General features: G+C 42.9%; 2 protein-coding genes across 5 annotated transcripts; one reads left to right on the top strand and one right to left on the bottom strand.

The window, feature by feature from the left end:
* Window positions 1-26,642: 26,642 nt before the first annotated feature.
* On the top strand, window positions 26,643-30,500 carry CRH (corticotropin releasing hormone). The gene is made up of 2 exons (XM_030444299.1): window positions 26,643-26,942; window positions 27,479-30,500. Exon 2 carries the CDS (start codon window positions 27,494-27,496, stop codon window positions 28,007-28,009), a length of 516 nt encoding a protein of 171 aa, XP_030300159.1. The 5' UTR covers window positions 26,643-26,942; window positions 27,479-27,493; the 3' UTR covers window positions 28,010-30,500.
* TRIM55 (tripartite motif containing 55) lies at window positions 28,414-66,758 on the bottom strand. Of its 4 annotated transcripts, XM_030444297.1 has the most exons (11): window positions 66,446-66,758; window positions 65,858-66,030; window positions 59,530-59,695; window positions 57,733-57,828; window positions 53,607-53,840; window positions 52,567-52,589; window positions 52,343-52,467; window positions 49,938-50,155; window positions 47,855-48,142; window positions 45,440-45,530; window positions 30,653-30,745 (listed from the first exon to the last, which is right to left on the bottom strand). In XM_030444297.1, exons 1-11 carry the CDS (start codon window positions 66,632-66,634, stop codon window positions 30,735-30,737), a joined length of 1,614 nt encoding a protein of 537 aa, XP_030300157.1. In that variant the 5' UTR covers window positions 66,635-66,758; the 3' UTR covers window positions 30,653-30,734. The 4 variants fall into 4 exon arrangements, with proteins under 4 accessions (XP_008490420.1, XP_030300155.1, XP_030300158.1 ...); XM_008492198.2 differs by lacking the exon at window positions 45,440-45,530 and having other exon boundaries at window positions 28,414-30,745; XM_030444295.1 differs by lacking the exon at window positions 45,440-45,530 and having other exon boundaries at window positions 28,414-30,745; window positions 49,938-50,152.
* Between the last annotated feature and the right edge of the window lie 5,088 nt (window positions 66,759-71,846).

The following is a 71,846-nucleotide window of genomic DNA, read 5'->3' as shown; positions in this document are numbered from 1 at the left end:
AAAAGGATTTCTGTTGCCAAGGTGTCTTCACAGGGTGCAATGTAACATAGAGAGACTGGAGGATATTTGCAATAAGCTTGTTCTATGGAGCTAGTTTGAAATGAGCAGTCTCTCCTGGATGTAGCTACTAGCTCTGCCAGTAGCAGATGTATTGCCCCAGTTTTTCCTTGGGGGCTATTGCCACTCTGGTCTGCTCACTCACCTACATGTGAGAGTGCTCCTGAGCCCACCTCAGCGAATATGAGCGACAGAAATCTGATCCTGCTGTTAGAACTGGTGTGCTTAAATCAACCTGGTTGAAGCCAGCAGCTCAGTGGGCAGCAATGGAAAAGTCAGCTGTGTCAGCTGGAAAGTGAGGAAAAGCAGGGAGCTGTGAACATGGGAATGGGCTGAAAGGATGGGGGTGTCTGTGGCTTCCTGCCGGAAGGATGCAGCTCCATAAAGATACCTCATGGTAGGCTGGAAGGGTCCAGGATCTTGTTTTTAAGAGTGTGACATATTTTCTTATGTGTCTGACTTCAAGGAACATTAACTGGGACCAAAATCCAGCTCCTGATGATTCAAAGATGCCGAGATGCCCCACAGCACCCAACTGGAAGGTGAACGTCTGCGTGCTCAAGCTGTGAGCTCAGGGCACCCAACAGAGTTCAGGCTGAACGTAAAATCCTGCTGTGAAGGGAACAGCTCAGTAAGTGACTTCAGTATGAAATTCATTGTCATCATGACAGTGATAGCAATACAGCTCAAAAGACCCAGCACAGAGCTGGGTTGTTGTCTTTTCAGTTTCAGGGTAAGGAGAAGAATTCATTGTGTCATTGCATATTGCACAGTTTGCTCATTTTGCTTTCATGTTATGTAGAGAATACAAACATACTAAGGATGTCTTTTGGCAAGAAGAAAAATTGGAAAAGAAATTCCTATCTACCTACCAATTATTTTAAGTATTTTTAAAAAGAATCATATATTACAACCACCAATTCAAACCTAAACAATATATAAAGAAGTCCCTGTCCATGGCAAGGGGTTTGGCACTAGGTGATATTTAAGGTCCCTTCCAACCCAAACCAGTCAATAATTCTATAATCCTTAGGAGTACTTTTTAATTTTTTCACATTTTTATTTCCTGTGATGAAAACTTAACCCTTTTAATGGTGGGCTTTGCAAGAACATCTTTTAAATTTAAATGCTAAATATATCATGCTGTGATATATCATGCAATATATCATGCATGGAGTTGTGCAGGTCACATAAGACTTCTTTCTTTAAGGAAAACTTGATGTCACATATGAGGCCCAGTGTGATGTGTCAGAGCACATGAGATGTCATGCCTAAATGTAATAGAAACAGTTCTCAGATTCACTTACAATCTACGGGCAAACAGAACAGTGCAAGATAAAGGTGTGTCATGATGTTAATAATATTGTCTTGCACTTTTCTGTAGTACCTTTAATCCTAAAATATAAGCACCTTTGTAACAACAAAAAAATAATTCTATTTTAAGAATGGTTTAACAGGATTTTTTAAAAAAATATTTTCCTTAAGAAATAATGACTGAAATTGAATCTCTTTATTTTAGTGACTTAACCTAAATTTAGGCTAAAAAAAAAAAAATCTTGTTACATACCGAGACCCTTGGGTATGCAGTTTTGATTTCAGTTGATGTGGTACTGCTGTGTCTAGAGTTTTGCTTCAGTGATAAAATGAAAAGAAAGTTACCACCAATGAATCTCCCTCCTTGATGATGTTCAAAAGCTGTCTGGACATGGTCCCAGCCAACTGGGTCTGGGTGTCACTGCCTGAGCCTTCCAGCCTCAGCCATTCTGCCACTTTGTGACTCTGTGAAATCAGCAACAGAACACTGACACACAGCTACAAACATATCCTGATTTCAAGATTAAATACACATTTATTTTTAAGATTTAGACTTTCTTTGATGACCACTAGCCCTATGCAATACTTGGGTCAGTTAAATACCTATTACTGTGGCTTCCCAAGTGTTTTGAGTAATGTGTTTTTCTGTTTTCAGATTGATTTTGGACACAGTAGCAGTGGTGACAAGAAGGAGGTTTTGGTTAAAACAGACTGAGAATTACAACATTTAAATTACTCTCCATCTGAAACCATGAACACATCTATATACACGCATTTCATGAATTAATAAAAATTTGGATTTTATTCTGCTGAACAGAGACACAGAGTTCTTCACAGTACACTTTATGAAAGAGGTCACAGTCATTGTCTCAATGAGAGTTTATGCTTAATATTTAATCTTAAAGTCTCTTACAAAGAAAAAATGAAAAAAAAAAAAAAGAATACATTTTACAATATCATATTCTGACCAGACCTGCTCAAAAGCCTGGCCAACATCTGTCTTTGCTTGAGCCCAGGCCTGCCTTGATGCGTGATACAGATTAGCTTCTGTATGTGGTAATTAACTGTTTCTAATTACTCATCTGTAAACCACTGTAATTCATTTTCTCTCAGTCATGTTGCATTGGTGCAGTATTTTTTTTCCTTTCTACCTGCACTAGGACAAAGAAAATTATGTAATGTGTCATGTCATGAGTCTATCAGACAATAGATCTATATTGCATTATTGTATTTATATTTAAAAATTTGAGTCAGGACTTCTAAGTATTCCTTAGCACAGCAACTGTTAATGGGAATAGTAGTAAGATTAAAATTATTATGTCTAATTTCTGGGCTTATTAACATTTAGCAACTTCTTTGGATAAATTAATTGCCCTTTCCTTTTGAAAATCTTTATTATTTGCTAAAAGTGCCAGTTTTTTTAAGCGTGGAACCAAAATTCATTTGATCTCCTTGGCTAAAAAGAAAGTCTTTAATTTCCTGACTCTTCTGTGAGAACAAGGGTGATTGAAAAGGGCTGATTGCTCTTTCTAGTACTGTGATTTGAGTTGCGTTCAGGGAGATGCAAGTCATCATTTCTTCTTCTCCTAAGCTCTTCTAAAATGTCACTCTTGACATATACTGTATATACACTGCAATGTGTGCCCAGATCCCAGATCCAGGCTCAGATCCAAACCTCTGATCTGGCCAAATTTGTTATTTTTACTGCATGCGATCCACGCACGTGTCTTTGCTTCTATTCTGATGCATCAGTTTGGAGAAGGCTTAGTTAGTGTGAAGGAGTTATAGGAACATCTCCCAGAGATGCCTTACTACTTCCTTAAATAGAGATACTTGAAGGACTGGCTCATGGGAGAACCAATCTGCCCATCAGCTACCTCAGCCTTTGCCTTATATGCCCCCAGTGTGTGTGTGGGGGGGCACATCTTGGCCAGACACATGATTCCCATGGGAGGTGATGGGTTGACTTAGGTCCCAGTTGCCTCCTGCTTGCTGAGATGAGGAGGAGGTGTCTGAGGAGATCTCACTGTGGTGACACCCAGGCTTGGTCCAGCTAAACCAGAAAAGGCAGGGAAAAGGAAAGGCAGGGCCTCCAGAGGGACAGGCTGGCTGAGCACAGCATGGCTGGAAAGCAAGGATGAGAATGAGAGTGGGGTGACAGTGGGGACCCTCTTCTCTGCCTACCAGGCACTATAAAGCAAGCGTGGCATGCTAAATTAAACCTAAATAGGTGCTAATGAATAGACATGTTCATACACCACAGTCCTAGTGAGAAAGCACCTGGGCCCATGCCCAGGGAGCAGCAGCCAGAGCTGTACCCCAATTTGTAGGTGAGGAAGGACCAGTGCAGGCACATCTGGGCGGGAGGCAGCGAGTTGCTTGGGCTACAGACTGAGTCACCAGCATGTTCTTGTCTGACCAGTCTGGCTAACATGGGCTTTGCCATTTCATACTGGCATGGTATGGAGTCAAGAAAAGTCAAATCCCAAGAAAAATAGATTCACTCATCTTCAGATGCACATCAGCCCTTGTGAATTACACTCCATCCCAAACCTGTGTTGCAGTTTGTTCCCTGCTCCCATCTATATTCAGGAGAAAATGGAAGCTAGCTCCTTAAAATATTTATAAAGCATTTTGTGCAACTAGCCTCAGTTCTAAATTTAACTTTCTCCCTAAAGCCGCAAAACATTCTTGGTAACAAATTCTCTCATTTTTCCTATTTGAGAAGGAAAATAAATTGTTTATTTTTGACAATTCAGTTCTGAGGAAAAATTATAGCATAGTGAATAGCCAGCAAATTAGCAATTCTCTCTATTATTCAAACCAGCAGGTCTTCTATTAACAAGGGCAGTTTGTGGCCCCTGGATCACAAGATCAATCAGGCAGTTAATTTTTCTTTAATATCAGGGAATTAAGTAATTGTGAATCATTTAAAAGCTGCATGTAGGACTTGTATTTACCTGTGCTGAGTTGATTTAGCTGATTTCATACCACTTTCTTACTCATTATGATTTATTTTCTGAAGGTGGGGTTGCTGATTGTATGTAATTTATCCAGATTAAGGTCAGTTATTAAAGACTCTCCAGCAAATCTGATGCAGACAACACCTTCACTCCTGTTTTAAGAAATGTGCTTAGACAGCCTGATACTCATCCAAAGGGACTTAAACAATACATAGGCTGGGAAAAGGGACTTATTCCATCTACTCTGTTTTGTTTGCAAATTTAATGGCAGGCTTTATTTTTTTTTTCATCATGCATGTATGTTGGCACATGGAGCAGCGGGCGGGTTATCTGGCCAAGGAAGTTCAAGTGAAACTTAAACGTGGGAATCAAGTTTCCTATCCTCCTTCTGATGTTGGATTTTATTCAAGTATAGTAGAAAGCCCTAAGCAGTCCATAGCAGAGGCTACCATTGTGCACAAGGTGGGATTGTGGAGGAAACATCCATCTCCATATTTTCTCCTTCTTAAAAAGACAAATGAGACCTGAGTTCTCCTTTACCTTTAGGTCTGTACTGTCTCCTAGCCATGCCTAGGAAGCAGAAAGCCTTGCATTTAGTTTCTTTTAGATCACTCACCCTCCCATAAACCCTTGCCCCATGCCAGCCTCCATCTTTATGGTTAAAGGCAGCAGCACCTATATGTGTACATGCGTCCCGAGCTCTTGTTCTGTGTTGGTGTCATTAAGGGGAATCAGATTCAAACCAGTCAAGGCCAGGAAGCCTGGAGTCTGAGCCAGGGAAAAGAGGAGCATGGATAGATGATAACACAGTCATCAGCTCCACCAGCTCCTGGAGCTCCAGGGGGACATGAAGACTGGCAGAATCTCAGGCTGGCATGAAATACACCATGGGCTAAATAAGTTTCTTGGAGACAGAGTTGAACTTAAGTAGGGTGAAGCCATGTTGGTGAGCTCCAGGGCAATCCAAGGTCTGTTTTACAACATACATTAAGTATCAGAGCTCTTCCTCAAAAATTCAAAGGACAGTCAGCTGGATTGCCTTGGTGGACAGTTCTGCTGGATTGCATCGTTCTGCTTCTGAAGATGAAAATAGTTGGATAGCTGAGATTAAAGTATACTTTTATTGTGCAAAGGCATACAGTTCACCTACTTGGAGAATTAGATGAGTCATAAAAAAGTTCAGTGCCTCAATACAGTATTTTTTAAACAGCAAATCTGAATTAATAATGGCAGCAAGTTTGAAAATTATGTGAATGGGCACATGCTTGCTTATGAACCCTTGGTAGGAAACATTGACAGTTAAGAGGATGTCAGTTTGAAAAAAATAAAACATTTTCTAGAAAGCCTAACAGCAGAAGGGAGATAGCACATGTATTTCTCAATTTTGGTGGCTGTTGCTGGTTCATCAAGGACAAAATAGGTATGGCTATTGATGAATGGCTCTTGAGGACAGAAAACATCTTTTGATCATCTAGCCCAAAAACCTTTGTGCATCACATACGTGCAGGTCATTGTCACCTCTAAATTTAATTCAGTAACATGATGAAAGACCTCCCAGAAGGACAGCAAGTCCTGTTTTGAAAACACATGAGAATTAAAGATCTTGCCTGTAGACTAGGCAGTCTGTGACAATGATTACCCTATTTCACAATAAAAAGTGTGTGCCTGCTCTGACTTGGAGTTGTGGGGCCCATGTTTACCTCCCGTGCCTGCATCTTCTTATGCATTTCCCCACTGGATTGGAGAATTCAACATACCAGAACAGATCCAATTTTCAGTGGATTATAGAATCACAGAATTGTATCATAGAAGAATTTGGGTTGGAAGGGACCTCTAGAGGTCATCTCGTCCAACATCCCTGCAGTAAGCAGGGACACCCTCAACTAGATCAGGTTGCTCGGAGCCCTGTCAAGCCTCACCTTCAATATCTCCAGGGATGAGGCCTCAACCACCTCCCAGGGCAACCTCTTCCATTTTCCCATTATTCTCCTGGTAAAGAACTTTTTCTTAACATCCAGTCTAAATTTACTCTAATTTAAAACCATTGCCTCTCGTCCTATCACTACAAGCCCTTGCAAACAGTCCATCTCCAGCCTTCCTGTAGGCCCCATTCAGCTTCTGGAAGGTGGTTATTAGGTCTCCCTGGAGCCTTCTTTTCCCCAGGATGAGCAACCCCAGCTCCCTCATCCTGTTTTCAAAGGAGAGGTGCTCCAGATGTTTAATTACAATGCCAGCTGTATGGGTGATCCAGGAGAAGAGCTTTACTGGATCACCAAGGCTGTGACAGAGGCAAAGACTGCTCTGCTGCTCCCAGGAACCTTCATTACCCTCTGCAGCTGTAAAACTGAAACCATGCAAAGGTGATTCAGCTTTTTAGCATCTGGTATCTCAGGGAGGTCAATGTACTCTGTATCCTGCCCCTCTTCTTCCATGGTCTGCAGACTGCTCCTTCACCCTCACTGCCCTGTCTTTAAGGGCATGGTTCAGCCTCAACTTAATGATGGCTGTAAAATGTGGCCAAGATTAGACTGCACGGTCAAATTGCCTCTTTTTAGTAACACAGAGGTTCTTCTGTGCTTCTGTGGCAATGTAGAGTGAATAGAACCTTCATTTGAAGGCATCTTTTAATTGTCAGAGTAACAAAAGGAGGCCATAACTGAGATGCAAGCTGGCATTTTTGGAGGATACATCTAAGCTATGCAAAGGAAATAAATGCAGAAATTAATGGGTCAAATTCCTTGACCAGACTAGAAACTCCACAAAGTACAGGACAGTACTAAGCAAGACAGTACTAAGCTGTGTCCTCCCTAGGACCTAAGATATCCCCCCCCCTTCTCTGACATGTCAGCAGATGTGGGTGTAGCGCAGAGCTGATGCAGCCACAGTGCTGCAGGTTCCTGAACAAACTCACTTTGGGCATCTAAGTACCATCAAAAAAGCACTTGAATAGCAATGTCCAAAACTCTCTGCTCAATGTTTTAGACTTGTGAATGTTAGTAGTCTGTAGTTTCTCTGGTGAGATATGGGTGTGTTGATTTGGAGGTCTTTACTAGCCTCTTCTCTTTATGACAGTGTTGACATGGACTATACTGCCTGGGCCTCATCTGGAAATGAAGAAATCCAGGTGTATATATTCTAGTGTTCCTTCAGCTCCCCTGCCTCATCCTTGGGATGACACATGTTGCAGGTGATAAAATGTTTTGTCCAGAGCTCAGGAGCAGACTTGTTAGTCTTTGGAGAACTCAGCACAACTCAATTAAATTTCTTCCACTACCTAATTGACATTTAGTCAGCTAGAAAGAAAACACCACCAGCAGAAAACAGTCCTTGCTTTCAGTTAAGATATTATGAAACTTCATAACATCCCAACTGGCCAAATGTGAGGAAGAAATTAAGAAAATCTAAGTAGGCATTTCATGGCCTCTCCTCCAAGATTAAATGTAATATATTTGTGGTTACAGGTTCCCTTGAGGATCCTCCTACTCATGTCAGGCACACAGAAGTGTTAAAACATCTGTGACAGTGTGGTGCATAAAAGAATATGTAATCTGTGGTTACAAGACCAGGATTAACTCTTACAGACACGGTAGGCAAATGCCTGCTGAAGGCTTGAGGCTCTGTGATAAATTTAATCTCTGAAATTAAGATAGGCATGCACAGCCATTCGCATAATAATGTGAAGCATGCCTTGGCTTTAAATGTTGCATGAGATTACCCCTGAAAGTAATGCAGTAGTGTCTCCATCTTTGGGAACAACAGCTTCCTACAGTGTCCAGCACTTAGCAATCCCAAATTGCACTCTTTGAGTTATTGAGGTTTTTCCTAACAGTTTCTGAAACCACATAAACTTAAGAAAGCATACAGTTGTCAGAATCATATAAACTTAAGAAAACATACAGTTGTCACATTCCTCTTAGCCAAAGTACTGTGATGCTGGGACACAAAACATACAAACTCTCCCTTTTCTTCAGAACCTGGGGTGGTCATTAACCAAGAAGAAACAGGTGAAACTCAACTTTTGACACTGTCTCATGGGTAGTTGTCTTAAGCCAGATAGGAGAACCTGGTCTAGATCAAGTGTCTTGCTGGAAATCTGTGCACTGACCTCTAGTAAGGTAGCAGAGATGAGTTGCAAAATGGTTACTTACAACAGCCAGGAATAAATGTGTGCACCTTCCTGTGCATGCTGGGAATGCAAAACAAGGAGGGAGGAGAAATAAGCTTTCATCTAGTTTTCACCACACCTAATTCTCATGTGGTGACATTTCACAAGATGGTCCATGTTTTTTTGTTTTATTTTATTTTTCAAATGAGTTGAGTGGTTCTTGAAGGATAGGGTTAAATAAAAGTTCTCTAAGTGAAAATACAACACAGACAGTGTAAATCTGGTTTAATAAACCTTGTTCAGAGAGTAGTTATGATTACCTTTCCAACTGAGGAGTTATAACCTGGGTTTGATATTCAGTTTTTCATTAATGGCTTGGATGATGGAATAGAGAATATACCTGTTAAACCTGCATATGACACCCATCTGGGAGGGGCAGCATGAATGGCAAAGGATTTAAGTATTGTTGACAAGATGAAAAAAAACCCCACTGAGCTAAAAAGCTGCAGCCAAATAAAGGGAATTTTATTATTAGGAAGAAAAATGTACAAACCTAAGATTAGGGTTTTCAGTAGACACAGATATAGGGAGAAGAATCTGTTAATTACAGCAGCTCACAGATTGCATCAATCAAGTTACATTGCTTGGACATTGCACTGGATGTGTGCTGAGGAGTGCTGTACTCACTACTGATAAGGCTTCACTTCAGTCTTGTGTCCAGCACCATACAGGGTAGGTTTGGGGTCTAGAGGACTTGGAGGCCAGGAGATCCTAGGAAACAAAGTGTGTGTGGGCAGACAAAAGCCTCTGGAAAAGGTTAAAACAAATAAAGCAGAGACACAGTTGCAGTCTCCAAATAATGTTTTGACAGGATGAAAACTCTTGGGCTATGTTGATACTGCAGTTGGGTGTTATGAAACCTTGACAATGGTAAGGAAAGATTGATACGAGAGGATGTGGAGTCTCTGTGATCCTACCTTGAGGCTAAACAATGGTCTGGTGTATCTCAGCCAGGACCATCAGACAGGTGAGGCCGTCTGGTTGCACAGCTGTCAGCAGCATGGGTGTCCCACCTACCTTCTGCTTTGCCACAGTCAACAAGGAAGAATTTGTGGTGAATTTCATATATTCTACCTCCCATTTTAACTTGGTTTGAGCTTCCTGTATCCAGGGTGTTGGGTTTTCCATCTCACGTTTTCACTGGATACCTCTGTTTTAACTGCTGAACATCTACTTGAGAGCACTTTTCTGTACGAGGTCTGTATGGTTTCACACCAAATAGAAGCTTTTAACTCAGCTTTTGAGACTGAATTAGAGGCAAAAAAAATTAAATAAATCTATATTTCACCACGTGGTTCAGAATCCACAGAAGCAGAAGGCCTCTACCATGGAGATATTAGAGAGCACAGTAAGAATTACTGACAAAATTGAGGTTCACAGTGTCTATAAAGCATATCAGACTCCTGAGTATGTAGGAAACCATGATGGAGCCAAGTTGCACTAAGCAAGAAGTGGCAGCTAATAGTGCTCCCTTGAAGTAAGTATTCTTATGGTGGTGTAAACCATATCTGTCTGATGGGAAAAACATGCTCAAAGAAACTTGACTCACGTTACATTATCCTAAGATCAGCGTCAGCCCCAATAGACTGAAGGTTCTCACACTGATTTTGATTAAACTCTCATCACATGTCATTGATTTCAATGGAATTATTTCTGTTCACACCACGTGAAGGAGGTGATCTGCCCTTATGAGTGCAGAAGGTCTGTATGTCCTTCAGAAAATATATAGTAAGTAGTCTGCCCTTTCAGCATTGATTATTGTTTCAATACATGCAGGAACAGGAAAGCATTATGCATGTGCATTTCCCAATGGCTAGTTTCAGCACTAAAGGGAGAAGTAGCATTTGCATTCCTTAAAGAACTGATTGAGATTCTAAAAACAGATTGGAAACTTAATGGTAAGAAAGGCACAGCTTGAAAGTCTTTACTTTTTGGCATGAAAGTGTGGACCAGATTGACACAATCTGTGACGTAGTTTCTAATGAAGCATTTGTAATGAGACATTTAAAGCAACTCAAGAGGCCTCTCTATCCTGTTGGGAAAGGAACACAAGGAGCACATATTTTGAAATTCATTCAGCAATGAATACATAAGCTGATCTTGATATGAATTTAGAGTAGGATTCAATTGTAGATAGGTGCTTGGGGAAGAAAGGGCTTATATTAAAAAAAAAAAAAAAGACAAGACAAGAAAAGAGAGAGATAAATTAAGGGCTCAAATAGTTGGGGGAAACTCTTGGGAAAATTACCAAGAAAAGAGAGAGAGGTTTCTGCTTGTTGAACTGTTGAATCATGGATCTGATTTCAGCTGGAAAACTTTGTGCTGAAATTTCATGCAGAGAGAAATTTGATTTTCTCAGTAGGTAGGTGGGAAGGGTGGGACCTCCTGATTTCTGTTTCTCATTCACAGCTTGCTTACCCCAGGCAGGGAGTCATCTTTGGTGCTCACTAACACACTGTAACAAGCCCATCTTAAACCTCTGCTGTAGCTGGGGTGAGTGGGATCTAAACATTTTTTTCTTAGTTTTTAGATGTTTATTAATTAGGCAACTCAAAACATCCCACTAGGCCTGACCTTAACTCACTAACATCTGTTAAAATCATAGGTTACCTTATTTCCCTGTTGAAAAACACCTGTTTCCCTACAGAAAGCCACAACAGACAAGTGACTCTGCTCTAACAACCTGACCTCGCTTCTTCAGCTCTGTTTTCTCATCCTAAAATAGGTTTTGCTTGCTTCCTTTGCTAATTAGTTAGGGAATAATTTTCTACCTAATCTACTTGTGTAGCTCTTTGAATATAATGTGATTTTAAGTGCCAAATATTGCTGTTACTGCTGATTATGTTATTAGGTAATAATCAGGAGCTGAAACAGGACTTCCCAGAATGAGGAACACGTATAGCACTCTTCCATCCCCTTTCCCATCTCTGGAATGGCTGACTTGTTCTGAAGCACACCTACGGCATACTTGGATACGTATGGAGTATATGGCTAAATAGCACAGCCATATATATACACAGGTTCATTTTAACACCTGACAATGAAATTACCTTTGGGATGCAATGGCAGCTATGGCTTTCAGTGACATGAGTAGCATGTCCCACTCTGCAGCTGTCCCTTAGGGCTGTAATCCAGAGAGGTGAAAACCCAAAAAAGACTACTGAACTGACTTTTGCCCCAGTTTCTGTGCCTAGTATTTCCTCTTGGCTCTCTGTAGGCCTTCGGAGGTGCTAATTGAAAACACTAAGCATGGGGAATTAGGTGGGAGAAGCTGGGTTGTGTCAACCTGGGCACATAAATGTCAGAGAAACAGCTGCTTACAAAAGCTGTCATCTTCCTCAGTAGTCATGGGCTCAAGTCGAGCATGGGCACAAGGGACACTCTGGTCCTGCAGACATTTTTTGATTGATTTCACTGTCAGGCTGTAAGTCAGGGAGGCATTTCCAACACTGGCCTCCAATATGAGTTCTGCAGCCTCTTTCAGGCTTAGGCTGATGTAGTCTACTCACGGAAGGAGCTGGCTTTATTTCGCCAAGTGTAATAAACCCAAATGTTAGTATGAATTTGCTAACAAATGAAGGTAATTGGGTGCTTTAGGAGGGAATGAGATGACAGCTTTTACTGTACTTCAAATATCAGTCCCAATTACTGTAAATACGATCATGATGCAAAACATTAATTAGGAAAATCTGAACTGTTTGAAATGTAGAGTCTCATATAAATGATTAACTACATGCAAAATATTGTGCCTGATTAGAGGCATTCTACAGAGACATCCATCTGTGAGCTCCAAAATAAACCTGGTAGGAAGGGAGGAGAGATCATAGCACTGAGGGACTGGCTGAGATGACCTAGGTAGGCACTGGGCTGTATGTATCTCATGTAGGGTTATAGGGCTTCCAGGACAGTAAGGTTTATGTACTCTGTATTCTTTACTGTAAGCAACTTCAGAAACACTATCTCAAGGTAAGGAAGTCAGGCACTGAAATAGTTCATGTCTTGTTCAAAGTCACCTAGGATGACAGGAGCAGAGAAAGGAACTGAGCTTTGGTCTTCCAAGTTTTAGCCTAACTCAAGTGCCTGTTTCTTGCCCCAGGGTGGATGTGGCTTTCCACAAAAAGGTGGGAAATAAAACTTCTCCAAAAACACAGCAGTGGGCACACAACTGTGGAAAGGCCTGGAACTACAAAATTGCCCATAGGTCACCCCAAGTGCTTTTTTTGTTGGTATAAATTCTTGTGGTAATATGTTAATGAGTGTTCAGCAATTGCTAATGGGAGAACTCACATGGAAATTTTTGCTCCTCTGAAGTCATGGTCAAACTCTAAATGGTGGAGGACATGTTCTTCTGAAGTAAGACCTTTAGTACATAGCTCAGTAAGAGAATAGATTTAGGGAAAAAAGATGCAAGCAATAATCTTCAATGTAGTGCCCTTGTTTTGTTCATGTGTTCTTTGGCAGAGAAAAGGACCATGAAAGCCCAAAATACTTTATCTGCTGGTTTGTATCTTATTTGAAATTCATTTACTTTAATCAAAAAATGCTAAATAACAACGCTGTTTCTGTTTTATTAGGAAACTTGGATATATGTCGTCAAATGGGCTATTTTAAGCAAAATATTCTGTTGAAATCTAAATGTACTATTGTTCCCCATTTGGACACGAGTCTGTAGCTACTGAAACGTAAAAGCTGACAAAGTGGTGTTTCTTTGTCAAAACCTTGGTGAAAGATTCAAGAGACAAAGGATAATTGCTAGTAGTTTGGACACTGAGTCAGTTCTTAGCCTGAAAATCCTCTCTCTTCTTTTTTTTTTTTTTTTTTGGTGGTGGTGCCACATTCATTGCTGGTAGAGCTGCTCACCACCAGATCACCCACCAATCCAGCTGGAACATGAATACACGCTCCCATTTCTGTCAAATTACTCTCATCACGTGCTGTGGTATTTATGCTGCCTCCATCTTCTGTGCCAGCTTTAGGAAGAACAGATGATACCCAGAGCAGCACAAACCCCGCTGGTACAAAATTAACTTGCTTTTGAAGAATTCTGATCCAGCAGCACTTTGCACCAGGTGGCTGCAACACTTTTGATCAAATACTGGCAGATGCCAGGTCAGATTTGCAGTACTGAGTATTTGGAGCTGTGTGCCCAGAGCTTGCATGGATCCTTTCAGGAGCTTTTCTGCTTTTCTTTCTCAGCCTATTTCAAACGGATTGCCTTCCAAAAACAATGTCCAATAAAATTCCCCTTGCTTGTTATGCTGATGTATGGCTTTATTGGTGACGTGTGAGCATTTTGTGCATTTTGGGAACAGAGAATTGTATCATTTATTGTCTGTTTGGCTAGAGTACTATAAGTGATGCTTACATTTATCCCAAAATTGAAGAGGGCAGTTACATTTATCCATTCCAAAGAAAATCGGTCTAGTGCATAGCAATGCAATGTTATACAAATTATATAAGAATATAATAATGAAAGAATTATGTAATATTGCAGCACTTGAATTTGTTATCTCAGTATGCTCTTTTTATGATGAAATACAAGCAGGTTTATTCATGAACAGCTTAGTAAAATTTCACTTCAAGTACTCTAGCAGCTAATTGTTTAGGACCTCTTCAAGAAATTCCCCAACCATCAGTCATGATGCTACAGTTTATTAGCTGCCTCTTGTTGATTCTGAAGCCTCTCCAGAGGCTGTTTTCATACAGTAAATGAAGCAGGAAAAGGAGACTTAATTGTCCAGATTTTAATGGAGATAAATACAGAAAAAGCACTGGACACTATAAGAGAATGGTTCTTTTGGGGACCTTTTAAAATCAGTTGCTAAAGGGTGGTACGGATAACAAGTGATAAGTACTGTTAGGTGATAATTAAAATCTATTATTTGCTGCTCTTGTAGTTTATGCCTCCTCTGATTTGGAAAGCTCTGCACTGCAAACCTGTCTCTGAAACCTTGCTATGCTGTTCTCTCAGCAGACACGTACCTGCTCTTCCTAACAATGTGTAAATTTCCACAGGCAACACCAAAATTTCCCTTCGAGGATGTCTGCATAGAGGAAACAATTCCCAGGGGATTGATTTCCAAGTTTAGCCATACACCAGCAGAGCAACAAAACCCTCAGCTATGGCAGATGCTACTGTCAGTGATGCTGAAAGTACCTCCAGTGTTCTTCTTTCTTCTTTACTCAAGGCCCTTGAAGAGAAATTGTAGTGCAATTCACTGTCACTGAAAATTTCTGGTAATTCATCCTCAAAGTAGGTAATTTGTCACTGATGAAGGGCCTGGTGTTAGTTTTAGGCATGACTTGACTAACTCATAGTTGGTATCGTGTTGCTCTCATGATCTCAATTTCGGGACAATGAAGCGAGATTAACTCATGAATATTTGCATCTGAGGTAAGTTGTTCTCCTTATATTGATAATGAGTACTTCTGGATGTAGTCAGGGAGTGAGCAGTTTCAAGAACTCTAGGAAGGGAGCAGGAAGAATTGAGGATGATTGCTTTCCAGAACAGCTGTCCCCTGAAACTACAAAGCAGGTTATACTCTTCTGAACAGCACAGCCCACTGAGGCACACTAAGAACATAGTCTGGAGATATTATGAAGTATAGTGAGCATTGTGAGCTCGCTTGTGAGCCATATTTTACATTTTTCCACCTGAAAACCAGATGAAACAGTAGTTTGCAGGGTACAAGATAGCTGAGTTCTAGCACCACCTCTTGGCTCCCACCTGTAGGTATGGGATAATTTAAGCTAAATATATGAATAGTGGGAAATCAGAAAGCTTAACCTTTTTGGATAAACATCATTCCATTCTTTTCTTCTTGGAGACATGTTAGTTCCTCAGGCTGACGCACAAACCCACCAATCTAGTAGCCTTACAAAGTACTGCTGGAATTTCTAGCATTTCCACTGGAAATCTGAGTTGTAGGTGATCATCTGCACTGTTTATGTTGTGAAACAACCAGGACTTCTACAATGTATTATAAAATCAAATCCTTCCTTTTTCAGTGTAAGGACAGCAATGTCAGATGAAAAAAAAAAACTTTCTGAGGAAAAGAAAGACCCAACTGGTTTTACGGATGGGTTGTATAACTGAAGTTCTCTTTTTCCTATCAGAGTCACGTTACACATTAGGATCTGTTACAGTGCTCTTCTGTTTCTAATGAAGATGTCATTCACAGATGGAACACTTCTCAATCATTCTTTGTCCAGACAGATCCCTAAAAGAAAATTCTATATTATTCTATTAAAATTCTGCTCTGTTAAACCCAAAGCCTGTTGCTGGATCACACAGTCCCTGAGCAGCAAAGTGCTTCCCATCACAGTGCCTGTGTGCAGGATCAGACCCCAGCATGTGACTCAGGGGGCCCAGAGCACAGTCTGGCTGAAGGCTCAAGTCAAATGAACCACAGACCTGTGCTCTATTTGTGAAGAATGGTAAGTGCTGTAATAGCTGTCACCACTTCAGCACTGAGAAAGACAGTGTGGTTGAAGACACAGCTTGTTTATGGCTAGAAAGTGAGGCATCTCTCAGTTCCCCAAAGGGGAAATGAACTCAGGGTGAGTGCAGTCAGGAGATGCAGTCTGAGAATGGCATCCCAGGTAGTGGCATGATACTGATGCTATGCCTGGCAAACTGGAGAATGCCAGTGCCCCATCTGAAACTCCACTATCAAAATACTAAAATACTACTTTATTTCTCCAAAACTACCAGGAGTTATACATGCTGTGAGCTCACAAGGACCTAGTTCACTAACAACAAGGACAAGACACAGGAAGATTTCTTTCAGTTTAGGTTTTTTGAAAACATCTTTGTTTCAAACTATGTTCTTACCATAACTGAAGGCTGAAGGGTAAGTAGATTACCTCGTTTTGGAAATGTGAACTGAGAGCTGTTGTCAGAATGTCCCAATGAGCACCAAAAGATTCTCGAGCCTGTTGTCTATGCCTCTGCAGTAGGCACCATTTATGTCCAATTCTTAGAAGGCAAAAGTCACACTGAATAGGATTGCTGTGGTGGAAATTCATGCAGATGGGAAACTTACTCCTCGTGGCTCCAGAGATAACAGATCATGACAGATTTCATGTAAAGATATTAAAACTATGGCATTCGTCCTTTGGAGCATGAGGCAGCTCTGCCTCAAGCTCTGTGTGGTATCTCAAGCAGAATCATGCAGAGGCAAAGCTGCACTTCAGGATGGTGTTCAGGATTGGAAAGCTGTCCTTGACCCCAAAGTAGAACTTCAGTTTCATTACAAAGGAAGAGTCAACTAATGCCTTGTTTTCCATCCACTTACTTGGATTCTGCTTGGTGTTGACTCTAATGGATTTTTGAAGGGATTATCGTGCAGCCCGTTTTTTTGAAAGGAAGATCTGTTTTGAGGGGCCAGAATTGGTATGTCTGCCACCTAGGTAGATATCTAGAGTGTGTTGTGTACTATAATTTTGTCCTCACATGGTGCTGAGCAGCTGAAGGAGGGGGGATAGTCCTGTGCCTGTGGCAAGAGACACAGCTCCCAGCTACAAAAAACTCTCATGTGCTACAATTCCTTCACTCTCAGGATGGATTTATCCCTCCTTTCCTTCCTCCCTGAAGGACTTACTCAAGTGTTTCCTGGGTCTAGATAGCTATGCTGGAAATGTTGGTTGGTTATGTAATGCACAATCCCCACAATACCCCTTCTTGCTCTTTTCTTTAATTTAAGGTTTGTTTGCTAATAGAAATTAAAAAAGAATCCAGAGGCATATTCTACTTCCTAAGCACAGTCACTGTAGTGATGAAATTGGAGAGTATCTTGAGTCACAGACACGTACCTTCTGTCATTCTTCTTGCTGACATGATGATAAAGCCATGATGGTGCAGTTCAATCCCCTCTTGCTATGTAGAAGCCAGGTCATCTACTGCTGCCCCTCTTTTCCAGTTCATCTATTTCCTGTTATTGGCATCTCCTTTCCATTCCTACTCTGCAACAGTCAGACAGCCTCCATCAGACAGCTCTGCCAAAAGCTCTGCCAAGACAAATAGGAGGAAAGTGTGTGCTTTTCAGTTTGGGGCTAAAACAAGTTTAATTACAGTCAGTGTCAAAATCCTAGGTTTCAGGATGCACAATGCCATCCCCCCTGAGTCAAAACTGATACCTCCTCAGGATCATTAATACATGTAGGACACATGCGGGAGTGAGAAGTACTCCCAACATTTCCCTCAGAAACCCTTGTTCTTCCCCTGCTAGCAGTGGAAGTGACCTTTCTCACTCTCAAGCCTGATAGCAATTCTGACTGTTCTATGTACTTTCATGTCAACCCTTTTACTTGATGTTTTTCCAGGTTCCTCTGAATCCATCTCTCATGGTAGAAACACTGCTGTGCAGAATTCCTGGGGTGGCATCCCTTGGAGGTTCAGATGAGCTGTCTGGTTGAGCCAAGGATTTAAAAAATCTTCCCTAAACACAAGACACTTTAGAAACTGTAGAGAAATGACCTCGGGGAGTTTATTATTATTCACGCTGCTGTCTTACAGTAACACCCAAAGGTCAATGGCACTCACTGTTAACACCTTAAATTTGGCTGCTCTAAAATTATTTTTCACACAGCCTTCACTAAGGGAGCTGAAAAAGCCTTATAGGGATGTTCCCAACCTTTGTATGCCCGTATATGTGTCTGCTTCAAAAGAGACACTATCAACTCCAGAGCTGCTTAACATTAGACTTTATTTACTGATTACGGTTCTGATGGTGTTTTTTAAGTTTAAAATAAGCTTTGTCCCCTCTGATGGCAGTTGTCTTCTCCCATTTGAAAGCATCCTAGAAGGAGCTGTGAACTTGTAGCTCCTAAGGTTTTTGAGACCACTTTATGGAGCTCTCTCTTAACTATTCACTTCTAAAATCTCATTCTTCCTCTGTCATTTGGTAAAAACTTCATTCAGATGAGCCAGGCTATGTCAGAGATGAGTGCTGATGAGATCTTGGCATTTACCCAGATGGTTTTAGCCAAGTTTCATTTTAACTGTTGATCCAAGGGCATGTACAGGAGAGCAGTGAGAGAGTGGTGAGCTACTGCTGCTCCAAACCCAGGTGCCTGCTCTTCCAAAGAAAAGAGTGGAGCCACCAAGCCTCAACAAGACTCTTACGTGAGATGCATCATTGCATTTCTGGAGCAGTATGATGCAAGCTTGGGTAGTCCAAACCTCTCTGCACCCATTACATGAAGCATGCTTGCCTCTAACACCCCTATTCTGCAGCCTTGCTTGGTTGCAGTATCCATACATATGTTCTGGTGCTAGTTTTAGCCCAGTCTGTGGGCCCTGAATCTGGGTGGTATCTCAGTACAGCATGCATTTCAGTGCTAAAAAAATTAGTTATATATGGCTATTCATTAACTAATTTCAGTGGTAATATTTGCAAAAGAGTTCAAGATCTGCTTATCAGGTGGCCTGATGTTAGGCCACCGACACTGCTGTTTCCTGGTGAAGGAGAAATCAAAACCTTAGTGCCCAGAAATATTTGTGGTCTGTCTTGGTTTCCATGTCTACTAGCTTGAAATGTTTTGGTTTTTTTTTAATGACATCCTCAGGCTGAAGATATATCTGCTTCTAAGTTCGCTGGAAGCTCCTAGTTGTAAAGGTAGGAGCTGCTCCTGGAGTTCTGTGTCCAATTCTGGAGCCCCTAACATAAGAAGGACAAGGAGGCTTTGTCACGAGTCCAGAGGAGTCTGCAAAGATGATCAGAGGGCTGGAGCATCTCTCTTATGAAGACAGTCTGGGAGAGTTGGGGTTCTTCCACCTGGAGAAGAGAAAGCTCTGGGGAGACCTTATTGTGACTTTTCATTTCCTGAAGGGACCTGCAGGAAAGTTGGAGAAGGACTTTTTTATGAGGGCATGTTGTGACAGGAAAAGGGTTAATAGCTTTAAATTAGAAAAGGGTAGATTTAGGTTAGATATTAGGAAGAAATTCTTCATCGTGAGGGTGGTGAGACAGAGGGACAGGTTGTCCAGAGGAACTGAAGTTGCCTCTTCCCTGGAAATATTCAAGGCCAGGTTGGATGGAGCTTTTAGCCACCTGGTTTAGTGGGAGGTGTCCCTGGTCATGGCAGGGAAGTTGGAACTAGATGATCTTTAAAGTCCCTTACAACCCAAACTATTCTATGGTTCTATAATTGCTATCTACCTTTGCTCTCTGAGCATCAGGAGTAAATAACAAAGCCAGTATTTCTTTTGGCCAAAAATCTTCCTGTTTTGCTAAAAGAATAAAATATTCTGTGCATGTGGCAGCACCATCCATAGCCCTGCCATTACATCCATAATGACAAAGCAGAAGAGAGGTGGGGCAAATAATCCAGTGAGTAAATTCACTAAGTACATGCTTTGCAATAGCAGTAACCCACAGTGAGATTGGGAATGGTTGAGAAATCTTGAGATTTTGTCTGGTGAAGACCGATAATTTCTTCCATTTATTGGCTGGCATGATTTGTGTTTTTATTCTGTACTTTGATTCCTTTACCCAGCCTTTCATCTTGACTGTACTAAAACCTGCTCCAGTGTTTCCAGACACGGCAGAGCTGAATTAGAAGACCCAGACATAAAGTCTTGCCAAGTCCCTGAGAGAAAACTGTAGTTTTGTATTAGCATTGTCTTCTACTCATAAAAATTAAGTGCTTTCACATAAAAGACCATTGGCCTCTGGCTTGGGGAAATATTTGTTGATCCTGTACATCAGAGATGCTTATGAAAACCACTTTCATGCTCCCAGACAATTTAATATTACTATTTACTATAATGCACTGCTTGAATTGCAGTAGCACTTAGGATTCCTAGTCACAGACTAGGGCACCACCTGCTAGACACCAGGCAGGCACAGAACAAAAGAGAAAGTGCCCTCCCTAAAGGATTTGCAGTCTTAGGCATGAGTATGGTCATTATAAAGATAACTTTTCTTTTTTTTTCCAGGAAACACCTCATGGTATTCATTATCCTTTGCAATTAGGCTCATGGGGCTCCACTTCCAGCAACATGTACCTGTTGATAAGTGCTGCCCAGTCAGAGCTTGAAGAGGCTTTGATTCTTCCATTTTATAATGAACAACAAATGGTGCTTTAGAGATTTTGTTCCTTCAAATATGCAGACTATTGTTTAGTATTAGTCATAACTTAAGTAGGACAGAGCAGTTTCTATATATAGACTGTTGCCCAGCTATTCAAGACAGTTTGTATTTCTTCCCATATTTCCCCACTTGAAAGGAGAGAGAAGGCAGCAACAACATCTGTAGCCTCAAGTATTCCAAAATTGTTCTGCCTCCATCTCCTTCTCCCCCAGGTATCAATATTTTTTTCAGAATAGTGAGATTTTTAAAGAAGATCACATTCTCAGCTTTTCTGATGTTTTTTGGGGGGTTCTTAGCCTTGACAGTATAGCTTGGTGATGTCTTTAGCTTAGTTTAGCTGGGTGATGTCTTTTAGTTGAAGGGCTAAACGAATTTTTTTTTTTTTTTTTTTTTTTTTGGTAACTGTTGAGGTTGTAACAGGTTTCCAGGAGCACGACTTGCCCTTGATATCACAAACCTCCTTTATATTGCACTGATAATTTCCCCTCTCTACTTCATTTCTCAGTCTCGTTCCCATGTTGTATATGCTCTTACATGTGAATGCATCACGTGTCTTAAATTACAAGGGAAATTCTGGTTCATAACCAACACACATAGTGAATATTTTGCAGCCTTCTGAAAGTTTAACCTCCAGTATTTATCTCTTTATCTCCTCCTCCTGAAGACAACCAGAAGTTTGGCAACTGGAATTTTGCTCAAATTACTTCTGCACAAGTCCAGCTGTGCTCAGATGTTTCTCTTGATTTTCACAGTGACATTCAGATCCATTTCCTCAGCAGCATGGTTTGGTTTTCCCATGCTTATGACATGGCTACGGGACATGGCTGGAGCCATCACTGCCTCACTGATCCTTTCCATGGGGATGTCCTAGATGGACAGACAGGCTCTCATCTGTTCCTGGTCCTCAGTGAAGAGTTCCTCACAGACTCTGAAATGTGGTCATGGTGTTGTGGAAACCCTTCTCAATGCTGAGTAGAGGGACAGCTCTTGGCTCTAACTTCCCAGGGGAAGAGACATGCCAAGGGGAGGCACCTTGGGCATTCCCACCTGCCCTTCCCTGCAGGCCCACCCTGGCCTCCTTGACTGCCCCTTGGCTGGCAGCCTGGCCCATGGTCCTGACACATTGCCCTCCTCTGGTTCAGCATCCCCCTCCCTCTCTCTGGACTCAATATCCTGCTTACCAGACAAGCTGTGTGTGTCCTTGTCTCTCCCACTGGCAATTTGGGTGACCCTGGCAATTAATTTTAGTGGGTTGTTCCAGATGCATATGAGTTGCAAACCCAAACCCTTGTCCTTTCCCAGTCTGTGCCAAAGACAGGAAGATTAGGTGCTCAGATAACCAGCAGAATTTCTCTCATGTCCAAAAGTGCCCTGGAACCAAGACCACCTGGGATATGGATTTTGTGGCACTCTCAGGGAGTGCTTGGTGGTGAATTTCCTTGTTGCTACTGATAATTGTGAAAGTAGTTCTTGCAGCATTATCATTAATGGCACAGAGGGCTCACACATGTACCCCCATATCCTTCTCCAGCCCTTATTAGAGAACAGGAATAGCAACAGACAAGTCTTGGGAGGTAAATATAAAGGTCAGCTGTTGCCTCCCTAGATGAGGGCTGTCAGGAGGAGAGAGGCACAGCCCTTGTTGCCTGCACATTTCTCCCAGCTCGCATCTGCAACCTTCTTTTGCTGCTCAGAAGGAGGCCACAAGGCCTCCAAAGGTGCTTTTTGATGGTGTCCTAGAGGTTACATTCACAGCTCCTTTCAGTGTTACATGCAGTGGTGGGAATACCTACCTGGGCATTTGGGGATTTGGGCAAGGGCAAAGCTCCTGCTGGGACAGAATATCCATGCTTCGGATTCCTTAGCAGCATGTCCAGACTTCTGCTCAGCTGGGGATCAGGCTTTGGGAGGAAAACCATCCCTGCAAATCCACCCATGTGTGAGCTGCTGTGAATGGCTGTGTCCTGCCCAGACACGGTGGAACCAAGAGGATATTCCTGAGGGATTTTCTCTTCTGTTGGGACCCCTAGTCCTACCAAGTGTATCTTGTAGGCAGCCATCTGGGATAAAGAGTATAAACACCAAGTTATAAATGAAAATAGTCCTCTGGTTGAGTTTGTGAACTTGGTCTCAGAAAATACAAGTTTCATTCCTGCATCAAACACAAATCCTTGAGGGCCACTGGACAAATCTCTTCATGTTTTTCCCTGCTGGGAAGTTTGGGAAATTAAGGTGCTTTCCTCTCTCTCACAAGACTGTAGGAAAACCTGTTATAGCTGGAGATCTGATATGACATACCACAGAAAAACCCTGTGACATGAACATGTGATTCTCTTCCTGGACTGAGATCACTGAAAAACTGGAAGAGAAGTTAAAACTGCATGAGAGGATTTTGAAGACTCTTAGGGTCAGAAGGAAGCTCCAGATCTCTTGATCCTGATCCTGAGCTGAGCTCCTGATCTGTTGTTGTTCATCCTGACCTAGAACATACCATTTTGTATTTAATTGATTTATTTTTATTGAATTTTTATAACTCACTTTGCTTGAGATTCTCTATGACCAGCCTAGCAAAATTCTCTGCTGAGAAATAATAGGCAAATGTATTTTGTTCTTAAAATGACCTACTAACGTACCTTGGATTTTCCTTTTTTTTTTTTTTTTCTTATTGCTAGGTCACCCTTTAATCCACAATATTTATGACCATCAGATTTAGATTTCTTAGTATCAGATGTACCAAAGGGTGAAATGGGAGCGTAATGTATGGATGTGCCCGTGTATGGCTGGTGCCACCTCAGAGTGAGTGAAATGCACTGAGTTCACCTGAAATAGTCACAGAGCATGGGGTGGCATGTTAGAGACCTCACTGCATGGACCAAGTAGCAATGGTGATCACATGAAATGGTCATGCAAGACGATGTGTAAATGTTTGCTGAATGCAACAATACCAGAAATCCTTCCCACCTTCTGACAAAACTGGGGTGGTAATGACATATTGCTCTGCGGTAGAAAGCTGATCTATCTGTAGTGTGTGTTCTTCCATGTTTATGGTTGGGCACCTTCAAAAATACTTGAGGTAAGAGCCATGCCCTCAGTTTAACAGCATCCTTTCTTTATTGCTGTTTTTAGAACTGTGTGATCTCTCTGCTATGGTCAATTGGTGAGGAGGGGATTATTCTTGCCTCATGTTGTCTAACTAAAAATTCAGCGACCAGGCTAAAGTAGTTGTCTGCACTCCCTTTTTAGGCAAGAGAATGAAGGTACTATTTTGTGGTGGGATGCATCATTCTCTGAGCATGCTTTTGCTTTCCATTAGCTACCTCAGAGTAGCTCTAATTACTTTTCAGTAGGTGCCTGAGTTTGAGATCACTAAGGCTAAAGAGCAGGTGCACCCAGCCCGAGACAGCATAGAGGACATGAGCCTCACTGGTGCTTTTTTTTTCTAGACAATGTTATTTTGTGATTCATTGCAAAAAATCTATTTGCCCCCAGTGTTTGCAGAACAAGTCAAATATTAGTACTTTTCTCATGAAGGAGATGCTAATCTCAAACTGTGCCACTGAACATAAAAGTCTAATACAGGTATGTGTGGTATCTGCCTTGTCTCTTTCACTCCTCCTGTGAGAACCCAGTATTACTTCTATTGTAATCTCCTTCAGTAGTAACAGCTGAGATTTCCCCCAGAAAATGCTGACTATTTGGAGAAAGGTCTTCTGTGTTCCCAGGCAGTCAGTTCTACCTTGGAATTGCTGAGGGAAGTACCTTTTGGATTGTGTACCTCTGATATTTTATGTTCCTCATTATCAAGTCATCCAAATGTCTCACAGCCTTCTCTGCATTGAAATTGTTGCAAGCCCTCTCACGTATAATTCAAGATCTATGGGAAAAATCGGGCAATACCATAACTTTGGGTCAGAAATAAGCATGTGTGAGACACCAGAGAGCCTGCTCAGAGCCAGGGATCAGGAAAAGAATCTGACAGGTTGTAGAGCTCTTGTGGAAAGCACAGGAGCTCTTCTAGCCCACTCCTGTTCTCTATTTGTTATCTGTTCTTCAGGGAATGAAACTGTCTGTCTAAAGGGACCTAAATAATATTGTAAGTGATTAAAAAACATAACATAATCTGAGCCAATTCTCCCTGGCATAAGTCTTTTGGAAAGATGCATCTCTATATCTTACTCAGATCTCACCCACAAAACTAAAAAAATGCGCTGGGATTAGAATGCTTCCTTCTTTACATTTATGATCATATGGTTTTAAGAAGCTATGTATCTTTAATGGTATATTAAACCTAAAAATGGAGACAGTGTGATAAAATCCACCTCAGAGCACATCTGAAGGGTTTAAGAGCTTCTTGCATTTTCCATCTACTGCTTGAACATAGCTCCTGTTTCTTTGAACCTCTTGTTCTCACTGAAAGGTGCACTGACATGCTTTAAAAGCATACAGATGGCTTCTGCTGTGACTATCTACACAATATATCTGTTCTGTTTTCATTGTAACACACATATCTGTTCATGAATGCCTGAGCTAACAGAGGCAATGCGGGCTCTGAATAAATCTCTGATGTTACTATTTGTTGTTCCACTTGTTTCTTTATGATGCACAAGGTCAGGCGTGTCACCAAGAGCATCCAAGGCTGAAGGTAGGTATAACAAAAACTGAACTGTATAGAATACCTGAGAAGATACTCAGAATTGGGCCTCATACATTAAGTTGTTTGAACTTCTTTGCTTTATTAAGGAAATGGATTTCAGATTCATCACTGATTGAGCATCGATATCATATGACAACCTTAAGTGATCTGTTGCATCTTCTCTCTGTGGTGGGAGACATGCTAATGCATGACCCCAAGAATCTGCAGCCTAAGCAGGATAAAACCATTAGGTTTTCAGTACAACCTTCCACTATAAAGGGAAAGACATGAGTAATTTTGCAATCGAAGTAGTGGAGAAGCAGGACTGAGAGGCAGTGGCAAGGCTGATGAGATGCAAAAAAATGAGGAACACACATTATGCATGGAAGGGGTGTTGGGCAGAAAGAAGTTATTCCTGTAGGCAGCGCTACCTCCTGGAAGAGGACATCTGAGGGTAAGAAATCTAGAGGGACACATGGGTGGAATATGGCCTGGAGCCTGCAGACATAATAGAGACAGGAGAGCATTTCAAAGGGAGAGAGCTCAACGTGGGATCAGACACCCTGGTGGGCAAGGACTTAGCTGAAGAGCACCAACAGAAACACATGGCCAGGGAGGCAAAGAGGCAGGAGGGGAGACCAGACAGTGGAGTCGAGGAAATGGGGGGGAAAGGAAAATAAAAAGAAGCAATTGCTATCTCTGCGTAAGAAGAGAGAAGTCAATGGAGAGAAGAGAGGGACAGAACGAGGGAGTGGAAGCTGGCAGCACCGAGGCAGGGCCAGTGCGGTGCCGGAGGAGAGGGCAGAGCGGCTCCCGGGCAGATGCTCCAGGGGCCTCCCCGGCATCCGTGGCACACCTCCCCGCTCCCCCCTCCCCCCAGCTGCCCCTGGGGCCTTTCCGCCCCTCTCCCCGGCGGCGGGGCCACGGGCAGCCCTGCGACGTGACATTATCAGCGATGCGGGGGTCCCTCCCCTCCGGGCACCGGCTCTGCCCCGCGGGACTCTCCTGCTTTGGAGAGGGAAGCGCTTCCCCGGCTATCCCCGGGCGCGGAGCAAAGGCGGGCTCCGCGCAAACATTGCGGAGCATCCCGCGCAGGCCGGCCTCGGCCTCCCCCTGCGGGCGGGCACAGAGGAGGCGGGGGGTCCGAGTAGCATCGGGGCTGGGGGAAGAAGAAAGCCCGGGATGGAAGCCCTGGTCCCGGGCGGGTCGGGTACCTCCCCGCGGGCCGGACCGCCAGTGGAAAGTTTCCCCGGAGTGACCTGTCATAGTACGAGCCCGCTAGGAAATCTCATTCAAGTATTTTTGTCAATGAGGTGTGCGTGTGGGGGGGGCACCCTGCTCCCCGGCCCCCGGCCCGGCTGACGTCACCGCAGAGGCGATAAATATCTGTTGATATAATTGGACGTGAGATTTGGGGTTGCGATAGCGAAACTCGGCCCATCGCCGCTCCGACGGGCCCCCATGATTTATTCAGCAGTGGATCGGGGCACGCAATCGGGCTGTCAGGAGAGCGTCAGCTTATTAGGCAAGTTCTGCGTGATTCCAGGAGAGGGTCTAAGCTATAAAAATCCCGCGCCCCGGCTCTGATTAGGACCAAATCTGATCCCAAGTTCTCCAGGAGCCGGCTCCGAGGGAAAGCGAGAGAAAGGGACGCCGCGCACCGCCGGCACCTCCGAAACCCGTCGCCGCCAGCCCTGCCCTGCCGCCGCCCCAGGTAGGTGCGGAGCCGCTCCCGGGAGCGGAGAGGGCTGCGGAGGGCTACGGGGAGCTGAGCGCGGCGTCCCGAGCGAGGCGGGAGAGCCCTCCCAGCCGGGTAGGGAGCGGGCAGGCACGGGGGAGCCAGGGGCTCGGACAGCAGCCCCGCCACAGGCACCCCAGGGACCTCCCCGCCCAGGGGTGTGGGGGGGTAAAGGGGCGCGGGTCCGCGCACACGCGGACTCTGTCTGCGGGGACTCAGCCGAGCCCGGTACCCGGGGAGCCGCTGCCGGCGCAGCCCGAAGCCGACCCGCGGGGGCTGTTCCGCCGCCTCGACGACGGGAGCCGTCCGGGACGTGGTTGATTGCGGCCGAACACGGCGGCGCGGAGGGTCGCGGAGGGTCGCGGGGGGCGGCGGAGCAGCGCGTTTCAGCACCGGGACAGCGGCCGCTCATCGCCCCCTCCCCTTCTCGGCGCTGCCCGCCCCGCTACCGCGGCTCCGCTGTGTAACCCCCCCGCCCCTTCTCTCCCACCCCTTGTTTGTCCCCTCTGCAGGTTTGGGCCCCGACCATGAAGATCCCGCTACTGGTCTCCACGGGAATCCTGCTGGTCACCCTCCTGCCCTGCCAGGAGTGCAGAGCTCTCAGCAAGAGCCCGGTAGCCGCCCACGGGGCTCTGCACCAGCCAGATTTCTTACAGCAGCAGCAGCAGCAAACTCTGCCCGTCCTGCTCCGCATGGGAGAAGAGTATTTCCTGCGCCTGGGCAACCTCAACAAAAGACCCGTTGGCTCTTTCTCCACCTCTTCCAGCAGCAGCAACCACCAAGAGCCCGAAGCCTCCGCCAGCAACTTTTTTCAGGCTGCGGTGCAACAGCTGCAGCCGCTGTCCGAGCGCTCGCTGGGGAGCCCCGAGGAGGGCGAAGCCGAGGGGGAGGCCGTGGAGAGGGAGAAGCGATCCGAGGAACCCCCTATTTCTCTGGATCTGACTTTCCACCTCCTGCGAGAAGTCTTGGAGATGGCCCGAGCCGAGCAGCTAGCGCAGCAAGCTCACAGCAACAGGAAACTGATGGAGATAATCGGGAAATGAAACGGCCCCTCCCCGCCTTGCCAAAGAGATTCCGCAGTTAGCACAAGAATAATTACACCGTCCGATGTACCATAGTGCTGCTCTGATTGTCATCTCTTTATTTTTATATAGCTTTAAACCTAGAAAGGTGTACTCCGAACAGCCTCTGTCCCTTGACTAGCATGCACAACCGTGTACCAAGTGCAGAAATACGAGTGTCGTTCGTAACCTCCCCTACCTTTATTTATTTCTCCGTTTCCCAGTTATTCTAGTGCCATCGCTACATAGGGATGTGTGAGCATTGGAAGAAATGGTTCCGAGAAGAGAGAGAACTTTTCTGCTGGGGGCAGGGAGGTGGGAGGGGGAATCTCTGTAAGCTACTTTAAATCCACTTTTTTTTTTTTCCTTTTTACTTTTTTTTTTTCCTTCCCTGTAAACATTTTCACAATAAAACATCTTTTCAGCGCTCGGTCGATTTTGTTGTGTAAGAGAATGTTTAATATTTATATTTTTAATAAAAGCTGCAAAGTAACGATGCCTGGATACACTTTCTTGCTCAGACGCCTGAGGTCTTCTCAGCCTCCCTCAGCGCTTACTGGGACCGGAGGGGGCACCCACCCACTGCCGCGGACACTCAGAGCCGCAAGGAGCCCTAAATCACCCCCGCGGATGTTTCTTTCCTTTCCACGCCCCGGGGAGTCCCCGTCCCTGCCGGCGCTCCCAGAGGCGCTCCCCGACGTGCCACCCGGCAGGTGCTGCGCAAAGGCTGCTCCCGGAGCCGGGGGACGATCGCTTCGTCCCTAGTCCTGCCGACTCGCACCTCGGCTCCCCCCCTACTCCACTACGGTACTCCCCGGGAAACCGGTGGGGCACTCCGGCATCTCCCGTTTTCTTTCCAGCTCTGCTCATCTTCCCCGCACCCTTAAAGGGCGGGTTCCTCCCCGCCTCGACTCCCCCCGTCCCGAGGGCCGTGTCGAAGCCGCGTCCCGGCGAGGGGCGCTGGGAAAGTGGCAGCACGACTGGAGAAACTTCCTCGGAGGAACTGAGGTAAATCTATTGGGACAACAGCAAGAAAATAGGCGATTTCTCATCATAAACCACATCCCAGGGAAAAGGCTGCTCTAGCAGCTACAGTCGATGCGGTGGTGGTGGGGAGTGGGGCTCAGTCTGGGCTATGCCAAGCTGAAAGCTTTGTACAGACCTCACCTATGCAGCCTCCCAAAACCTTCCTATCAGGAGAGTTTTCCAGGAGAAACAGACACGAATAAGGGTCAATGAGACTCATCCCTGCAGCAAGGGATGTCCAGGGCTGACCCCTCACAGCTGCTAACCAGGATATGCTGTATGATTGCACTGCCAGCTCACCAGTCCTGCTGGGATGCAGCACAGCCCTCTGCTCCAGCACAGTCCCCTGCCCGGGCACAGTCTCCTGCCCAAAGAGTGTGTTTAAGGCCTGGCTCAGGGCTCCTGGAAAGATCAACCTGTAACTGAAGTGTGGAGTTTGATACCTGCTCCCATAGCACCAAGCACTCCCAGCAACCTGTTAACCTCTCCTAAACACTTACTGGGTGCTGGCTCCCTGTCCCCTGTGACAAAACTTGTGTATCACTTTCAGTACAACCTGTATAACTTCTATTAAGAGGCAAATTTGCTTTCATTTGATAGCTCAGCATCTGCCATGCATGCAGAACAGGGCATTTGACTTTTCTACAGCACACCAGGGGGCCTTCAAATTAAACCTTGTATGAATACCTGAGACCACTTCACTATATTCTGGTTTCACGCAAGAACATGCCCCTTTTTCTACACACATGGGTGAAGAAGAAGACTTAGATACAGATAATGTCTGGACAGACTTGGGCAGCACCCTGGTCACTGCCCCACAGGCTCACAGCTGTATCCTGCATCTATGCTCAGGGGCTGACCAGTGTTATCTGTGTCTGTATCTCCCTCATCCCTGTTGCTGGGCACCTTCCCGACAAATAAGCTGTTTCTATCATCTGTCATGGCTTAACCAGAAGAGCAAGTGCAAAGGAAGAAATGGCAGCTTCCCTCTCCCCTCCTGTATTCAGCCTCTGCAGCTGGGGATGCACTGGTGCCCTGGGATCACAAGTGACTGCAGGGAGGTGCTTAGACACAACCCTGACCTGAGGCTGCCAAGGGCACGATAGTGTCACTGAAGTCACCAGTACGGATGAGTGGGGATGCAGGAGGGTACTGAGGAGAAACGCTGTGTTGTCAGAGGATGCAACTGGTGAATAACATTCCAGCATTTTAGCTAACAATATTGGTGAAGGAATTTCTACCTACACAAAGATGTGCTAAAAAATGAATAACAAAACACTAGCAGTGCTCAGGCTACAGCTGTAGTGATGCTATTTTTCCCTTGGAAACAAGAAACTACTGGAAAACACTCTGAGTACAATACAGCATAGCAATTTGTCCCCATGCTCCCATCCCTCTCAGGACTGTCATTTCAAGAACTGGGTACGGAGGTCAAACGAATTCCTGGGGAAAAAAAAAAATCCTGCTTGGATGTCCCTTTCCAGGTTAGTTTCTTCGTTGATTGCAGCCAGGCTGCCTGGGCTCACAGTCCCTTTGAGAAGCAGCAGACCAGAAGCCAGGCAGGGAGAGTCATCATTCATTGAGTGAGTTCAACCAGGAGAAGGAGAAGATGTGACGAGCCGGCTCGTCACCCCTCCCATTGCTCACAGGAGTTTCCCCCACTGGTCCTTGAGGCGAGGGTTCAGAACCAGTCTGTAAAGGAAGAAAAGGTTGACAAATGGAGGAGGGAAAGAGGAATAGCATTAAAAATCCTTAAGATTTCACAGCACGTGGAAAAACAGAATGCAGTGGGAAAGAGGGGGAAAGGTGGTGAGCATGAAAATTTGGGGAGGCCAGCCAGACTTTAATGCCTAAGAAGTTGGAGTGACATTTGCTACAGACAGTGGCAGAGGAGGGGTCATGCCAGGTGAGCATATTGCACCTGTGTAAAGTGCTAAATCCTGATTTGGACCTCTGGATTATTATTGCACCAAAGGTGATAACTGTCTGTTTAGAGGTGATCCCGAGCCAGTTTGACTTGTGTAGCTGGGCTTCCAGATTGATGGGGACTGAAGTAAAAATTATTGTCAGTGCATTGCCACTCAAAATGATACCTGTTCTGATGTCGTGAAACCTGCCTTGCATTTCAGGTTTGGTTCCTTTAAAGTACTTTAATATTTGTTTCACTTCAGTTTCACTCAGCCCAAGGTTATTAAATGAATTATACTGAGATATAAGCTTGTGCTTATATCCCAGGCACAATTTTGCTTTTGTTTGCACAGGTATCATATGCTTTCAGAAAAAAAAAAAGAATATGGGTATGGTATGTTGTAGCTGCTGTTCACAGGAGCTATTATTATTATTTAATATAGCTGAATATTTAACCTGCTAGTATTATATATAGAAATGTCTTTACTAGTTTCAGTGTTTTCTGATCCCTTTGACAGAGAATAAAGATCATATCAGATATCCTGTTAAAGACAAAATATACAAAAATTTGGTAGCTAAGGGGTGCCTTGTGTTTTCATCTTGAAAATCACAATTTAAGGTGTGATAAACAGGTTTCTTTTCACCCTCACATGCATTATTGTACATTCTTAAAATTAAAATAGCCAATACTGCCAGCCTTCTCTGTGAGGGGTTTCACCTTAATTTAGGAGCATAAGCACGATCTCAGGAGAACTGTTTTACGTGAAGGTATTATTTGATAGAGAGCAAAATGTCAGAGCACTGTCCCCTGAATTTTAACATGTCTCTATCATTTTTAATTCTTTCCTGAAATGGAAAGCTACCAAAGCAGTGATGCTAACAGACATGTCCAGGAACTAATAATGAAGCAGAGAAGCTTGTGAAGAACTGAAGCTGTAATGGATGATTGGATGATTCCCCAAAGCATTTTTGTTAATGCTTAATATTAAAGCGTACCAGAGGAATTAGTAAGAACTAATGATATATTAAGTATAAATTGGCTACTGGGCTTCATTCCAGTTACCACCTCTTTGAGTGTCATGACACCTAAAGACAAGACAGCATGGAGGTATTAAAAAAGTAGCTTCCTATTTCTTTATTTTTTTCTAACTGGAGTTCATAGCTCATTTTTTAGACCCAAAACCTCAGTTGCTGCAGTCTGTCCTATTGAAACACTATTTCAGAATCTGCTTTAATAGTTGAACTCTGGACCAATCTTTGACATAGATTTTCAAAGCAAGGCACTCACTGCTACTCACTGTGAAATACAGAGCTCAGAAAGGATTTTTATGGACAAGGATCTTGAAGAAGATTATAGCTTTAGCTTGCTAACTTGATAGTGTACTTTAATGAGAGCTCAAGCATGGTGAAAAATCTGGGAGAAAAAGGCCTCCGAGAGAGAGAGAGGCCTCTACTTGAAAAGTTAGTTTTCAGAAATGCTGGTGAGAAGGGTCATCTCTCAGGCTTATACAAAATACTGTAAAAAAATGGGCCCACAGGGCTAGGTGTCAATCTGAAAAGGCAGGCAGCTAATTGGGTCCTGATTACAGAAGGTCTGCCCCTCAACCCTGGAAAGTACTGAATGCAAATGTTTCAGCTGAAATGTTCCAACCCTGACTAAAAGAGCCGGGTATCAGCAGTAAATAGGTGGCTGGACTTTCTGAGTTGTAAGGGATTCTGCACTCTCTGGATCTCTGTAGATACAAGAGCACAGGTGGGTTTCTTAAGTCACTGTGATGTTGAACATTTTTCCTTTTAATTTTTGGAAAGAGAATTGGAGTGCCCAGACTATCTGAAAGTAATTTTGAAATTGGTTGTGCAATTTCATGCACCAAGCCCTCAGAGGTGTGTGTAAGCAGTCATAGGACAGCCCTGTTTACTTCTCCTCACTTTGCAAAGGAATAGGACTGTCAAGAGGTTAAAAAAATAATTTCCTGCAATTTATTTATTTATTCATTTATTAATTTAAAACCACATAGTCACCTTGAAATTTCTCTTTCTCTGCAAGAAGAGCTTCTTTTGGCACTTCACTTACTGTTCCAACTAGACACTATCCAGAAAGAGACGTTGAACTAATGTTAATTTTGAAGCAAAGACCTATCTGGGGCTTGAAGTTAAGTAGCTTTTTTCACAGGATCTGGGATGAACATGTTAGATGAGAAAAAGCATGATCCAGTAACTTAGACTGGTGACTGCATGACCTTGTTAACCAACACTGCTGGTTCTATATTGCAAACAAACCAATCTTTGTCTGCACCACTGCCAAAACTGTATTTCATAATGTGTTAACTCCTTCATATTCTGCTGTGATGATATCTTCCTGTGTCAGCAGAACAATTGCAGAGCTCCAGCACATTCCCCCTGGGTTTGGCTGGATGAAGCATTTTCTCCCTGCACCTTGCTGGACTCAGCAGGCTGCCAGTCTGCAATACCTCGATGTGCCTTTCCAAGAGCAATCATTTGCCATCACACCCAGCTGGGAGTGAAGCAAGCACAAAACTGACAATAGGGCCATCCCTTCCTTGGCTTTTAGACTCGTGTTTTCACACCTGTGACACTTCAGTATTTGTACTCTGAGGTGGCTGAGGTAGGCTATCCTCATCTGAAGCAAGAGACCATCAAAAGATGCCAGGGGGGAACTTTGGCCATGTTATTGAGTCTGTTCCCCCCTTCTAATGTGTAACAACACAGTTAGTTATACAGTGTCTGGGGTTGTCAGAGACAAAGATTTCAGCTGTAGACTTTTATATAAAGCAACTTTTTTGAACCAGAAGATGGTTCTCAGAGGCAGACAGAAGCAGTGAGTTTCCTTGGTGTCAATGGGATTTGGGCATCTGACCACTCTGTGGGTCCTTGCAATCTCACCCTGCATCACCTCACTGTCCATGTTACCACAGGTCTAGTCCATTGCCAGAGAAAAGCTTTCTGCTGAGCTTGCCACAGCCCTTGCCACAGCCCTTGCCACATGCCTTTCAGATGGTTGAGATTCAACACTTCATTGTGTCTGTCCATTGCTATTAGGTAACAGTTAAGCTTCTACCCAAACCTTATCTTAGCCTTGGCAATCACACGAGTAGGGCTGGTGTTTTCACATTACCTAGAATAACAAGTCCCAACCCTTGATACGGGTCCCTAACATAATAAGGAATATAAGTAATAAGGAATAACTAAAGTGTTTACCTCAGATTACATTAATCACATTAGGCCAATGCTGAGAGGGTGGTGAATACTTACACTTTGATTCACTTTTTTTCCCCTGTGGTGTCAAGTGACATCAGAGGATACTTTCAGTAAGCACCAGGAATTTTCACCAGGCCAGCTCATGAAGTGGGGAGGGAAGCACACCCTACGTGACTGATGGTTTGATTTGTTTTCCCCATAAGCAAAGTTCAGGCTGGTGTTTATATGGCAGTTCTTGGAGGTGCTGAGCAGCCACAACTCCCACTGAGCAATAATTCAACACTCCTCAGCATCTGGCATACTAGAATTTGCATGAATAAATAGCACAAGGATCTCAGTGTTTAACCTGATGAGTCGCGTCAAAGTTGCACGTATTCAGCATCTTTCAACAATTGCTTCCTTTAGCAGAGCACTACTTAAACCTGTATAAGGTTCTTGTAAAGGGTGTGGAGGCAAGGAAAGTGGTGAGTGGGATGGCTTTGTCAGAATGTTTTCATTTATGAGGGCCCAGCAGTTAATCTGTTTATGCTGCGGGAAAAAAATAATAAGTCCAGGCCTTTTAGATATTTGAAACACCATGAAGTCTACACACTGTTCTGTGCTTTACCACCACTAATCTCCACAGGCTTTGGGTACAAAGACTGGCATCTGTGTTACCAGACTTACCAGTCGTCCAGAAATGAGATAACCACTCAAACAAACTGCATTCATCCCCTCTAATGGGAGCTATGAGGCAAAGGCATCCCCAGAGGCGATTTGTCTCATCCTAAAAGAAGGGTCTACAGGGTGGATTGCCCTCTGAAGGTATCTGTTTCTCTCCACTGACTCTAGAGACACTCTTGGTAATCTGGTTAGACTAGATCTGGCTTTTAAGTAATTACACAAGAAAGATTCTACCCAAATACTTCAGGCTTTAAAAAAAAAACTGCTTGAAAGGAATTGAGGACTTTGACTGCACTAATAGTGTTTAGTCTTAAATTTAGGAAATGATGAGGTAAGGGGAAGGATCTTCATAGTTTTCTTCAGTTTAGCTTTTGTTTTCATAATTTTTTGCTTATTTTTGATTAGTTCTGATAAGGTAGGATTTGGGAGAACCATTGGTATAATGGCCCTCTCAGAGATTATATGACACCAGCTTGCAAGGAGATGTAGGAAAGAAGAGAATTGAGGGCTGAAATGGTTGTTTCCTCCAGGACTATAAATCACCAACCAGTATATTTTATCCAGTCTGAACATGACTAAATGATCACTTTTTTTTTTTTTTTTTTTTTTTTTTTTTTGTAATTAATCATAGAATAGCTAGGGTTGAAAGGAACCTTAAAGATCACCCAGTTCCAATCCCCTTGCATGGGCAGGGACACCTTCCACTAGACCAGGGTGCTCAGGGTCCCATCCAACCTGACCTTGAACACTTCCAGGGAGGGGGCAGCGACAACTTCCTTGGGCAACCACCCTCACAGGAAAGAATTTTTTCCTAATGTCTAATCTAAGTCTCTTCTGCTCAAGTTTTAAATCACTTCCCCAAAACAGAAACCCAAAATAGAAACTGGTTTTATGCTGGCTGCAGAAGAATATGTTATACCTCTGTTGGCAAAGTAGGACCGACCTCCTCACATTTTTTGAACACATATAGGTTCTACCTAATGAATTCGTAGTAGTTGAACACTTTGTGTCACCAGAGTATGTTATTTCTTACCTAGTGCTGAATTCTCCAAAACCATCTTGTGGAATCACTGTCTTGGTTTAGACTGAATTAATGAGAAAGGGCTAAATTTACAGTGAGATAAGTGAGAGAAGGATGCATGTGATTTATTAGAGGTCAGTATGCCCTGGGAAAAGGGCTTCTGTCTTACAGCTATCTGCATGGTTGCACTGACTGGTTACAAATAACACTTGTGTGCAGCTATATGAATGTTTTCTGGAGCAACAATCCTAATCAAAGCAGGTCCTGCTCCTTGGCTACCCATCCACCTCTTCTTGTTTTGCCTCTGTGTTTCACTGTCCATTTTCATTGCTGCAGCTGTTTGCAGGCCTGTGATAAGAACTGGAATGTCACTGGAATGACACCAATTTTTGGTTGCTTTTTGAGGTGAAGAAAGATATTTTTAAACCTGGACCATTTGAATTATTTGTGTCCAACACAGCTCAACAAACAGCTGCCTCAGCACAAATGTCATGGTGACATCTGGTCAGGAATAAGAAGCAGGGCCATTTGGCAAGAAACTCCTAAAGCACCTTTTCTGCCAGAGGAAAAAAAAATAATCTACATTCTGAGAGGCACAGAATGGTTTGGGCTGCAAGTTTCAACCCACCCCCCACCTCCCCACCATGGGCAGAGACACCTCCCAGTAGACCAGGTTGCCCAAAGCCCCATCCAACCTGGCCTTGAACACTTCCAAGAAATGCACATCCACAACTTCCCTGGGGAACCACTTCCAGCACCCAATTGAAGCACCCAATACATTCACTGCTTTCTCTCAGTCCAGCAGGACAGAGTGGGAATTTGTTAGAAAATGTGGACCTCGGAGAGAGAAGTAGTGAAAATACAAGCTTCTACTATTTCTGTAGTCTCAGAAACTAAGTCCTATATTTTAGCTGGCTTGTTTAGAAACAAGTCCTAGTGCTGACAAGAAGAGGCATGATTAAAAAATGCTAGTGGGTCACAAACCCATCACAGAATCTGTAGTCTATGTTTGTCTGCTTCAAATGTCAAGTGTTACACTTCTGGCACTCAACACTTCCAGGCAGTGGGAACAAAGAAAGCACAACAGGTTATTTTTAAGTAGTTTAAACTTTAGTTCAAGCATTTTGTTTTCATATTTTTATGCAGTCTAGCTCCTTCAGCATAACACCTGGCAGCTGTCATATATGTCATGAGAATATTATTTCAAGCTAAGAGGCTGCTTCTTTTATATGAATATTTTTTTCTATTAGTGGGAACCAACAGAAAACTCTCTGAAATAATTGCTCCAGATACCTTCCATGGGATACATATGCTGGCAGACAAAATGACATGCACAGACAAGCTCCATCAGTCACAGTACTAGATATGTCACTCTCTTAATAGTCATCAGTAATGAATTTTAGAAGTCCATTGGGAGGAAACACCTTTCTTCAACAGATTTTCATTATTCATTGCAATTAGCATTATGTGGTTAATGTCTAAGCAACGTTTCTTACATAATGACCTTAAAGAGAGCAGATATAGGTCAGAAGATAACAGCCTACCTAGCTTATCTTGGTATAGGATCCAAATATCCAGAGACTTGAACCAGTGGTGGAAACAGTTTCAGAGAATGGTGTGAGACAGCAACTTTCTTCTATTACTTGGAAGGAAGGAAATATAATTCCTTTATTTATGTCACTTATCTTTTCCATGACTCAAAAAAAAGGACACAAGATAGTAATTTAATATTTTGCCCCTTGCTGCACCTCACTGGCATTACCTTTTGTTGAGAGTGATTAACTGCTGATGGGCAAAAAGTGTAGTCCTGCAACTGTGCAGGAAAATGAAGCCCAAGAAAAGAGTCTTAAGACATGTGATTGTTAAGGCTGCATGATCAGAACAGCCTTTCCTGGATCTAACCACACATTACTCTTCATTCATCTCGGCAAAAACTTTTAGGACATCTTGATCAAATCTATCACTTCTGCTTCCTTCCAGCCTCACTTGAGAACTCTCCACCAAAAGAAGGACCATTTTAAGAGGCTGTAGGAGTAAATGGTATGCATTAGCTGCCAGTACCAAAAAGCTACTCACAGCTACCACTTCTCCCCTCTTTCTCCTACTTCTGCTTTATCAGACAAGTAGGTATGACTCCAAATCAAGATGTTAAACGTGAAGACCTTCAAAGTAACTTATCTAGACCATGTTAGAGTAACTTTGCTATTAGCTTTCAGAGAGGTAGCAAGCCTAGTAGTGGTTTAACATCACGCCTGTCTCTGTCATGTACTCTTTCCTGTGAGTAGTACAGAGTGCTGCAAATGGAAGTTTTTTCTTCCTCTGCAAATGGTGTTTTTGTAAATCCAATGAATGAGACAGAATGCCAGTTCAGTCTGTGACTCACCCCAGGGCTCCATTCACAGAAACAGGTAAGAGTGAGCCAGCATAGCTTCGAGGTGTATAGATGGAGGCTGGAGCACTACTCACATTGTTAGTGACTGACTTGGGCTGCTGTAACTCTGCGGGGTTGGGGGTGTATGTGAGCTGTGGACACAAGAACATACTGATGGAGATGCAGGAAGAAAAGCTGAAATGTCAGCTAAAGCAACTAATTGCCATTCTTTAAAGCCAACACATAACAGAAGGAAGAAAGTCTTGGCCAAAGGTAAAACTATTTTGCCCTTGTCATCTGTTGTTGCTGCCCCTTTTCCTTTCTGTACTTATTTTTCCATGTCTTCAGCTGCCTAAATCTTCTCCTTACTATGGCCACAGCAACTGAAGCTGGTAGCCAAGAAATTATTCCCCTCCAACAATAATACACAGCTCAGTGAGCAGCACTGTGCCTTCCTGGACAGATGTCTGTAGTGTCATGTCTCACATTGTGATCTCTGCTTGTCCGTTAGCAATGCTGGTTTACTTGCACTGTGCTCAGCCAGCCAATGTGCAGGATATTGAATAAAATTTCCCTCTGCTCATCTTGCACTGTACCCAGATGAAGTCCAAGGAGGCTGTGATAAATACTGCTCTAAAAGCATTCGATTCAACCACAGTTATTGACTGTTTTTTTATGGAATATAGAACACAGATCACAGGCAACTGTCCCCAGAGACAAGCTTGGGACTGACCTGCATCTGGGTGGACATCAATTACTTTTTTTTTTAAAAATGTGTCTATTTATTTAATAATCTTAAATTATGAAATTGGGCATAAATATACAAATGAATGTCTTTCAAAAATCTGTGCCAGATGCTGAAAAGGTTCACCAGCACTGATGGGAGAAAGAACAGCTACCTTTCCACAGAAAGGCATTTTGTAGTAGAGCAAGTCATACAGCAAGTGTTTCATCATGAGAAACAGCCACTTCTTCTGTGTGCAGAAGTGCTGAGCCAGGAGTCCTCTAAGAGACTGGGTCTGTATTTTGATCACTGCCTCCAGTTGTTGAGATGGTGTCAGGCAGATTTTATAGGCTGCCCTCTGAATTAAAAAGGGCAATGAGAAATTCGGATCACTTCTCCAGGACTGTGAGATCCTCATTCTCTGCTCAGTCAAAGCTGTGACAGCTATGCTGGATATCTGCACCATCTTCAGCATCACAGCACCTGTCAATACCTACTGGCTGGCAGCCTGGGATAACAGGTTTTCTGAACTACTCACTCATCTCTTAGTGACCTGGAGATTACTGTAAAGGTGTTAAGAATAAATATGAGCTGAGAAGGCAGTCTGAGACTGAATCAATGCTGTTTAATATGTCCTTCTCCTTTTTTACTGTTTCATTTTGGCTGTACATGCAGCCCCCCCAGCCTGTATCTCCTTTTCAAATGCCAGGCAGGTGGGCACTGAATCCTGGAGGGTGCTGCAGTCCAGCCCCTTCTTGCCCACAACTCAGAAAAACCTAGAAGTAGCATGACACAATATATGAAGGACTCAGATAAAAAAGTGAATTAGTTTACTAATTACTGCCCATGGGATTTCAGGTCAGGTAAGGTGATATTTAAACCCTGATCCATCTCTAATGACCATGGGATTACAGGCACCACTTTTCACAGGTGAGTGCACAGCTGCACTGAGGGCTTGAACTGTATCAAGGCAGCAGGATGAGAAGTGAGTATTTTACAGACAGATGGCTTGTGCTGTTGAAACACAAATACACTGTAATGTGATGTAAACCAGAAACAATTCATCCATGATTAAGAAATATTTTTTGTTTACACTCTATTTTCCTTTCCAAACAATGAGCAGAACAAGTGATGTCTGGAGGAGGAGGTCAAGTGGAGGTAGGTTTTAGAATTTAAATCTGCAGAAAGACCATGTCTAGGTGAGCCTGGCTTTGTATTAATTGGAATAGGAGAAATAATTTTGTCCATACTCTCTCTCATTGTGGAGGTCCTTTTGCCAGAAATGGACTGAAAAAAATTAAATATACATAAATCAGATGATATCTATGACTCACTAGACAAATCACAGAGAAGACTATTTGAGGCAAAACTTCAGGTGAAGTATTTTGCCACTCATACTAATTATGAGAAACTGTTGTCTGAAAGCCAGTCTTAATGTATTGCCTTCACGATTCATCACTGCTGCCTCTGAATCACTCTGATAATTTTCAGAAGCAAGGCAGAGGTGTTAAAAGAGGAACAATCAAGTCTTTCCTGATTTTCTCTGCATGCATTTTCTAAACTGAAGAAAAAAAAAATCTCACCTGAAGTACAAAGTCGAGATGCAAAATGGAAATTTACAGACAGGATTTGCCAAGAAGTAGACATCAGCAAGAGTGTCCTCAGACCTGGTTGCTATAACTGAGTCCCAACTTACTAAGTCAAATTACAGGCAAAGGTAGAATTTTTTTTTCAGTTAACTGAGATCCTTGCATCAGCTACATGCTGAACAATTTTATTTTTCCAAGTGAAATTTAAGAGATGCTTAGGAAGAATCTTCAAACAGAATTTAATTTGGGCTTGTGTACTAGCTGATTCATGGGTCTCCTACAAAGAGCTCGACCAAGGATAGATGACCCATTTTTCATTCATTCAAAGTATTCATGTTTTTTATCTGAACATAAATAAGGCCATGCAGTTTTCTTCCCAAGGAAAGATATAGCACAAGTATATCCAGACATAGATGGTAAATATCAAGCTGACTTTTGCTTTCTGCATTCCCAGATCCTTCACCAGCACTAAAAGCAGGTGGTTCAGGGAGCAGGAAGCCTTCAGAGCAGCTTCAGAGTTGTCTGGGCTGTCTCTGCTGCTGGCAAACTTCTCATCCCACTCTGGGGGCTACTGTAGGAACGCTGTGTCGGGTGGAGCAAGGGGAGTGAGAGCCCTTGGCATCTTTCCTACAATTTCCAGCCTTGCAAGACTGTCTTCTCTCAAGCAACCCCCTCTGTGATTCTGTGAGACACTGGAAAAGGTTGCCCGGGGAGGTTGTGGGTGCCCCATCCCTGGAACTAAGTGCTCAAGGTCAGGTTGGAAGGGGCTTCGAGCAGCTGTGCAGGAGGGCTGGAACCAGGCCATATTTCAGGTCCCTGCTAACCCAAACCATTCGATGAATCCATGGTCATTTGAGAGCAGCATTGTGCTGAAATGGGGGACTGTACCTTTCATAAAGTGATGGAAAAACAGAGGTACACTGGGAATGTGCAGTGTTATGTCTCTCTGGCTTATTTTGGTTTGAAATGATCTTATTCTGTCCATGCTGTCTGCATATTGACATGACAATCAATCAGCTGAAACTTAGCTAAGTACTGACCTCGCTGACATGTGATTTAAAGCTGTCTGAGGGAATATTATTTGAAGGCTCACCAGCTGAAACTGAAGTATTCAGCATCAGGGCAAAGAGAACTACAGTGCATGAATACAGAGAGGACTGTCCTCATGGTAATTCTGGCAGATGGCATAAGGTTGCAAGCAAGTAATAGAAAATTTTAAAACTAATGAAACAAGATTAACATAGGTCACTCTGTTAGTATTTCTCCTCCCAGATAGCTCACTCCTGATTGTATTTTATATACTCACGGAATTACCCCGCATCCTAATTCCTTGAGGAATTGTACTTACTGGCAGCGAAGAAAAATTAAATCAAAATACTGTTTGTGGGTGGTTAACTTGCACTTTCTCTCGAACTAAACATATGCTTGAGTCCACTGGAGCCACAGAGAGTCACTTTTCTGATGGGCAAGTTAAGCAACAGAATATAGGATCACGTTAAGCAACAGAATATAGGATCCAGTACTTCATTTTAGATGAAATAAACTGCATAACCAGAGACCCAGGTGAATACAAGACTTTAGTTACCTCTCACAAATTTGTACGGTGTTGCTGCCTGAGAGATGTTGCCTACAAAAATCTTATCAGGGGAAAAAAATTAACAAACCTTTCCTTATGTATCCATTGCCCTCTGTATTTTAAGCAGACTAAGATAATGTGAGCAGATCTAAAATATTTTGTGACCTGCCCTCTTCCAGTAGCAGCACAAGAAGCACTTTTTTTAAACTACCCGTCCCTGCTGATTTTTGAGATTTATCTTCTACAAACCAAAGTATAGAATGGTTTCACACGTGAAGACATTTTTAAGGTCTATACATTCCCAGAACATAGGTTTACTGTTCTTGATGTGCATGGCCTTCTTCAGGCAGAGGTCTGCACAAGGAAGCTGAAGGGCAGAACTTACGAACAGCTTTTCACCTTTGGTTGCTTAAAACTGGGCAGCAAGAGGGGGTTACACAGCTAACAAGCCAGGTTTGTTAGCTGGGAGTACTGAGCATTGGCACTGTTAGAAGTGGCAGATGTTCAGCACTCCTGAGAGCTATTCTTACTACTGAATGTGACTCAATGCATAGTTAGAAGTCAGATTTTGAATAGGGGCCACATGCTCCTGCCAGCCCAACAGATAGATGCTATGAGTATTTACAAAACACACACACATATTCTTCATATGTCTAAACCTCCACCCTTATGTGCCATTGGTAACATCCTACAGCTGTAAAGAGCATAAATCCATGTGCCTGAGTCTTGAAATGCACAAAGGTTTAATGCACAGAATTAGTATTCTTCATTCTGAGATCCTGAGGTCCTGGAGCAGGTCCAAAGGAGGGCAACTAGGCTGGTGAAGGGACTCGAGCACAGATCCTATGAGGAGAGGCTGAGGAAGCTGGGGGTGTTCAGTCTGGAGAAGAGGAGGCTCAGGGAAGACCTCATCACTCTCTACAACTCCCTGAAAGGAGGGTGTAGCCAGGGGGGGGTTGGTCTCTTTTCCCAGGCAGCTCTCAGCAAGACAAGAGGACATGGTCTCAAGTTGTGCCAGGGGAAGTTTAGGTTGGACATTAGAAAGAATTTCTTTACGGAGAGGGTGATCAGACATTGGAATGGGCTGCCCAGGGAAGTAGTGGATTCTCCATCCCTGGAGATATTTAAAAAGAGACTGGATGTGGCACTCAGTGCCATGGTCTGGTAACTGCAGCAGTAGTGGATCAAGGGTTGGACTTGATGATCTCTGAGGTCCCTTCCAACCCAGCCAATTCTATGATCCTATGATTCTATGATCCTAGTTTGCTTAGTCTGTCTTCTGAAACTGAATACAATAAAATAACTTAAAGACTCAGTGAAGTTTTGCTTGACCTCATTCTGTAACCCACCACACACACTGTCTCTAAACTGTTCATGTTCTTGATTTGGACTCCCAAGGTCTTTTTCTCTCATGCACTGGGAAGTAGTTCAAGTAATTTTGTGATTTGGCTTTCAGGGGCTTATAATGCAAAAGGAAAAAAGGACAGCGAGCTGATACCTCATATGTGAGATAAAGACACATAAACTGTCTAAACTGCCAGCTCACTACACATGGAGAAGAAAATAATTTTTATGCAAATAGAGTTTGAGACCAAAATGTCTTTCTCCCTCACCTCCTCTCTATTTAATGATTAAATAAATCATAAAGCTGTCACTAGAGACCACATAGAAAGAGGTCTCAAATGGTAAAAATCAGAGCTTTCTGCATGGGTCTATTTTTAATTTCAAAAGGTATTTTGAATTTAAAAAGAAAGAGAGGGGGGAAATAGCATAAGGCTATCTGCATGCCTGATTTCCCAGGAGAACAAACAAGCTTTATGTCCTCTTGCAATAATAAAGAGAATTTTCAAAACCTAACACAAATAAATGAAAATTAAACTATGATCCATAAATTTAGTTGAGATTCACAGTGTCCAATGCTTTTCAAATTCAGATTACCATCAGACAGTGCATCTTTTTGTATAACTTAAGCAGCTAAAGCATAGGTAATAGCTTTTTCTCCTCTCTCCTTTTTTTTTTTTTTAATATGGAGAGATATACTTCAGTCATAATGCAGAAATTTTTGCACATAAAAGTTGAATAATAATTTATCATTTTTAATTAATTTTTCATAAATGCACCACATCATGTTGCATACTCCCTAAAGTACAGAAAGTGACCAGGGAATAGCAAGCATTTTTGTGGTGAAGAATAGACCAAAATTGAATTCTGCTGTCATTAGAGCAAATATCCAGAGGTAACTACAGTTGTTTTGTGTCAGAGGTCTTTGGTCTTCAGTAAATCAGCTTAAACTCCCTATTGAGTAACACAGAATTCTCTGCAGATCATCCTTATCACTTTGGAAACCAACTATACAATTGTGTCTTACTTAAGAGGGTTATGAATTTGGAGCTGGAAGAACAAAATCATAGAGAATGTCTACCAAAAAAGGAGCTATTGCAGAAGAGATGTTACAGAATAGTTAAGAGTTTAATTAACAGCATTTGCATACAGGACAACTTCACTGAGTAGTGAAATTCTTAGTCCTTGATCTTACAGATATGTCATCTCTTAACTAGTGTCACCTAAGGAAAAAAATGTCTTTACCTACAGAAAAATTTTTAAAAGCATGGATATTTAAAAGCACATACACAGCCTCGGATATCTAAAGGGCTGGGATCTGCCCCCAAGCTACATGGGGTATATCTGGCACTCATGCCCACTAGGAATGTAGAAGAGAAGTTCTTGGGTGCCTTTTGGTGGAAAAAGGACCTGAAGAGGAGTACCCAACGTGTAGGGTGTGCTGTGTGTGCTGGGTGGGTGGCACATGGTGGCAGACCCAGGGGGACCTCCAGGGAGCAGGGCTTGAGGAGCACAGGTGGTTTGCTCACAACAGGAATCCTAGCAGCAGGATTATTCAGCTTTTTTTTTTTTTCTTCCTGGTGTTTAGTCTTTTGATGGCAACCGTTGCTTTTCCTCCCTCAATTTGTTGGACTGAACAAGCTCAGGGGCCTTCACATTTCCTGCCAACTCAGAGGTTCCTCACCCTGCTGGTTATCTAAGCAGAAACTGAAATATAAGCCCATTTATCTGAGGGAGTAAATGTCTCTTTTCATCTTGAACTAGGGAGATGCAACATTTAACCATGCAGGAGTAAGCTGAAGGGTAGCATTTCAAAGGTGCAAGGAAGAAATGTTTTTAGGCAGCTTGTATTGTGAACAAGAATGATGTTTTTGGATAGGAAGAAAGAGAAAAAAATCCTCTAAAACCATGTAGGAACATCATCAGAGACACTATTTGAATTGTTAGTTAATGATAAAATGAAATATTTCCTACCCATGAAAGTACAAATCATGTATTGAATCAGATTCCAAAGATGATGTAGTATGATAAGAAATGCCAAAAGTGATATGCAGATTGCTAACTCCTGTGAGAAAATAAGAAGAGTGCTTCACCACTGTTGTCATGACACAAACCAGTCATTATCACTACATTCAGTGAAAAAGCTCTGTTTCCACAGCACTTTTCCATGATATTCTTTAAATGGAGGAAGGGGGTAAAACCAGTCATGTGAGGAACATCAGCCGGGGTTTAAAAAAGATAAACAAATGCGGCATGTCAGAGTGGGTTGTGTAAAAACCACATGCAGGATAAAAAACAAAGTTGAAGTTCACATACTGAAAAATGATGAGTGGCACACAACAGAGGCCATTTTGCTTGTGACAAAGGCACACTTCAGCTCAGATCTGCAAATCTGACCATGGCATCATCTTGTAGCACCACCCTGCCTAGCTTGGTCATTCTGCTTTTTCTGGGTTTTACCACACTTTGCACCTTTCTGCTTCCTTAGCTTTACAATCCATTCCTCTGTCTCCAGCCCAGGGACAACCCCATCCTCATCTGTGTCCCTTGCTCCTTCGTTCCCCTGTCTCCAGAAACGTGCTACTCTTCCCAGCATCTGCCTCCTCCCAAAATGTCAGTGTCATTTGTGATCTAGGAAAATATTGAAACCAAGTACCCCCAAATTCATACATCAACAGTAACTGACATCTTTCTGAGGGGCTTGTTTTTATTCTCAAAACCTGATGATGAAGAGAGCTGGGTGCCAGATTGCTGCTTTGGTGTGATTGAAAGCCACTGCCACTGTATCTTCAAGGAGTTGGCCACACCAAACCTTTATTTTGGTCCTTTACTTGGTGCTGGTAAATTAGGACCCAGGGAAGCAGACCACAGTCAGGCAAGCTCCCAGGGAATTTATTCAGTAAAGATTTTACCTGCCTATGGTGAGGGCTGTCTGCCCAGTCAGTAATGGAATTGATATGAAGGATGAGCAACAAGTAATTTCACTGTGAATTTACCTGCTTCTGCCAGCTCATTTGGAATATACTTAAGAAGACAAGGTCATAGCAATATGACATTGGGAATTTTAAAATACTCTTTTTAAAAAAATTCCGTTCAAATATTCTCAAATCATAGTCGGACTTGGAAAATAGGTTCTGAAGTTTGGGGGACAAAACTGCTTTTCTTAAAACTGAAGTCAGTGAAGATCCTTCCACCAAATTCAAGTGTCACCAACTAAAGCCTCCAGCTGAAGGATAAGAGCCTCTTTTATCATACCTGTATGAACTCCTTCTAACCTCTTTCCCACTATACAATGGTTTCTCCTGGTAGAGCTGCTTATGTATGCTGCATGTACAAGGTTGCTTATGTATCCTCCAGCTTTAAGGAACAGCATGAAATATTTACTACTCACTTGTGCTTTTTCACACACACACACCTCATCTCCTCTCATCACACATAGACAGGTAATTACTTTGCTAACCATATATCAGGGTGGCCTAATTTAGAGAGTGCTGCTCATGGGCTGGTGGCCAGGCACAAGAGCAGAAGCAGCTGTAGTGTGCAAATCGTTTACACACAGCTCCCTCAGCTCTATTCCTTGGATCTTAGACCTATGGGGAGTTTGTACATATATACAGAAGAAAGAATATTCAAATTCAGGTTATCCCAACTCTTATATTGTCATTTTCAGGGGGAAACATCCTCTTATACCCAAACACATCCATTTCTGCTATTTGATCATGCTGCTGGTAGTCTAACACAGAACTGGAATATATTATCTTCATGCTCTCCTGTAATCAAGTCCAAATACTCCTAGGAGGAAACTCTCTTCAACAGATCTGAACCTGGGAAATCACACTGCTTACTGAGAGGCAATCAAACACACAAGAGGGCTCCAGGTATCTGCATAGCTTCGGGTTCACATGGGGAAGCCATATGCTCCAGGAGCGGTCACAGAGCTGCAATGGGCAAAGCCAAGCCAGGGCTGCTCTACCAGTGGTGGTAGGGTGGCACATGAGGTACAAAGGCTTTCAAAAGGTGACGAGAATAGTCTCATGCAGAGGATTTGTCTGCTACAAACACATGCAGATATCTGACTACACAGAGGCATTGCCAGCCTCTCCAACAGCTCCTGAGCATGTGCATGAGATACTTGGATAACAGTTTGCACAAGTGAGGTGCACTGGCAGCTAAGCACAAGCAACCACCAGCATGCTACTCTGGAAAGTCAGCCTCTCACATATTGGAAACCTTCTGTAAATCCAGCAGCATTTATGCTGTTTCCATACTTCTGAAATTATTCTTATTCTTTAGCATGCAGGGGAAAACTGAGTCGCATTTTCCTTAGCAGCTGCCGTTCCCGCCTTGCTGGGAGTCACAGCCCTCTGGGGTGACTTTGGTGGCACTGACCTTGGACGTCGCTGCAGTGGCATTACTTTCCTTACCACTCCCCGGTGCACTCTCCTCGACAGCTGCTGCTGCTGGGGCTTCAGCCTTCTTTGCACTTGTTTCCAGAGAAACAGGAGGCCCTACTTTCCCCAGCCCACTCTCCGGGGTTGAGCTCGGACTGGTTGATTGCCGTGACTGAGCTTTGTACCAGCTAGGGTAAAACAGTGGATCCATGGATTCTGCTGTGGCCGGCACTTGAGTGTCAGACTCTGGGGTCTGTTGGGAACCACTTGGTGTGACAATCTCATCCTTAATCAGGACAGATAAAGAGAAGAACAAGCAGAGCGCATCACGTTACCTTCCTGCCTCAGCCACGTTGCTCTGCTTGCAGTGTTTGTTATATCTCACTGCAAGGGATAAATTTCTCCTAACACAGGGTTTGAAAGAATTAAAATCAAAATGTGAAGCAAAACCAAATACCCTTTGAATAACACAGATATGGGAAAGAAAATAAGTTACTCAAAAAATAGAATAGGAAGATAGAATTAGTGGGGAAGGTGATGCTAACTGAAAAAGGAAAGAAATTCTGCATAAGAACCTCATCAACTGGCCATGAATGACAGGTGTAGGTACTTTTGAATGTCTGACTGGTTTATGGATTCAAAACAAGATATTTGCCATTGAGTTTGTTGATATGAGCAGTCAGAATACGGGAAATGCAAAGGCACTGGAGAGAAATTTGCCCACCAGCCTTGATGTCAGTGTTGTAAGCCAAGCACAGCTGCTCTGCAAGGAAGTGGAGCAGTTGGCTGAACTGCACCTCTCTACCTCTATAAAGCTCTTGGGCCTATCACCACAGCACTCCTGCTTTGCTTTTCTTATACCAGAAGATAAAACTGAAATACAGGTATCCCATACACTGCAACACCCTCATGCCATGTTTGACACCAAGTTTGACCATCTCCTCATGACATTTTACAATTGCTACAGCAGCATGCTTTCCCTTTCCTATTTTAGCCTCAGAAGTCAGGGACTTAATATTACTTTGTGCCTAAGTCTTGTTTTCATAAACCCCTGCAACATTTAGGCAACATAATTTTAGTTAAGTCAGTGCAAATCCTCAATACACTTTTGTTTAATAAATAAAGCTTGACTTAAGGGCATCTTCACACAACTGGTGCAAACTCACATACATGTGTTTTTAAATCAAAGGAAGAATGAATCTGTTGTACTTGTTTTTCCTTGGTTTATGTGGGGAGCTTGCTATAATCAAGGATTCTTTATGTGGTCTCTTGTTTTCATGCTGGCCTCCTCAAATATTTTCACAGAAGCCTTTACCCACACAGCAAATTCAGTGGATAAATTGTGTAAGAGGAGAATTTGCTAAGTTAATTGTATGTAAGGCCAGCTAAAACAACACATGAAGTATATTTTTTAAATGCAGGTCTTTTAGAATATTGAGCAATTAGAATCTCATTTGAATTGCAGTCCTTGGAAAAAGTGCTGGTCTAAATTAATCACACCCAGAATCTCTTTGCTGCTAGGTTGTAAAATGCACTCTCCTCTCCTGTTTGGGGTATGATATCTCTGCTTCCACTCAGATGATACCCCTATGATGACCAGGACTGAAGATGGGAAAAGCCATCCATAGAAAAGAGATTAGAAGTATGATCTAAAAATTGTTGGCTGAAAGCTCCCTAAATCCAGAAAGAGCACCAAATTCTCTTCTTATAAATATTTTAACAACCATTTCATTTATAGCAGTTAGTCTGAATTAAATCATAGCAAGCAGAACATCCACTGTAATGCACCAAACTCCCAAATGGAATCTCTTTTATTTGTATCTTATGTACCCCACATATATCTCAGTTTATCTATCAGAATAACCTTTTGCCCATCCAGCAATATATACACAGGCCAAGATGACAGAGTACACCTGCATATGTGCATACAGGGGCAAGAAACAATTTTCCTCTCCAGTGCATTGACTCCCTCAGCCATGCTCCTGACACATGGTGCCTACAGGACACACAGGAGTGATTTCTTGCTCTGCCAGGGTGCACTCAGCATAGCTGGCAGGGCAGTATGGCACCAGGGCACTTACCAGACCAGCTGGGGTGGTGGCCAGTGGCATGGGAGAGGGTTCAGCCAAGGGCTCTCCTGCTGTGCTCTGCAGTTCAGGGTCCTGCTGAGATGGCTGTGATGTTATCTCAGTCCCTTTCTCCTCCACCTCTTCCTCCTCCTCTCCCGATGACTCTGTGTGGACTTCATCCAAATCTTCACCATCCACTGTCTCCTCCTCTTCCTCTTCTTCCTCCTCTTCTGATAGGACAATGTGTAAAAGGACATGGCTGAGCACAATATGAGAGCTACAGTCTTTATGTGATTAAGAAGACATTTACAATTGCATGGCAAAGATAATGATAATCTGCTGCCTGGCAGAGGATTCAGGCTGGGGAAAGGGCACTGGTGAGGAGCCTGCTCCCATCAGCCTGGACTGGGCACTGCCATGGAGCTGCCAGCAGGTACTTCACAGCAGGGAGGACACTGAACAAACAGGCTTGTGAAAATCTTAAGCTGTCCCTTTCTATGGGAAGAAGGACAGAAAGTCCTGCCAATGCAGTTGTCCTCATGAGGGATGTGCAGCACAGCTCTGCACTTTTTGGGGAGAGGACACCTGGTTTGGCACAGTCTGCCAGGAAAAAAAAAGCCCTCTTGCAATTTCAGGTATTTATTTTAAACACCATTAAAGCCATCTTTACAAACCTTCACCAAGTCATTGCTTTGCAGTATATGACTGGAAGTTTGGGATACCGACCTCCCTAAAACCAGACTGTCAGACTTGGTCAAACCATCCCTTTTGCATCATCTGACACATTGTGTTATCAACATTTGTGGTTCAGATCGTTTCCAGAGGGAGTCCCCTAGCAACCCTTTTACTTCTGTGTAATTGCACTATTCATCCTATGAGATGTCAGATGTTGTTAAGAGCCACCCTAACAGATACAAGAAATAAACTTAGATGGATGCATTATCCCAAGCTCCAAATTTGCTGTGCAGAGCCAATTTTACAGAGGTTACAGTTCTGACTGAGTATGTAGAAGGAATGTAGCTCTGCAAATTAAGTTAACACCTTCAAAACAGATAAATGTTTCTACAGACAAATAAACTCCTATAAGCAGAGTGATGAATCCCTGCTTCCACATCACCTGGCTGCAAAGACATCATTGACTGTAGTAGGAGTTTCAAATGCAGAAATGAACTCTGACTGCCAAAGCCCTTGCTAATGCCTTGTCCCCAAGAAGGGGATGTCACATTCCCCACCCCATGGTGGGGGTGTGTGTGCTCAGAGCACAAGGTCACGACCTTGGCAGACACGTGTGGCACGGATGTGGCAGCTGTAACTGATCACAGAAATGAAAAGGGCATGAGGCTCTCACTAGGGATTGTCCCTACCAGGAAAATTCCCTGGAGGTTCATGGCCCTGTGAGATGCCACCTGCTTCTGTACTGCTGACTGGTGCCACAGCTGCTGCCCCACTCCATGGACCCCTGTGCCAAGTACAACTTGTCCACAGAACCCAACCTACACACTGCACAGCAGGCAGGCAAAGTCCCTCAGAAGGAGCAGCCACATGCTCTGAAGTTAGTGCAAGTTGTGGCAGGTGAATAATGAGAGTGTGGCATCTACATGAGACTTATCTGGGCTGATAAAGGTAAACGTAAATGTTCTAGAAGAACAAAGAGCTAGCAAGAAAATCAGAGATACACAGATGATTATTACTGGGACCTTTTAATAGAAGAGATATACTAATTTGAAGCACTTATCTCCATTAGCTTCTTGTGACTTACTCTGTAAGGTAAAGCATAGATGGACTTGGATTTCAGGCTACATCGATAAATGTAGAATTGCAACTTCACATTACTATTACATATGTTTAATCATGACATCATTACAAATGACATGACACAAGATGTGAAATCCATAAAAGATGATACAATTTTGCTTCTCTCTAACTCTGTGATATTGATTTTCAGTTGTGTTTCTGTAACATCTCTTGATTATTAGAAAAAAAAAGTTTTTAAAAAAGCAAAAAGCATTTTTCATAAGTATTTATTTAAATAGTAAACATTCTGTTTCTTTAATGACTTTCTAAAGCTGACAGGGCATACAATAAAGTCATCTTTAAAACAAAAGAGGACTTTGCAGACAGAGATAAAATCTTAATTTTGTGATCCCTTCACATGAGGAGGCAGTAAAGTTTATGGGTTTAGGAAAGTATTTAGATGACATAAAAGGTAAGATAAATGATGTCAGCAGGTTATGTGATTTTTTTTACTGTTATGGATTTTGCTTTTGATTTTAATTGATATGAAAATTACAGAGTTACCGAGTTACACTTTGGGATGGAGAAAAATACCTGATTGAAGTTTTCCTACTCAGTATCATCATGTAAATTACACACAGTTGCAATTTAAGGAAGCAGTCTAGGTGAAATAAATTACATACCTCTGTCGAAATCAATTTCTCTTATTATCTTTTCTTCTCTACTGAGGTTCACTGTGAATTGATTCATATTTTCATACCCATCCTCTATTTTTTCCATTTGAAATCCCTTAGATGCTTCAGTAATTCTGGAACAGAGAGATTTGTTATTGGCATTTGGATTTGCAGGTAAATTTTTAATTTGTAACTGATTATAAAGATAAAGAGTACCAAGTTTAAATACTTACTTTTGTAGCAATGTTTTGGCATTCTGTGGAAAAGAAAAAAAAAGAAAAAGGAAATAACTGACTTCTTAAATGGTTCAATTTTTCCAGAGATTCTATTCATATAGATGAAATTTTTACCATGGATCCTTTAAAACACACTAGTATGGATCTCATAGCTCACAACTATGTGCTATATGAATGAGATAAAATTTGGATGATAATTAGTATTCGTATAGCTGAGTAAACCTTTTGGTTCATTGAAGACATTTTAATTAAAATATGATGGGAATATGATGGGAAGTACATACAATTTCTGCAAAAATGAAGTATTATTCCCATGCTTTCTTTTTTGTGTGTGTTTGTACAATTTTTCTGAGCCACAAAATTTTGTCTAGAAATAATATTGTACTTTTCAAAGGCAATTATTTGATGAAAGTAAGTTGTGGGGTTTTTGTTTGTTTGTGTGGGGTTTATTGTTTGTTTGCTTGTTTTCTTGGGAAACACCCAGCTTTTAATAGAGAGGAATTATAAACTTGCAGGACAGAAATTCTACACCATTGAGTTTTGTGGACAAGTTGCTAAGGGTTTCCTCATCAGCTCTCCTAAATTTATAGCAATAAAACAGAAGAAAAAAAAACCTAAGGAAAGACAAAAATGTGACTTAAAATGTAAATGTTTAATCTTTGGAAAGTTAATTACTCTGTCAGTATGCAAATGAAACCTATGACTCACGGAAGTTCAGATATACATATGTTACTGTGGTGAGACAATACAGATATGTTGGAAAACATTAAAATTCCTATTTCTTCTTTGGAGATCAGAAATTTGTACACAAGATAGTATATTTTTATTCAAATAGGAAATATGCATGTTCTTGGTTTGGATACTATTCACAGGACTAGTGATTTGGATGTGCTGATGCAAGTGTTTAAAAAAATGAGGTTTTATAAATGTTTCCTCAAAGATGGCCAAACTCTGAATGTGCCTAAGATTGCAAAATGCTTAAATAGTATTTTCATAAACAGTAATAAATTTTCTATCTCTGCTTATAAACATTGTACCTGCAAAAACACGGCCATTTCTGGCTCTTCCATGAACTGTATTCCTGATTCAACCAGCTTTGATACAGCTTCCAAATGATCCCCATACTTCTTCATCAGGGAGCGGACATGTTCCAGTTTTTCCTCTTGGGTTCTAGTGATTATTTGTGTCATCTCATTTTTTCTTTCTTCCAGCACAGAATAGAGATAATCAAATTTTTCACACAGCTGCTCTTTTTGTCGTCTGCAGGATTCCTGTGAATCATTTGGTTTATGTTAAACATGTTATGTTCTTAAAAGAGTTTCTATTTTTACAGTTACTTGGAAACATTTCATCAAAGAAATTCCTCTCTCTGAACTGTGCAAAGGATTTTGAATGACCCCAGAGACTTTTATAATTTTCAAAGTTCAAGCTATAGAACAAAAGTTTTAAAACTGTTCTCAAACTCTGAGTTTCAAGCCAGTGAAACAGGTTATTGTATGACTTGTCATTCTGCTAAAAAATTATGAAAGATATTTATGATATCTGTAGTGATACATCAAAGTCTTCAGAAAAAGTAAAAGCCCCATGACACTAGCATCTGAGTTCATTTCCCCAAACAGAATGGTTTTTAAAGAAGTGATTATCTCAAATCACCTCTAGAGAATTTTCTTTTGCTACCACGGAACGTGAAACTATCCTGGCTGGGCTTGATTTTCACATATGACATCTTAGTCCCTATTTTGATAATAGGTGCCCATTATATTCCATTTACTGTGCACTGAATGAGGAAGAGGTACCACAAAGAACATTATGTGTAACAAAAGCAGGAAGACAAGAAGGAGGAATCAGGCCTTCAAGCACTCCTTCAAGCACTGATTTTCACATCATTTTTGGAGATGTGAAATTTTTTTTTTTTTGAAATATGATACTTCTATTGTCCTTACAACCAGACAATGCAGCGTATTTCACTGAGTGAGGAGGATGGGTTTTATGACTGCTCCATCAAGTGCTCTCTAACAAGAACACACTGCACTTGCAGAGGAGGATTTAAGGGTAGGAAATTGAAGACATGATCTACAATGCCTGAGGTCTACCAAAGAGCATAGCCTCATTGTGGTTATATCTGGTTGTGGATGGTGGTGATTACTTAAATCCCTTTCCTAGGAACTAAGGCCGAATCAATTCCTCATCTTTGTCCCTTGAAGCAAAATACTGAGATCCTGGCCCCACAGGATTATTAACAGTCCCACGGTACTTTTGGAAGTGATAAGAGTATTTGTAGCACTTTGCCAGAGAAAATCCCACTTTTTATTTGACTTTCAGCCAAAGCTCTTTCCTAAAAGTGGTGACAAAAAAAGTGCTCTGTGTCATTCAAGAGAAAGCCTTTGGAAGATGGACTTGTGTCCAAAAATCAGTCTCTACCTTTGGGGTTGGGAAGCCAGTACAGATCTTGTTTCACTGATTCAAGTATCCACCTCTACTTCCCAGTGAGGAAGACTAGGCTGAACAGCCACTCCTAGTTAAAAATTCCTCAGAGAGAATGTGGGGACAGGCTTGTCCTGTCCTGCTGGAGGTCCTTGCTTCTTCACAGAAATTCCCAATTAGTGAATTAAAGGGTGGGGATAAGGAAGCTCTCAAACCAAGTGAGTCACCATTCCTGGGTGTCATTTTATTGTTCCTCTCCTCTTTCACTCCTCTCTCCGCTTTCTTCCAGTGCTTCCTGCACTTCTGCTTGCTTCAGACTCCTCTTCAGTTTAGTCTACAGTGACCTCTTCTGAAATATCACTCAGATCACAACCTTAATTTCAAGACAGGTGTGTGCTATCTTTGCCATTTGACACAAGACATGCTTTAGCAGAAGAAGAGCAAGAGACAGACAGCAAGGGTACCCTGAGAGATCCCTCCCCACCTCTAATCTCTAATATATAGTATTTCCTGCCAGCAGATATTAGACTTGTGAACCTCAAGATAGAGAGTGCAAAACAGCTTCCTAACTCCAAATGCTGAAATATTTTTTAAATACTCTCTTTCTGTATAAAATGTTCTGAAGACCCCTACGAGGTCTCTGCCTGATGGAATTACCCTAATCAGATTCTGGATAATGACAAAGGTTAATGAAGTCATGACATTCCATTGTAAAAAGTTCTCAGCCTTGTTGTTTTTTGAAGCTACAGCAAAAAGAGGAGTCCTTGCCACTGAGCATGAGTGTCACTGTTTGTTCTGAAGGATCTGTGTTGACTGACCCATGCTATAAGCATTAGAAAGAAACACTGTAATTTTTCCTTCATGATTTAGCTCAATACTGTTTACAGGACTAAACACTACTTAACGATTTATTATTGTTTTCCAGTATTTAGCATGTCATACTTCTTTTTTTTAATTATTATATTCGGTACGTGTATGCGGTCTACCTTTCAATCTGCTAAAGTCTGTAAAATAATTAACAATATTTTTTGTTTGTTTTTCTGTTTTCTCCTATTGGATAGGAGCAATAGCTAAATATAGAACTGTAGGTTATTGCTTTCCAGCTAAAAGGAAAATGATCATCCATTTTTTTGCTAAAGCAGATACTCATTGTTCTCTGCAAAGTATTAAGCAGAGAGAAGTGGCAGTCCTGGATTTTAAGTGTTATTTCCATGTGCACATATTTCTCAGCTCCAGCTGTAGCTTTTCATCTTCAAGGACAGACTGATATCAATTCAGACAAAGCTCTGGTATGGCAGGAAATGTGATTTGGGCGAAATATAGCATGGAAGTGCCACAGTAAGTTCTAGGATCTATTTTCTGCAATCTTTGACTTTAAAAGTGAAAAGCCTGTTAAAACATCTGAAGGTAAAATGGCTGCACTTTCTGTGGGATTCAGGTTTAAAGGTTACACTTTAAACTGAGAGGATGACTCTCAGGAAGCCAGTTTCAGAAACTGTTGTATTTATTAAGGTATTTTTAGCACAGTGTTTTCTCCCTGCTTCAGATTAGATGTTTGAAGTTTTGTTTCTGGTTCATCTAGTTCATCTTAAATGGGTATACGCTTTTGCTTTTGTATCATTCAAATTTCTTCAGTTAACCTACTTGACAGGCTTGTTTCTGGCTGCAAAGTTCTGATAGCAGCCCATTTCATCCTTGTAACACAAAGGCTTCCTAACTATGAAGTTCTGACTGTTGCTAAAGTGCTCTCACATTTGCTTGTGTTAATGGTTCTGTCTTTTGAACAAAACTTGGACATCTTCTGTTCCTCCTTGCTCTGAGCAAATAGGAGTCTTGGGCAAGTGTGTACGTAGATTGTAGAATCAAATCTTCATATCAGTTAGAATCTATACATCTTGGATTACCTTCTTTTTCTCTGTGGTTTCTCTCTCCCAGCTCTGAACGGTCAATATGATTCTAATTGGGCTGAGAGGGATGAGATTCCTTCACCAGGTGCTTCATCAAACTTGAATCATAAAATCAATTCATATGAGCACCTCTTAGGCTATTGCTCTTTGATGCTCAAATTAATGACAGCTGATATTTGTATTTGCTTTCCTGGTGCAAACCTTTTGGAGAAAATTAATTCTTCTGCTATTGAATGACACAAAACTAGTTCCAGCTCTATCAGAGCAAGACCTTTACCAGAAAAACAATAGGAATCCTAAGTCTTCCTTCCCACGAGCAACAGAACAAGACTTCTTAAAGGACAGTGTGATTATATTTAAAAACTACTTCTGCACAGAAGACTAAACAACCAAATACAGAGCTCAATGACACACTTGGGAGTCATCCTGTGGCTACCCAGTGTCTGAAATTTGGGCTCTGTTCACAGGATCAGTCAAGCTTTAGACTAATAGTAGTCTCTTACAGCTCTAGAACCTGATTTTAGATGTTAAATGATCTGGGACCTGATGTTTTTTTTGTTGGATCTGCTTTTCACTTCAGCAATATCCTATCCCACTAAGAATGCTGAGCAGCAACACGTGCTGATCCTTGACCACAGGCAGGGTGCTGAGCAGGATGCATCCTTTGGCTGAATCAGAATAGCTGATACTGTATACAGTAATAGGTATTGATTTAGTCAAATGCTGTGGGAATACATTTGGGTGAAGTGAGGTCTGTTAAAGAATGATTAACAGCAGTTTAAAAGATTCTACATCACACTGAAATAATGGCATTTAAAGAGGTGGTACCTACCTCAACAGTCTTGCAGGTCTCCTCAAGCTGTGTGACTATCCCTTGCATTCTGTCATTGCTCCCCACCAGGACTGCAATGCCATCACTCAGCTCGGACTGGGAAGTAAGGGAAGAGCAAAGAGGAAGGTGTTAGACATTGTCCCACTTCAGGGTGCCACATAGAGCAGTGAGGAGAAAGAGATGAATAAGCCCTGTTAGAGTAGTAGCTCTTTTTTCCACCAGAACTGAGGCAAATCGAAGCTTTACCTGCCCACCAGTTACCAGCTACTACTTTAACATGTGTTTCCTCTCCCAAAACACTGAAATCACTGACATTATGAAACTTTTCACAAAGAAGAAAATGCAGTTGGAAAGACTGAAGCACTTTGTCCTAAGAGGCTTTTCTAGATGCTTTTGTCTGAAACACTGTTTCAACAGCCCTGAAATATTCCCTTTAGGTTTGTTGAGAGAAAAGACCTTGTCTCTTAAGGGGTTGGTCTTTTTTAGTGTCTGGGTCTAGCGACTCCACTGTGGTATTTCCCTGAGGACTGTAACACTTGGCCCTGGTGAAGAGAAGAGATGGTCCCTGGACCTGAAAGACTGTGGAGGTAGAGATCTCCTGGCATGGGGGAAGGGGACCTGGGGCTGTGGTGAGAGAAGGCGAAAAAGGAGGCTGAGCCACTGGCAGGAGGTGAGTGGAAGAAGGAAGTGGCCTCAGTGTGGAGTAGAGATGGCTCTGAGGTATCTGTAGAAGAGGAGAGACAGAGAAGCTAGTCCCTAAGGAATTCCCTAAGGAACATGGTGAGGGGGCTGGGAAGGGCAAGGTGCTCTTGGCACCCTGCTGTAGTGACAGAGGCAATTGTGCCTGTGGCCTTCACAGTTTTGTAAGGGATCCTCTGAAGCATGTAACCTACAACCTCCAGGTTATGCCTCCAGCCTTGGGTATGACAGCCCCTTTCCACAGACTCTCTGTGAGGGAAACCACTGGTTGTAAATCCCCATGCATAGGGAGTGATAGGGGCATGGATTCAGTCCAAGAAACTTCTCCCTCTTCTCCTTCCTTTTTTTTTTATTAGAAGGGATGTTTGCAACTACTTTCCTAAAGTGACTTCTCATTTGTAGTTTCCAGACATAAGCATTTGTATGACAAAGTTGGAAGCTGGGATTGCAAACTTGGCCTGTCTGATTGCTTGCCCCACCGGGGCTCTGGAAAAATGAGCTGTTTATCTCAGGAGGATAACCCAGTGAGTCAGGTTTTAAATTAATACTGTATTAAAAATAAACAAGTCTTTTACTGGTGACAGCAAGGGCAGAGGATGTTAGGTACATCCTGTGCTGCCAACTATTGAACATTCCTGCTTTCACTTGCAGGAGGAAGATTTTCACTTATCTTTTCTTAAAAATGCAATGTTTAAAGACAAAACTGTCTGATAGGTAACTACTTGATTTGTAATGATCTGTTTCATGTGTTGAAAGTCCCACTTGTTTTTCTGATCTAAAAGCACTGGAATGAAAGAGATTAGGAACCCGGAAAGAGATACCCTCAGCTTCAAATTGAATTGCTGTCTAAAATGTTTACTCACTATACTAACAAAAATTGAGATGCTGCAATATCTTTCTGTGTGATCTCTCACAAATGTACTTTCCTGTGTTTCTAAACCGTTCCCACCAATTAGTGTGAGTCTCACACACACACACAGGAATAGCAAAGGCACCTCCATACCCCTTTGGAAATCTGCATTAAGTCAGTGGGAATACTTTCCTGTTGATGTTTCTATCAGTTGCTGGGAGGACTATAAGATATAAAAAGACACTTACCTTCTGTTGCTGGTAAACATTTGTAAGAGGAGCAACTTGACAGTCTTTGTGGGCACCAAAGACTTTGCACAAGGAGCAGGTGGGCATTTCGCAGTTCAGACAATAAATATTAATTCTCTCATCTTCATGCTCTTCACACATTGGCTGGTCACACTTCCTTTCAGGTCTGCAAGAGAACACAAGTTTAAAACAAACTTAGGGCTCATGAGTTTCTGATGACAACAGTTAGGGTATCAGCATGAAATATGGTACATGTGGTATACATATGTGTATAGTTTAGCAGTATCCAAAGATGACCTGAATACACAGTGGTGCCTCAAAGCTGCTGCACAGTATGACAAAATACACAGCAATGCAGCTTAATGTCCTGATGCAACAGGCAGAGATATTATAGCAACATGACTTCATGTGGTGATTTCAGCTGAGAGTGTGGGTGAACCCTTGCTCATATCTAAAAAGGTAAATAACCTGAGACTTATATCAGACTGCTCTTATACTTTCGTTAGCATGTTATCTAACATCTGTTTGAAATACAAAACATGTAATTTATTTCAGGTTCATCATGCAAAATGTTGGGCCCTTGGCCTTAATGCAGCAAAGCTCTGATGCAGGGGACTAATTCAAAGCAAGAGTTGCAGGCATTGATGGAACTTTATGCCCTTAATTCTATATCTCTGCCAATGAGCTTTGTGAGGCCCAGGTCAGGACTGTCACTATCAAACAGGACCAAATCCTTACAGTCTTTACTCGAGGAGAGAAATGAAAATAAGGTCTCCCACAAATTAGTTTTATCAGGAACACATCTAGCTTGAACAGTGCTGAACTTTTTAACAGTAAGGAACTCGATTATACCTGTCCCCAAGGGCATGGCTTACACAAGAGGCTTTCCTCTCCCGTGCTGAGGCAGGACCTGTCACCAGACTACAGCTCAGTCTTCTCTTCAACACAATGATCTAGCCATGTACACACAAGCCAGCCCCTGCTATTTTAGGAAATAATTTAGCTGTGGCTTCCTTTAAATGAACCACTTTAGTAAGATTCCCAGTGTCAGGGAAAGCTCTGTTCCAGTCTGTGTGGGATGGCTGGTGCTCTTCTGACCCCACACTTCAGGCTTAGCACCCTGAGCACGTCTGTAGCAAGCATCTAAGTGGGTGAGGATATGGGACCAGAGGACAGTGTCAGTAGGTTGATGGAAGGAGTGTGCCTGGGGGCTCAGGCCACCACAGGTTGCCAATCCCACTGTGGCAGGAATATTTCCAAAATAAGCCATTATCCTCTTCTGCCACCATTTGGAAGGAGAATTATGACTTACCTGTGGTAAGTGGAGCAATGGCATCAAAGAAATATATCTTTTTGTCATTAGGTAGAAAATATTTTCCAAAACTATAGAATTTAATGGAATTACATGGAAATATTTGTTATTAAGTTATTATACAGAGCTCTGTAGCAAGGAGGGAACCAGTCATTCTTTGCAAGTTTAAAATGTATGGGGAAATATTTACTTTATAGTGTCTTACAGTAGACTTTTACCATACATTTTGGTAGAGTAGATTTGACATTTACTTTTTAAGTACACGTTTTGCCTTTTGAGGGGAATTGAACATGATCAGTTAGATGTATTTAAAAAAAAAGATCAAGAAACAAAGAGAATATCTAATGCTTTTTTTTTTTTTTTTTTATTTTTGAGAGGGCGTAGGGATTCATAAGGAAAATCTGTAATCTGCCATACATCACATGATAGCAGAATAAGACAAAATGTATACTTTTGAAGAAAGCCTGCACTATTTGGGTCAGATTTCCAGCACACATTTACACAAGGCACTGGAGGTGTCAAATCCAGCATCATTCCAGTGCTAGTCAAAAGAGGTGTGTCCCCACTACCAAAATACTTTACATTGTTTGCAGTGACTGCAAACAGTCCCTAATATATTTGTGTTACAGTGCATGAGTAGGAGGGCTCCTGTGTGAGGGCAATAGCAGACAATGAATTTCAGAGTGATTTGTTAAGCCTGAAATGGCTGCTCTTCCTGCAAATATATACAAAACCAGAAGCAGAAACCACTAGAAAGTTATTTGACACTGGAATGGTTCACTAGCATGAAAGACACACTGCACGGGGCAAAAAAACAGGCAACGGTGTCAAGTGAGTTCAGCCAGAAGTAGCCAACCTTCAAAAGTTCTGCAAAGAGCTAGAAGAAACCTGGCAGAACTCCCTGAACTGGTGGGGCTCTGAAAATGGTGACAGAAGACTGGAAGGAAAGAGATCCACAGCCTCTTTTCTAGGTTACGCAAAAGGAGAGATACTTAGCACAACATTCCCTGACTTCAGAGGGCATCCTCTACATGCATGTTGGTATAGCAAAGGCCAAAAAAAAAAAAAACAAAAACCAACTCTAAGTTTAAAATGTCAGCTGCTTCTGAAACAGGAGATTTAAAAGTAGCCAACTGAAAAATTACAGCATGGTTTTTCTAGAAGAAAAGATTAATCACAGATGTTCTTGTGACCAAAGAAGCAGCAGGTTGCTGAAACAGCTTAATAGCTTTGTGCTCTCATTCTCTGACTCTGCTCTTTGAGATGCTGAGCCTGTTTAAATGCTACAGGATTAATCTTTTCCATTTAAATTGGGTTTGGATCCTAATGCCTGGAGTGTAGGGTATGTTTTCTAGGTAGGAAGATTCTCAGCACTGCTAAGGCCACACCTGGAACACTGGGTCCAGTTCTGTGATCCCCAGTACAAAAGACACATGGATATACTGGAAAGAGTAGTCCCTAAAGGACTCTGAAAATGATCTGTGAGGAAAGACTGAGAGCTGGGACTTTCAGCCTGGAAAAGAGAAAGTTCAGGTGATTCTTAACAATGACCTTGATCTTATCAATACCTTCAGGTATCTAGCTACCTGAATGAAGGGTAGAAGGAGAACAGAACCAGGCTCTTTTCAGTGGTGCCCAGTGGCAGGACCAGGAGCAATGGGCACAAACTGAAACACAGGAGGTTCTCTCTGAGTGTCAGGAAACACTTGTCTACTCTGAGTGTGATGGAGCACTTGCACAGGTTGCCCAGGGAGGTTGTGGGGTCACCTTTCTTGGAAATCCTCAAAAGCCATCTGGACTCTGTCTCCTTGGGGCGCTGGAGAAGATCCAGGTATTCTCTCTCCTCATCACTTTTGCTGTGCAAGGGGCTCTTTCTGTATAGCTCCCCTGCTTGGTGATCTGTGGGCAGGCAGCCCATCTCCCCGGCATAATCTGTCTGAGATCCCCAGGCATCTCTGCAGCCCATCCTGGAGAGCCACATCCTCCCTTGGGAGCTGTGGCTGAAGCCTCTGAGGTGTCAGGGATAGCTAGTCCTAGGTCTGCTCTCTGCCCTGTCCTGAAGCACATCCCCACACCTCAGCCCACCACATGGTCCCTGCTGTGCATGCTGCTGCACTCACTGGTCCATCTGTGCCCTGCAGGGACAGCCTGTGCCTAGGGCTCTCCCTGGTAGATGCAAGGCAGAAAGAGTGCTCAATCCTCCTTGATCAGGATTCAGCTGGTAACAAAGCCCAAAGCACCTTTTTGATCAGGAATAGCAGGCTGGGCTTGTTAAAGGCTGCCACAGCTTGTGAGAAGTCACAGACTCCTGTTGCTGTCCTTTCCTGGTGGCAGCAGGCACCCTAATGTTCTTAAGATACTTCAGGTAATCAGTGGCCTACAGACTTTCAAAGATTAGCTTAATACTTTAACCAACTCTTATTTCCCCTGGGGTCAGTCTTTTGCTGTCCTTTAAAGCTTTGTAGGAGTCATGTTCTGCTTGAACATTTCTTTCCATGTGTTGCTAATAGATACTAAATTGGGCAACAGGCTATGCTGCCATCAGCAGGAATTAGATGAGTAATGGGATAAAAGACCATATGATGTGATTTTTATTAATAGGAGGGTCTGTATACGAGGGCTGTGGCAGACCCTCCCAACCATATAGCCCAGCTGCTTCCCCAGCTTTTATTTAAAAAAACCCAACCCAAATCCTTAATTCCAATAGAAACTAAAAATTAAATATATATTTTTGAAATAAATTATTTTTGCCTAAGCAGGAGACAAAAGCTTACTCCCCAGCTGAATTCCTCTTGTTCTCCTCAGTTCATATGAAATGCAGCTGGGAAAGGGCATCATTTTGGCACACTCACTTATGGTGAGTTACACCCACAGGAGGACCAGTGGATGGAGAAGAGGCTCCTGTCTTTGGAAATCACTGGTACTGCCAGTTTCAGACAAGAAACAAGGAGGAAAAGGTCACATCTCACCTTTCCTCTTATGTACTTCTGCCAGACCCCAGCCCTTAGTTTGGAAGAGGCTGGTACAAAAGGAAGAAGACTAAATTTCCCCACACTTTTTGGTTTTGGGGGGAACAGCATGGGGTAGAGCCATGGCAGGTCCTGCTCACACTCCTATGGGATCCTAGAAACATCAGGCAGAGGGAGAAAGGCAGCTGAAGCCTGCAAAGTGCCAAATAGTTTAGATAATGCTGCTATGCATTGCCTCTGCATGTAACCCTGACTATAACTTTCATTCTATGGAAGTACACATGAAGGTTAAATAAACGCTTTAACAGACTAAATAGATCGTCCTCTTGGACAAACATCTAAGCAAATACATGTTCATAATTTTATCTTTTTCTATTCTCTCCTTTTACATCATGTATTTTACTTTTGTGGAACCTTTTAAAATCTACTAAATCTCTTATATGTCCATTTAACTGATTTGTTTCAATTGCCCATCAACTACGTGGGTCAAAGAGCTGTGTTTCTTTATTTTTTTAAGTTAAATAGAACTGCAACCTGAGAAAAAAAAACAAAACCCAAAAACAAAACAAAACAAAACCCCAACCAAACAAAAAAACCTACAAAACAAAAAAACAAAAAACAAAACCCAAGACAAGACATTAGGCAACATATGTCCATCTTACTTGGTCAAATGCAAAGTCCACCACTGCTGTTTTGCTGATTCATTTCCTGCAAGATTTTCCTGACTAAAATAATACCTGGGTATCAATGTCACATACAGGAGTAGCTGACCTCTCCTTGGCACTGAGCACAAAAGGGCAGAGAAAGAAAAATTTTAAGGTGACTTCATGCTCTCCAACCTATGCCCAGCTACAACAGTCCTCAAAGGAATATAAATGGCCAAGAATAGCCAAAGGCACAGTTGTGCTCCAAAATGCCCTCTCTGCTGGTGACTTTCCTTCTTAGGTAGAAGTGCCCTAAGCCATCTAAGGTGCTGGGCTCCAAAAGTTGTGTCCTCCTGCTCCAGCAATGTTGCCTGATTGTCCCTGTGAAACCCAGCTCCCTGTTGGGGTGGGATGGGAAGACTCTCAGGGAGCAAAGCCAAGACTCTACCTTCCTTTAGGTGTACCAGCCCCCTTGTCATACATAACTGACACTATGGATGCTCGATGGTGACAACTGGTGGCTTCTCTGGGTGACAGCTAGTAGCTTGGCAGCCAGGGACCAGGCTTAGCTTTCCCCCTAGTAAGTTCCACATGGTGGTACTATGCATCCCACCCATCACAGGGCAAGAGAGATGAGAACAAAACGCTTTCCAATTGCCAGCCCAGGCAACTAACATTTAGGACTGCTCTTACTTTTTAGGATTAACCCACTCCTCTCCCTTGAGGTCCTGATTCTTGTGCACAGCCACACATTACTCATCCATATTATTTTTGGCTATTCCCTCTCTTTTATGGAGTCCTAAATAAGATTTGTTTTAATGAGTTCAAATCCCCAGCTGACAGGAATGGAGATTTTTTTTATTGAGTTTTGATATAACATTATGATGCAGGGTATCCTCTGTTTGAAATTCAGTTTTCTTCTTGTTTGCATTGTCTGTCCCTCAGGATTTCCTAACAAGATTTGAATTTTTTTTCCTCTTCTTCAGCACAAGAACATGCGGGTTAAAGACAAATAAAAATCTTGTGACTTGTTTTAGAAATAACTGATGTGAAACTAGCTACTTTTCCCTTATTTGTGTGAGAAGCCATGCCAACTTCAAGAGCCTTGCTTCCATGGGTAAGTGCTGCTCGTGTGAATAAGTGTGGCACAATTCTCTGCTATAAGTGGAAGCAGGGAAATTCAGCATCTATTTTGGATAGGGTTTTCTGTGCTCAGGGAGAGCTGACTTCTTTCCACAGCAAACAGACAGGCATGCCTGGCAGTACAATCCCTTTCCTCATTTTCCAAGGAGAAAACCAACCCAATCAACCTCACGTACGACAAACAGAAAGACCAGAGGCCACCGGTCTCCTAAGCCACGTTTGCTCTCACGGCCAACCTTCCCCACGCATTCATTCATTACCTTGTGGACTCCTGCTTGTAGATGTCGATGATGTTCTCCACCAGGAGGTTCCTCTGCAGCCCGTAGACACCGTGCCTGTCGAGGACCACCTCATGCCTGCAGGAGGGACAGCGGAAGCGGCCTCCCGATGCCACGGTGGTGCCGCCCCTGGTTGGCAGGTAGGGGTTGGAGGCCTGCTCTTGCCAAGCAGCACAAGGAGAGGTGAGTGAGGCCCAGGCAAAACCACAAAGACCTCTTTCAAAAGCACCAGTGTAAAAAAAACCATGCTTGTAGCAAACCATTTGCCAACGTGCCCAAGCATCCAAAAAGCTGCTCCTGGGGAAGCAGGCAGTGGCTGCAGGGTGAGGGGCCGGCTCCTCAGCTCACACCCGTGGCCATGTCCCCATAGCTCACAGGTGACACAGCTCAGCCCAGGCCCCCAGGGATACTCAGCCTCCATTTTAAATCCTCCCCTCCCATCCCCCCAATCCCTCTCGGTCGGCTGCCAACTGCTGAAAGAAATTCTCTGAAAGATGTAAATATCCCCTTTTCCATTCATTTCAGCCAGCGCCGCTCGGGAAGCAGAGCTTTCTGTGGGATGAAACCTACCTGGAAAATGTCGCTGGCACATTTCCGACAGAGGTTGTGCTGGCAGGGCAGGATGACCACGGGCTTTGTGAACATCTCCAGGCAGATGGGGCAAATCAGCTGCTTCTCCAGGTTGTCCATGGTTTGCTGCTCTTTGGAGAAGGACTTGTAGCTCAGGGAGGTGCTCATCCCTAGCTTTTCCAGGGGCATACGCCCAGGATCACAGCCTGGTGGAGGAGTTCCCGGGTGAATTTCCCTTGAAATAAGTCCAAGGCTGTGCTGTGCTCAGAGGCTCTCTGGGTTGCTCTAGCTGGAGGACATTGTTTAAAGAAGGGGCTGAAAGGAGCCAGAGCTGTTTTTAGCAACGCAGCGTCACAAAATGCCGTCCTGCCGTGCCCATATAAGCGCCTGAGAGGAGGACAGGCTGGGACAGGTGATGGCTGATAGGGGGACCCGGGGGGAGGGCGGCCGGCCCGGTCCTGGCTCTCCTCACTCACACATGGAGGCCTTCACCCCTTGGGGAGGAAGAGGATGAGCGATAAGCAAATGTAATCCGCTCTCTGCCTTCAAATTGGCAGAGTGGGCAGGGCTGTCCCAGTCTGCCTGGCCACAGGCTGCAGCCGAATAAATACTGTTTTGAGCAGCCCTGGCCGTGAGATGCTGGACATAGTTTTGCCTGTGTGTTTCAGCAGGCTCCAGGATCTTTCCTCTCCAAGCTGCGAAGCACGGGCAGTTGCTGGAGAAGACAACAGGAGCAATGGCTGTGCCGGAGCTCAGCCACTTCAGGGCATAAACATGTCACCACCCTGAAAACCAGCTGAAGAAAATTGCCTGCCTGTAACTGTACTTAACTTTCTTCCAGCATGATTTTGTGTTAAGGAGCTGTAATGTAAGAATCTAACATGACTGTTCCATCAATCAGCTCCCCGTTGGCTTAAATATGCATCAAAACCATTATTTTAATTTCTTGATGAGAAAGAGAAGAAATACAGCATGAAAAGCTTTCATTTGCACTGAAAGAGAATAGGTGCTAATTGTATGTGCTGCCTCTCTGCATAGTTTAATTCATATACATTTTAGTTTTGGGCACTGCTGTGTTTGTATCTGTTTATTAGACACTGATATCCCTCTCCACTTGGCACTTGTTCCAGAGTTATTTTTAAAATGACAATTTCCCAGATAATTTGTGGTATGTGGTGCTTGATCTTAAGGGAAAGCCATCTGTGCTTCTACTTGCCAATAATTAATCGCACAACTGTACAAGCAATAAATATCTCATCCTCGAATTTAAACAACAGTCCCAGCAGATACTGTAGAAAATCACTTTGCCACTGTACTGTACATGTAGTCATATTATTGTGTTATTTTTTAATCTATAACTATAATATTTTCTCTGTTAAGTGTCTTGTAGAAAGCTCTCATGTTTATATTACGATATTTATATATCGTTTATATTACGATATAGGGTTTCATCTGACATATGCTATGGAGTGGCTGTGTGAGTTCCCTGTGCATCCAGGGACATATACTGACTACAAAGCAGGGTCCTTCATCTGCATGCAGCACCAGTCTGGAAACTGCACTTGAGGGAAATACCAAAGTGAAAGTTTTTTATTGATTTCCACATGGAAATGAATACTATTCTCTGCATGCACTGGCAATGAATCACATTAAATTCAGGGTATTATTGACTACTTTTTATTTTCAATGCCTTGAATACTTTTTAAAGTGGTTGGGTCAAATCCTGTACGCACTTGCAGACCACTGAGCCAGAATGTCCCCTATGTAAACATTTACATTTGTCATCAGCCACACAAAGCCAATTAGATTTTTCTGAAGTTTCGCATTCATGGGAAATCTGTGGTATATTGGTTAAACTTGTTTGAAACCAACCTTTGCTTCGAATGCCTGATGCAGATGAATGCACAGAGCTGAGCAGGAGAAGCTGCTCCAGCAGCTGAGCCACAGACAGCTGGGACTTCATCAGGAGCAGCAGGGAGCCTTTCCTGGCAGCAGCAAGGAGATATTTCTCTTCTTCCCCTCCCCTTTGTGGCTGGGTCAGAGGTGACTTTTGTGTCTTGAGGAATCTGAATGTTTCATTCCTACCCTCCTAACTGATTCAGCTGCCCCTTGCACATAATAAGGGGAAGAAAAGCTGAGGGTTAGAAATGTCAGTGCACACAAGTACCTACATATGGTGATGAAGAGAAGGGGGTGCTCACAGCATGGAAAAAAGCTGGGGAATTGTGATGCTGTGTCAGCTCTTTGTGCAATGAACTCAGGGACCACTCAGGGTCAAACGTGCCTCTGGGATGTGCCTCTGGTGAATTCATTCTTACCTGTGGTTGCCCACAAAAGCCTTTTATTAAGAGGCTGAGTGTGACACTTGATGCATCTGCAGAGGACATCTGGTGGCAGCAAGGTGAGCAATAGTGTCCAGTTCTGGGCCCCTCAGTTCTCCTCAGGAAGGAGATTGAGGTGCTGGAGCAGGTCCAGAGAAGAGCAAGGAGGCTGTGAAGGGATCCAGCACAAGTCCTGTGAGGAAGGGCTGAGGGAGCTGGGGGTGTTCAGTCTGGAGAAGAGGAGGCTCAGGGGAGACCTCATCCCTCTCTACAACTCCCTGAAAGGAGGGTGTAGCCAGGGGGGGGTCAGTCTCTTATCCCAGGCAGCTCTCAGTAAGACAAGAGGGCATGGACTTAAGCTCTGCCGGGGGACGTTTAGATTAGGTATTAGGAAGAAATTATTTACAGAGAGGGTGGTCAGGCATTGGAATGGGCTGCCCAGGGAGATGGTGGATTCTCCATCCCTAGAGGTTTTCAAGAAGACATTGATGTGACACTCAGTGCCATGGTCTGGTAACCACGGCAGAAGTGGGTCAAGGGTTGGACTTGATGATCTCAGAGATCCTTTCCAACCTGGCTGGTTCTGTGATTCTATGACAGTCTGCTGCTGTTTGTCAGCAGAAGCATGGTAACATGGAATAGATAATAAAGTGCAACTGTAAAAAGTAGCTGCCAAAACAAAGATAAACCCACCTTCTGCAGCCAGGCCTGAACAGTAATTTTTTTTTTTTTTTCCTGGCAGGAATATGTAGTTTTTTAATGATTATTTTTGAAGTTATTGCTTGCCCAGGAATGTTACCTGGCTTTGCTGACACAACTAGAACACTTGTTCCTAGAAATATGCTTGCTTTTACAGATACCATCTCTAAATCTTTTATTTTTGCAGCTGAATAACACAGCGTGTGGGCTGTGGACTAATGTCCAGGAGAGCCTGGAAGGCTGGCTGCAAAGCAGTGGGTTTAGGAGAGGGATTTCAGGTGGAAGGAGAGGTTGAGTGATGTCCAGGTTCAGGTTTCAATGCCATAATTACATCCCTGGCTTTTGCATTCACAACATTCCTCTCTGCAGCTTCTTATCTTGTACCAGTGGTGTCAAGCTCTCACGTGTCAGTCACAGAAAATCTGCCCATAGCTCCCTTGTATGATTGGAGAACACAGAGAAAAAGTGTATTTCATCAGAGGATAAGTCCCATGTGACTTAACTTGCCACTGAGCTCAGCAAAGATAAAGCTTGTCCTGCATGCTGGGCATCATCTGGACACGGTGGGTGGCATGGAGCATCCTGGTCCACAGAGCAACAGTGCCCTGGCATGCTACCACCCTGCCTCCTGTCTTATCCTAGGGGACAAGGCAACACCCTGCATGGGATAAGCCCCAGACACACCTGCCTCCAGCTTTGCCCTGCCTTTCTCACCTCTAGCAAAAAGTCTTGGCCACCCAAGCAATACAAATCCCAAAAAAAAATGAGGCTGCTGCCTTTGCTTTTGTCCAGACAAATGAAAGATTTAGAGTAGAGCAATGTGGCATTCCCCTCTTCCCATCCTTCTAACTCTGCTCATTGTTTTGACTCAAAATATTTGCATTTTCAGCCAAGCATGACTCTGGGGGCATGGAGGAGGCTCTCCATCCATCCATCTCACCTCTTGTCTGTGTCCTTTCTCCCTGCAGTGAGCAGCCCCCTTGCAGAGGATGGTGAGCACTGGCATTCCCACCTACATCTAGCATGCTGCAGAAACTCAGATTTCACTTACATTTGGAACAACTTACTGCAACAGCTTACTAAGCAGATGAATCAGCTGCAAGATGAAGCCTTCCTACCTATCCAAGTGCAAACTACAAATGAAACCTTACATTCCATTGTGTCATTGTGGTGGCTAAACATCCCACCATACATACTGAAACTGCCTTTGTATGGGACTCAGTTTACAAAGCCAGAGAGAGCCTTTGCAACAGTTGCTTACAAAATCTGTTGCCTTTTGAGACCGAAATTTTTCCACTCAAGGTGTATATTTCTATTTGTGTACTTAATGTACATGATGATAGGCCATATGTGGGCAATATCTGGAGACCTTCTAAAAACAATCCGAGAGATGCTTTCAGATCTCCAGGAAAACAAGAGCCAGGATAAGAGATAAGGATATATTGCAAAATGCCCTTTTACACATACAAAATCACAGCAGCAAGAAGCTCAAAGCATTTCTAAGGGCGAGTCACTGGGAGCACATGAAATGTGCTCAGGAGCACAGGACTTCAGCTTATTCATGCTTAAGGAGCTTCCATGGTTTGCAGCAGACAGAAATATGTGTTAAAAGGACAGATTAACTAGATTATAATTTCTGTTCAAGATTCATCAGCAGTAACAACATAGATTATATCAGAGAAACCTCAGGGATTTGGATTAAAAGAGCTTGAAACAAGGAGAGTCCATGGACAAACTCCATTGGGGGGGGTCACCTCTTCTTGCTCTGGCTCTGTCACTGGCAGGACACTCAGCCATGGTGTTGTGGCTCTCAGCTGCCTGCCTGGGAGGATGAGGGTCCTGTAGCTTTCTGCTGAGCTCCAGCAATGCCAGCAAGACAGCATGAACCTGAGTGTCAGCTGGCAGAGAAACAGAAAGTCCTTCAAACAGAAAGTCCTGCTTTCCTCACAGGCCTTGAGATCAGGATGAGAAATGGCAGCCTGGCTGTACCATTCAGGGAGGCAGGACAACCCCAAAAGGTAATTCTCTGTATTCTCAAGAGTCTCAAAATCAGTGAGCTTGAAAAGTCAGTCTGCCAGTGCTGTGGGATAACAAACAGAGACTGGTGGTCCTCCATCTCCCCGAGTCATGTGCAATTTTGTAAGCCTAGAGGTTCCCAAATCCTCATGTCCTCAACACGTTACTGCTAGAAGGAGTATTTCACATGCAAGGAATAAAAGTATGTCCAAAACACTGCATGGAGGAAGTACTGCATGTGAGGAAGAAATAGCCCTGCACTACTGCCTACCAAAAATAGTACCTCTTCATGGTTAGGGACAAGCTTCACAGATAACAGGCACAGGCTTGCTTTTTCCACACCCTCAAGTATGCCCTGCAGTGAG

The sequence above is a fragment of the Calypte anna genome, chromosome 2 (genome assembly GCF_003957555.1).
Source record: "Calypte anna isolate BGI_N300 chromosome 2, bCalAnn1_v1.p, whole genome shotgun sequence".
NCBI classification, from domain to species: domain Eukaryota; kingdom Metazoa; phylum Chordata; class Aves; order Apodiformes; family Trochilidae; genus Calypte; species Calypte anna.
The sequence above is the reverse complement of the archived record's forward strand: the minus strand, read 5'-3'. Positions and strand labels throughout refer to the sequence as shown.

Excerpts from the sequence above, each read along its gene's own strand:
- CRH (XM_030444299.1), top strand. The coding sequence starts at position 27,494 with ATGAAGATCCCGCTACTGGTCTCCACGGGAATCCTGCTGGTCACCCTC.
- TRIM55 (XM_008492198.2), bottom strand. The coding sequence starts at position 66,634 with ATGCCCCTGGAAAAGCTAGGGATGAGCACCTCCCTGAGCTACAAGTCC. Across the intron at positions 57,829-59,529 it reads ATGTTTACCAGCAACAGAAG|TCCGAGCTGAGTGATGGCAT; the intron begins GTAAGTGTCTTT and ends CTTACTTCCCAG. Across the intron at positions 48,143-49,937 it reads CCACCACCCCAGCTGGTCTG|GATGAGATTGTCACACCAAG; the intron begins GTAAGTGCCCTG and ends GTCCTGATTAAG.